The sequence below is a fragment of the Pinus tabuliformis genome, chromosome 2_2 (assembly GCF_031772625.1).
Source record: "Pinus tabuliformis cultivar Carrire ecotype Pingquan chromosome 2_2, CPIR1, whole genome shotgun sequence".
NCBI lineage: Eukaryota > Viridiplantae > Streptophyta > Pinopsida > Pinales > Pinaceae > Pinus > Pinus tabuliformis.
In genome coordinates, this window is record NC_142300.1 from 798,953,090 (window position 1) to 799,025,178 (window position 72,089).

At 47.4% G+C, this 72,089-nt stretch overlaps 2 non-coding genes and 1 pseudogene across 2 annotated transcripts; all 3 read right to left on the minus strand.

Moving 5' to 3' along the window:
• Positions 1 to 31,569: 31,569 nt before the first annotated feature.
• Positions 31,570 to 34,966, minus strand: LOC149195114 (25S ribosomal RNA). Its single transcript, XR_016255221.1, has one exon. It is a non-coding gene; the product is annotated as a 25S ribosomal RNA (ribosomal RNA).
• Positions 34,967 to 35,219: 253 nt separating this feature from the next.
• On the minus strand, positions 35,220 to 35,373 carry LOC149195115 (5.8S ribosomal RNA). Its single transcript, XR_016255327.1, has one exon. It is a non-coding gene; the product is annotated as a 5.8S ribosomal RNA (ribosomal RNA).
• An 18,823-nt stretch (positions 35,374 to 54,196) lies between these two features.
• Positions 54,197 to 56,009, minus strand: LOC149195116 (18S ribosomal RNA; annotated as a pseudogene).
• Positions 56,010 to 72,089: the final 16,080 nt, after the last annotated feature.

The window sequence follows — 72,089 nt, forward strand, 5'->3', positions numbered from 1 at the left end:
ATGGACCTCGATCGCATGATTGCCTGTGGCAGCCTCAATGTAAAGGAAATGGAAGGAAATAAAACAAGACCAACCGAGCCCACAACCTCTCTTAGAAATTCCCCCCCACCCCTCCCCACCGCGAACTTAGGCCACATAGGAGTCCACCCGGGTAGCAGAAACAGTGGACCTCAGTCACTTGACCGCCTGCGGCAACCCTGAAAAGAAGGTAAAGGAAGGAAATAAACAAAAATCAAGAGGCTCACAACATAATACAGGAACATATCCAAACATGAGGAGGGATCGGGCAGCCCCGCACCCCACGCACCCTATGTACAGGCAACCTAGAAGATTTCCCACAACTTTACCAACTAGACAGCAAATAATTTTCCCCTACGACCACCTCCATGCAAAGGAGGGAGGTTGAAGCGTTCCACTTCGAAATCCTTCTTCCAGATAGCCCCCACCATCGGTGTAGCAAGCCTCCTCCCCGTTGGACCATGAGTGCATACACAATTCAAATAAAAAATGCCCATAAATGTTGTGACTTAATATTTCCAACAGCAAAAGCCTTGTTGGAAATAATACTGAGAGGGGGGGTGAATCAGTATTATCAAGTTCTTTTAATAAATATCCTTATTTATACTTTGAATTATTTTCGCATGTCAGTACCATAAAATAATGAGCATGAACAAAGAAAACAGATAGTCACACCAAAGAACACCAGATGTAAGGTGGAAACCCAATGTGGGCGAAAACCACCTGCTGCAATAGGTCTCTATCTTCTTTCAAATTAGAAACTCCTTTTACAATGGTTTTGTACTGGTGCAGTCCTTTACCAGTACGCAGGCTGCAACCTGCAGAGAGCTACAACTCTCTCTCGTTTTCCAGTCTCTCCTGGAAGGGAGCTACAACCCCCTACTTCTTTTCTTTCAAGGACCACTTTTCATAAATTTTCAAACTGGATCCATAAACATCAAGAGATCAACAAGTACAAGTAAATCACCCAGTCAACTGTAGTAACTAGATCCACAATAACAGTAAACTAAACCCAGAACACCTTATCAACAGAAAAATTTAGTCAACAAAAGATCTTAAGACAGATACGCAGTTTTTCTTTCTCTGGCCTGCGTGGCTACGCACTTCACCTTCTGCTCCCTTGCGTATACCCGCAGAGAGCCTTCTGCTGCACTGCGTACCCACGCACTGTTTCTTCAATCGCACTGCATATTGTTATTGTAGGCATGCACCCACAGATACTATCGCGCCGCATACTGCTACTGTAGCCACGCACCCACAGATGCTATCGTGCCACGTACCTACGCACCTGCGGCTTCTGAAGCGCCGCGTACTTTCCCTGTGCCTACGCACCTGAACCTCTGTCGCGCTGCGTACCCACGCACTGTGCCTTCTTCTGCTCTGCGTACCCACGCACTTCTCCTTCTTCTGCTCTGTGTACCCACGCACTTGCACCATTAATCACCTGCGTACCTCTGATTAGGGCTGAATTGGCAGTCCCCCAGTCTGCCACAGATAGTCAAATGCTCAGATCTGATCATGCGCTCGAGAGATCACCCTTCATAGATTCGCTTTCAACTTCACTTTTATATAGATGAAGCTTTTAAAACAATAACCCAATATTTCAGATCTTAAGATATTCAATTTGCAAAAGATGCTTAGCCAAGTGATCTCCTTTGCTTTATATAGGCAAGATATTCCTAAAATCATGGATCAATACCATAGGTAACCAATACAAGGAGCCCAAAAACATGGGGCTTAATGATAATAATAATATAAAACAATACCACGGGCCAAAACCATAGAGTCAAGAACGGCGGGCTAAATACCATGGGCCAAACATAAGAAACCCCACGTGAGCGCGCTTCTCTGCCTTGAAGTAAGTGGACTGGGGTTACGCACCTCAAGAATGGGTGACCTGCGTGTATGGCCGCAGTCCCTTCACGGCGTACCTGTGGGTACATGTTGTAGGGAAAAGTATCTGATTCGGATGACCCTATCCCACTCTAAGGGTGATAGTACCTCAGCAACAACTGCAAAGAAAACTACTTAAGGTTTACTTCTTTACGAAAGCAAGAGAGAATGAAGAAATGCACTAATCGTTGCCTTGCGCTTAATGTCGAATCCAAACTCTTCTCTTTGCTGCTTGCTCCCAGCTCCTTGCTCTTTTGCTGGCCCAGCTATAATGAGATCCTGCAAAATAACAAAGAAGGAAACTACAAGAAGCATGCAATCATAATTGATTCAAGGATTAACATAAATCAAATATACAATTATCACAATACATCATTGAAACAAGTGCATATAGAAGAACCTCAATAGCTTTTATTAATGGAAGAAGTAAAGTTCTGAGAATGTTACAACCATTGAAGGCCCCAATCCAGCAACACCTCCCAGCAGAAAGAATTTCTCCTCTTCACCTCCTTCAAGCAATCACCCAATAGTTCTATAGTGAAACCAACATCATATCATTACTTTGCACAAAATTCCAGCCTCCTGAGCTCATAGGAGAGAGCTCAATATATAGATGAATTGAGAAAGGATGAGTCAGCTTGCAACTGATGTGTAGCTGCCTTGTGTCCTCTCTCTCTTCATTTGATCTTCAGTTCTTGAGTCCACTTGGAGAACCTTGCTTCCACTTGGAGAAACAGAGCCTCTGACTCATCACAAGGCGAAATCCCTGATCCAAGTGTCATTTTTGGAAGATTCCAGAGCAATGACTCAGTGTGCCACTTGTCCCATCTCGCTCAGCGCAGGTGGCCTTTGTTCTACCTGCTTTGCAACGCAGGTACACCATGGAGGAGTTGAGTTTCAGCGCAGAAGCCTAGTGGAGCACCTTCTTTGATTTCAGGATTGCTTGTTTTTGAGTGTTTTCAGGTGGAGAACTGATCTTCGAGCTTTTGGTTTGCTGACCTTGTTCCTCTAGGGGTAGGAAAATCATGTTTAGGGACTTTGGATCCCTTGGATTATTGACAATTCATGCCTGATGCTGTAAGGCACAAAATTGTCTATAACAGATGCCCCCTAAAGTATGAGGTCGTTTATCGGGTGAAATGCTTTATTAGGAGGATCCGAAGTTCATTCAATCTGCTGAGAAGTGTCCTGTAATAAGATACAATACAATACATTATTTTTCATTCTTTTTCATGATCTAGCTGAGGCGGGCATTCCCATGCTCAGCTTTATAAATTCATTTTGGTACATAGCACAGACGATCGTCTGATGATAGACTGATAATTCTCTGCTGAAATTATCATCCTTTGAGAAGGATGATCATCTGCTGCAATGATGTACATATCAAATGTCTTTATATCCTGAATATATATCGCAGCCCGGATGGATGAAACTAGATCCGGGGTCTTCAATCTCTTCCGATCTTCACTCGATGCACAAGTCGATCCATGTGAGAATTTCTTGAAGTCGAACATGGAAAGACATCGCTTGATTACCGGTCAATGATGTAAACCGTTAACAAGCGCGAGAGGAATCACCAATAAGGATGATGACCCTCAAGGTACGGCAGTACAATTCACATGGTGGGAATAAAGGACTTGGCGTCGACCACCATGCAAAATCTTCTGGTCGAAGGTCATTGATGTATACCTGTCGCCGGAAGTGAGAAACTTGCCATTGAGGCATGCAAGCTTCAAAGTACTGAAGGGGTTGTTCTTAGATCCACTCCTTGGATAATGAGCTGATGTCGACAAGGAGCGATCCGTCAAAGGAGGGCCTTAATGAATCCCACATTAGTGACACGGAACGGAGTTAGTGATTGTGATGAGGTGAAAACAAAATGTGATGTATGATTCAGGGTGGCGGTCATGAAATGGATGAAGGACAATGTATGGCAGTGGATGGGACACGGTTGACTCTTTGCAGAACAACATCTCTTGAACATATAACGACACTGATGTGATGGATTGGTAGCATTACCCCAAATGTGGATGGTGTGGCAAGGACCATGGTGATGAGACCGGTGAATGAAACAACCCAACCCGATGTGATACGGAGGACCAAGTGTCATGTTCAAGAGCGACTTGCTACCATTAAAGTTGTGAGGTTCTCCTAATTTTTCCCCAGTCATTGCTGACCAATACCTCTTTATTTTTATCAAGCTTGAGGAGGATAACATATGCTTGTTCTATAACCTTCCCTTCGGGCAAGCCTATCGCTATGTTTTAACGAGCCTAGCGATAGGGAAACTCGTTCTCGTCTAAAGACAAGTTTGTCGCTATTTAATGAATTTAACGAGTCTAACGACAAGGATAACTCGGTCCTTTTCATTTTTAGAGAGTCTGAAAAGGTACATAAAGTCAACTCCAGAATTCCTTTTTCGTCATCTAATCCCTTAAGTCCGAAAAAGTATAAAACAATACAGAAGGGATGAATTTTCGATTGCTTTAACGAGCCGAACAAAACAAGCGCTCGATCTTTTTGTGCAATAATCCCTCAGGTCCAAAAAGATTAAAATCTAGAGGAGGGATAGCTCTTCCGGTCGTTTAACGAGCTGGAAGGCCAAAACTCGGCAAACTTTTCATATTTTACGAGTCAAGAGAAAAGAGCTCAAAGAAGACTCGTCTTTTGAGGAACGAGTGATAAACAGGGATAGCAGCAGATTCCAGGTACAGGTTGGAATTTTCCAATCACGGCAGTGTCACAAGGATGGCTAAGCGAAATCACTCTTTGCAGCTGTTCCTCAAAATGGGTAAACAAACATATGGAGATGAACGATTGGCCAAATGAACGGATGGAGGTGAGACTGCAAGAACACGACCAAGGGTTTTAATATGGTTGTCAAAGGTTACATTTACCAAGGTTATTTACCGGTTCATTTTTTCTGGGTGAGCTTGAACTCTAGGGGAAGATTGCTCACAACTTATGTTTATTTTTTAACGAGCATGAACTATGTGCTAAAACTGCTCGGATCTTGCGTTTATTTTTTAACGAGCATGAACTGTGTGCTAAAACTGCTCGATTATACCAGTCATAATACAAGAAACGCCTCAGGTGAGATAGCTATTTTTTAAGGAGCTTTATCTCACGAAGCTATGCTCCTATTTGGCAAGTTTTGACTTTTGCCCCACATCCTTTCTTTATGCAAGCTGGAAACGGCTAATCCTACGATTTTAACGGGTTAGACCTACAGGTTTAAAGGGAGGACCTAAAAATTTAAAAAATAAATAGTCGTCCCGTGCTTGCACTCCAAAAGGTTTGCATGCCCCCAGGTATAAAGTATAATTTCAAGGCTACCCCTCCTCTGTCCCACCTCTGTTTTTCTACTTGTCGTCTTGCTATATTTTTAACGATACTTGTCTTCTCATTATTTTTCGGTGCCGACGGTACTTGTCTTCCCATCAGTTCACTTTTATATTTTTGCAAGATCGCAACAGATAAAACATTGGCGTTACGGAGGGAGGCTTGCCTCTTACTTATTATCCGGAAAATGGTTCTGTTCGCTGCCGCAAACTAAACTCTCTTTTTGGCGATGTCTATCATTAGGTTGCTAAGGATGGTGACTACTTGTTGCAGCAATTTCATCTCTTTCTTTGGAGGCTGCCCCTACTTATCCTTCAAAACATATGTTTTAATGGGTGAGGTTTGCCTTCAAAGATGGTGGCTACTTGCCGCCACAAATGGATCTCCTCCCTCAGGAGAGCCTACTTTTTAGACAAAGGGAGCGAGAAGCTGATTATCTCACTCACATAACTTTGACAAAAGAACTTTATCCTAGAACAACCCTCTCTTCCTTCTTTCGGACGGGGTACGGACTAGTCCTATTCTTCTGCGGAAATTAACTTTATACCCAAGGTTTCCTCTGCCTAAGGCAGGCCAGGGTGCATGCCCCCTGGGTCCCAGTTACATCTTTCTGAATCACTCGCATTCATCGGGAAGTAGAACCGGGGGTGGAGGCATTCCCTGAGTGAATAAACCGTTAAGGGATGGTATTTGACTATTTGTGATGCGTGATCCTGGAAATGAAAGTTGGTCTACGAGCTTGACCATTCTTCCTTCGTGCGGAAAACACATAACTCTGAAGAGTGAGGACACTATCGCCTCCATGCAATATATATAGTCTCATCCAAGGAGTAAGTTATACACCCAGGCTCCCTGGACGACCATGATGTTCATATGAACTGTCTTCCCCTTCAATGTAATGGGAACATTGGGGAGAATCCCTAACGGGTGACTGGTTCCTTTATCAAAACCTGATAGATTTCTCATCTCAGGTAAAAGCGTCGGGGAACCCAATGCTTTCCAAGCAATAGAGGAAAGGATACTCACAGATGCCCCTTCATCAATGATAGTTCCAGCCATCACCATTCTGTAGATTTGGATGATGATTCTGAATGGGATACTGGCTGGTAACCGAGGTATGCCTAGTTGATTCCAATCAAAGGACACAACCAGGTTGCTTGGTGGTGGGACCGAATACACGGCCGGATACGACCCTGACGATGTTCCTTCCTGCGATAAAGGAATGGGCGCGTTTCCCTGATGCTCATCAGAGTCTGTGTTGATGAAAAGAATCTGGATGGTGTCATCCTTGTTCTCTTCAGTGAGGGTGTCATTTGAAGATGAATCTTCAACGACGGTGTCATTTGAGGATGAAACCTCTGAAGGAAGAACCGGGTCAACTGCCGTTTCGACCTTTAGACTTTCGTCTGGTCTGGATTCAGTAGGTTCATTCTCAATGACCGACACTTCAGCTGACCACTTGATCGGGCCAGCTGGATTTTCAACTATCGAGGGACTTGGCACGATTTTTTGGTATCCAGGAGGAATTCGTAACGGTGAAACCGGACGATCTTCCAAAACTCTCTTCGCCTCATCTAAGAATGGACACCGGTGGATGGCGTGATCACCTTCACACAGTCTGCAGGGTGATCTTGGTCTCCCTCTTTGTCCTTCACTCTCGCTAGTTGACGGAATGCAATCAACATGTCTATCAGAGGTTGATGCTACCGGATTGTGCAACCTGGGGGACCAGTCCCTTAGTATCCGGGGAATACAAGGACAGTCACGGTGGAAGTGGGTCCCTTTGCAAATGACACATGGCGATTTAGGACTGGTCGGTGCAGTGTGTGGATTTTTGTCAGATGTCTTTTGCTTGCCCCCAGTCGCCTTTGCCTTAGGCTCCTTTTGCTTCTTTTCTTTCTTCTTCTTCTCCTTCTTCTCCATGGGAGGCTGACTTTTGCCGGCTCTACCTTGCGAAGATGAAGGATCAGAGGAAGAATTGTAAGAAGTGGAAGGCTGGTGGGTAGCTCTAGACTGGTCTGACTGTTGATTCGACTGCTCAGGATTAGTGGTGATCTGAACTACATTAGTATAAAAGAGCCATACAGGTAGGCCAATTGTCAATCCTGGAAGTGACAATGTGGCCATATGAGGCGCACCAACATCTCCCCAAGAGAAGAAGGGATTGGGACTTCCGCCAAGGTGACTTCCTTGGTTGGTGGGCTCCATACTTTTCAACTGAAAGATCAACGTGGGAATAACAGGTGATTATGTTTCGATTAAAATAAATTTTATTACCGACGCTTTAGACACAACTTTGCTTTTTCATGTTTTAAGAGTCGAGAAAAAGCTAAAGATGACTCTAGTCTCCTTCGATGTTTTAACGAGCCCGAAGTGACAAATGCTCGGATGGACTTTTTCAGTTATAGAGTTTGAAAAAGGCCAAAATAAACTTCTCTGGAGTTCTAGGTAGAGGGTGTGCCAAACTTTTCACGAAACCACAGAATACGTTTTACGGTACGGGTGGTCGATCTTCATGAATGTTGTGTTCACTGCATCGCGATCAGTAGGGCGGCCGACACGGCTTCCTATGGATAAAGGCTTTGTTCCTATAGGGGTTTCCCAATATATACGTGATGGTACGTGGGAGCACAAGTCTGTATTAGTGCCACCAACTCTCAGGAGGAATCACCCACCTTCGTAGAGATCGACAGTCACTATGTTTAACGACGCCGGAACACGTCTCTACCTAGACCTCTATGTGTTTACGTTATGTTACAAAGCGTTGTTATGTAAATTGAATTTATTTTAATGTTGATCTTGTTTAGTAGTTTGCCTTTAAGGATCACCACGAGATGTATGTAACAAATTCCTGAATGCAGTCTAAGATGAGAAGCAAACTTTTCAATCTTTCAACTTTGAAAATCTTAACTACTGAGGGAGAAGAAAGGCAAATCTTTTCACACAGATCATAGAGCACACACTAATGCAATTTTTTCCTAAATCAGCATGCAAACAGTCAAATGCAAAATGCACAATGCATGTATTTTCTTTTCCCTTTCTTAATTTTGATGTATTACAAAAAGAAAGTTGTTATATAACTTTGATTTCGATTTCAAGCGAAAGTAAACAAGCTAGTCCAAAATCAAAAGACACCTTAAGATTTACTTGTTTAAACACCGGAAATGCATGAAATCAAACCATAATGACGAAAGTAAAAAGACTAATCAGCTATGGACAACAAACAAGCTAACTCTTTAGACCAGCAAAATGCCTAACACAGGTTCAGATCTAAGAGGCCAAGGCAAGACTAGTTCACTTTCGTTATGGGAAATTGTAAATGATGTAAGAAATACAAAAGAACAAGTACAATTTCGTTATATAACAGAGGCGGAATGATGGCAAGTAAGGTTGGTTTCAGAACAAGTACAAGACTGGTAACTGGCTACAAAATCTATAGTGAAAACAGGCAAGAAAAAGGGAGGAAACCCCAAATGCACAAGGCAAAATTGGGCCAACGCAGGTGCTGCACAGCCAGTCTGGCTCTCAGCGTAGGTAGCCCCTTCGGGACCTGTGTTGCAAAGCAGGTAGCCTGTGTACTACCTGCTTTGGAAAACGAAAGTTACGTTTTCTCAGTTTTTGGGTCACAATTTTCTCAAAAATTCACAGTTTTTGCTCAAATCAGAAGCTATCAGTCAGGCACACACTAAGGGATGACAATGAAGATAAAAAGCTATCACTAAGAGCTTACAAGGATCCTTGTAGATCAGCTCTTCAAATCATGAACATGCTCAGAAATGAGCTAGAGTAGCTGCCCTCTACTTCGCTTTTGATATAGTCAAAAGCTTTTCGATTTGGTACTCTTTTGTTCAGGAAATGAATAGAAAAATACTAAAAACAATCAAACAGATACGATCCCCAGCGGAGTCGCCAGTTTGTTGTAGGGAAAAGTATCTGATTCGGATGACCCTATCCCACTCTAAGGGTGATAGTACCTCAGCAACAACTGCAAAGAAAACTACTTAAGGTTTACTTCTTTACGAAAGCAAGAGAGAATGAAGAAATGCACTAACCGTTGCCTTGCGCTTAATGTCGAATCCAAACTCTTCTCTTTGCTGCTTGCTCCCAGCTCCTTGCTCTTTTGCTGGCCCAGCTATAATGAGATCCTGCAAAATAACAAAGAAGGAAACTACAAGAAGCATGCAATCATAACTGATTCAAGGATTAGCATAAATCAAATATACAATTATCACAATACATCATTGAAACAAGTGCATATAGAAGAACCTCAATAGCTTTTATTAATGGAAGAAGTAAAGTTTTGAGAATGTTACAACCATTGAAGGCCCCAATCCAACAACACCTCCCAGCAGAAAGAATTTCTCCTCTTCACCTCCTTCAAGCAATCACCCAATAGTTCTATAGTGAAACCAACAACATATCATTACTTTGCACAAAATTCCAGCCTCCTGAGCTCATAGGAGAGAGCTCAATATATAGATGAATTGAGAAAGGATGAGTCAGCTTGCAACTGATGTGTAGCTTCCTTGTGTCCTCTCTCTCTTCAGTTGATTTTCAGTTCTTGAGTCCACTTGGAGAACCTTGCTTCCACTTGGAGAAACAGAGCCTCTGACTCATCACAAGGCGAAATCCCTGATCCAAGTGTCATTTTTGGAAGATTCCAGAGCAATGACTCAGTGTACCACTTGTCCCATCTCGCTCAACGCAGGTGGCCTTTGTTCTACCTGCTTTGCAACGCAGGTACACCATGGAGGAGTTGAGTTTCAGCGCAGAAGCTAGTGGAGCACCTGCTTTGATTTCAGGATTGCTTGTTTTTGAGTGTTTTCAGGTGGAGAACTGATCTTAGAGCTGTTGGTTTGCTGACCTTGTTCCTCTAGGGGTAGGAACATCATGTTTAGGGACTTTGGATCCCTTGGATTATTGACAATTCATGCCTGATGCTGTAAGGCACAAAATTGTCTATAACAGTACGCACCTTTTGAACTATACTCCTGCATACCTCTTAATTTCCAACATTTTGAGGGCCCGATCAAAGCATTTCCACTCGAGAGTGTTGCCATCAAGTACAACATCTGTATCCTAGAGCCATACCAGAATCATAATTCCAACAATCTCCCCCTTTGGACTTGATGGCAACCTCAAGATCCTCAACGTCATTCTCCCCCTTTGACATCAAGGGCAAAGGGTTATGCTCCCCCTAAGAACATGCTCCCCCTGACTATAAACTAGATCTGCAAATAAGAACCATAAGCCACCAAAACACCATAAATGACCATGAAAGAGATAGAGACATATTGCAGCAATATTCAGACCAGCATCCATGATCTTCTTCTATACGTCCTCCATAATGCCAACAATGCATTATATGCTCCCCCTGAACCTGTGCCATTCGATCTTCAACCAATCCGCAACCTAGCACATGTACGCATATGCCCCAGATGAGCCTTGTGTACAACCAACCATCAGAAGAGATTCAACAAGATGATGCATCAACAACCCCCAGCTTTTGCCTGAGGTATTCAAAAGTCTCCCTGGGCAATGGTTTGGTGAGTATATCAGCAACTTGTTCCTTACAAGGAACATACTCCAACTTGACCTTTTGTTCAAGTACTTGTTCCCAGAGAAAATGATACTTGATTGGTATGTGCTTGGTCTTTGATTGCATGACTGGGTTCTTTGAAATGCTGATTGCACTTGTGTTATCACATAAGATGGAGATAGGTGGTGTACAAGTGATTTGAAAGTCCTGCAAGGTCTGCATCATCCAAAGGAGTTGAGTGAAGCAAGATGCAGCAGCAACATATTCTGCTTCAGTTGTAGACAAGGCAATCGAACTCTGTTTCTTGCTGAACCAAGATACTAATCTAGAACCCATAAAGAACGCACCATCACTTGTGCTCTTCCTGTCATCCACGCTTCCTGCCCAAACTACATTTGTATAAGCATGAAGTGTGAGATTTGTATCTCTAGGATACCATAAGCCATAATTTTGAGTCCCTTGAAGATATTTAAAGATTCTCTTCACTACCTGAAGATGAGTTTCCTTCGGATTTTCTTGAAATCTTCCAACTATTCCCACTGCATGCATGATGTCTGGTCGGGTACCTGTCAAATAAAGTAGACTTCCAATCATAGATCTGTAGGTTGGTTTATTTACTGCTACTGATTCATCATTTTCACTGAGGCTACATCCTGTGACCATGGGTGTACATACTGGTTTTGCATCTTCCATGCCATATTTCTTTAAAATCTACTTGATATACTTGGTTTGAGACAAAAAGATCCCTCCTTCTTTTTGTTGGATTTTCAAACCAAGAAAGTATGTCAGTTCTCCCAGCAAGGACATTTCGAATTCTTTCTGCATCACCAAGGCAAAGCTTTGACTCATAGCTTCTTCGTTGCTGCCAAAGGTAATGTCATCTACATACACAACAAGTATTAGCAATTTGTCATTTTCAACTTTTATATAAAGATTGGTGTCTGCTGATCCTTTTGAAAAACCTTGTTGATGAAGATATTTGTCCAAACGATAGTACCAAGCCCTTGGATCTTGTTTGAGACCATAGAGAGCCTTTTTCAATCTGCATACAAGATTTGTATCATTTCCAAGAATGAAACCATCTGGCTGCTCAATGTATACTTCTTCTTCCAAGTCTCCATTCAGAAAGGTTGATTTCACTTCCATTTGAAATACTTTGAAGATTTGAAAGCTTGAGAGAGCAAGGAACATTCAGATGGCCTCAAGTCTTGCAACAGGAGCAAAGGTTTCTTCAAAATCTATTCCTTCTTGCTACGCATACCCTTTACAAACAAGTCTGGCCTTGATTCTAGTTACTTCTCCATTTTCATTCAATTTATTTTTGAAGACCCATTTTGTCCCTATAACATTCTTATCCTTTGGTCTAGGAACCAGCTCCCAAGTGTTGTTCTTTTCGATCTACTCAAGTTCTTCATCCATTGCTTTCACCCAACATTCATCTTTACATGCATCTTTCACATTTTGTGGTTCAGTGGAAGAGAGTAATGCCAAATATTTTGAAGCTTCTGCAACTGTTCTTCTTGTTTGTACACCTGCTTCTTTTTGCCCCAAAATCTGAGATTCTGGATGATTCTTCTGAACATATCTGGATGGAGTCTTCTCTTCTATCCTTATCTACTCCTCTGGTTCTTCTTGAGGTTCTTCTTCTTCATCATTCTGTCTTTGAGGGTAGTCTTCATCTTCTTCGATATCTTCATGATTTACTTGCCTAGGAATGTATCCCTTCTCATCAACCACTACATCAATGCTGTCAACAATTCTTCCAAGTCTTTTAATGTAGCACTTCTATGCTTTGCTGTGTGGAGAATAACCAAGAAGAATGCCTTCATTTGCTCTAGGTTCAAATTTGCCAAGTTTCTCATCAGTATTTTTAATATAGAATTTGCTCCCAAAGATTTTGAAGTGCTTTACCGAAGGAGTCTCACCATACCAGAGCTCATGAAGAGTTTGAGTGTTGTTCACCCGGACATTTGTTTTGTTGAGAATAACAACCGTAGCATATGCAGCTTCACCCCAGAAAGTTGCGGGAGTTCCAGACTCATCAAGCATAGCACGAGCCATTTGTTGGACTGTTCTGTTCATTCTTTCCACTACTCCATTTTGCTGAGGGGTTCTAGCTGTAGAGAATTCCCTTCTTATCCCATGTTCTTCACAGAAATCGAAAAATTCATTTGAGGTAAATTCCCCACCTCTGTCGGATTTGAGGCACTTAATTTTGTATCCTAATTCATTTTCAACCAAGGCTTTAAAGGATTTGAATTTTTCGAATGTTTCATCTTTGTGCTTCATAAGTCCTAACCAGACAAACCTCGAGAAGTCGTCAATGAATAATATCAAGTATTCTTCCCCTCGAGGTGTCCTTTTCCTGAATGGTCCACATACATCTGTATGTACAAGCTCAAGAGGCATGCTAGCTGATCCTTCCTTCTCTGGAAATTTAGTTCTGGTTTTCTTTCCAGACTGACATGATTTGCATATGGTGTTGTCTGGAATTTTGATATCTGGAAGGCCACGAACTACCTGATATTTGCATGCTTTCCTTATCTATGAAAAGCTTAGATGCCCCAACCTCCAATGCCATAACCAGTGTTCATCATCCTTGCTTAGATAGCATTATTGTTGTCCTTATTCAAATATGTATAGATTATTTGGAGTTCTTTTACCTTTGATCACCGTTTTACCTGTATCAAGATCATGAACAAAACATCCATTTGTTATAGATATCACCTTGGTTCCTTGATCACACATTTGGCTGACACTTAGAAGATTATGTTTCAATCCATCAACATACAAAACATTTCCAGCTTTGACCTTTTCTTTTAACTGAGTAGTGCCTTTTCCTTTTATAGCTGCAGGAGTATCATTTCCAAAAGAAACTTTCTTTCCCTTTTCTAGAGCAGAATATGATTCAAGTTTTTCTTTGTCACCTGTCATATGCTTCGAACATCCACTGTCAATGTACCATAGATTTTCCTGTCCCTCTGCATAAAATTCTATATCACATCTTTCTGTTTGTGGTTCCTTTATTCTCCATGTTTTGGTGCTTGAGGCTTGTTCCTTTGTCTGCTGAAACCTGCTCCTGCATTCAGAATCTTCATGACCAAAATTATTGCAAATAGAACATTCAACTTCATTTTCAAGAACCGAAAAGTTGTTATAGGTCCTTTTTGTAATCCCGATCATACTTCTTTGTTTTTGAGCTTCTCTAGTCATGATCGTTTTATATGCAACACATTGAGCTGCTTTGTGACCAAAGTTATGGCAAGAGAAGCATTGTCCATTGAAAAAACTTCTGCGGTTATCAAATCTTCCAGCCAAATGATTGTAATTTCTATTGTCATTCATTCTTGAAGCAAATTGAGAGGATTTTACCTGTGGCTGGTTGTAGCTTTTGTTCATCCTTAAGACAGATTTCCCCTGGTTTTCCTGATAGTCTTTGTTTGTAATTGGTCCCTGCTTTACCTGGTGATCTCCATTGTGCTTTTGCTCATTCCTTCTTGCTGCATCAAGATAAATCTTTGAGGTGGATGCTTGAGAAGTTTCTCCATTATACCCCAGACCTGTCTTGTTTAGTGGAGAACGTTGTACATTGATGATCTCATCCAAAGTTTCAGATCCTTTGACAAACTTAAGATTAATAGCCTTTGTTTTATCAATCTCTTTTCTACAACCAACAATTTCACCTTCTAACTTTTCAAGATATTTTTTCTTTTTCATCAATCTGAAATTGTAGAGTATCAATGATCATATTCTTTTCTTCTATACATGTCTTGAGTCTAGAAATTTCTTCATGAAAGCTATCCACATCTATAGCATCCATGTAATCATCATCTTCAAATGCCATTAAAAGTTTATAGTCATTACCTCGTTCATCTTCATCACTATTTGATAGACCATCACTATCTTCATGAGTGTAGTAGCTTTTCTTATTTGCATTTTGTTTCTTGCTCCATCTAGCAGGTTCCTTTCCTTTGTCAATCTTATCCTTATGAGGACATTTCACAGCATAATGACCTACTCTTCCACAAGCAAAACATTTAAAAGGTAACTTACCTCTGAACCTTCCAGTACCCCGTTGAAGATTTCTGACAAAATTTGATTCTTCTTCTTCTTCTTCTGGCACATGACTTGCTTCATAGTAGTCTCCTTTGCCTGAAGCCTTGAAAGCAGCTTCTCTCCTGTCTGATGGACCTCCCTTTCTCATTTCATAAGCAGTTAGAATTCTGTGTAACTGAGACATAGTAAGAATTCGTAGATTTTCCTTTTCTTCTATTGCAGATACTTTAGATTCAAACTTGGGGGACAATGATCTAAAAACTTTTTCAACCACAATAGCCTCCTTTATTTCTTCACCCAAGTTTTTCATGCAATTAACAATCTCGTCTACCCGAAGAAAATAGTTAGCCACAATTTCATCATTATACATTCTGAGATTCTCATACTGAATCCTGAGGGTTTGAAGTTTAGCACGCTTTACCTGTTCATCTCCTTCGTAGCTCAAGACAATCTTGTCCCATATTTCCTTTGCGGATTTATATTGCATAACCTTTATGAATTCTGTTTGAGATAAGCATCCTAGCAGAGTATTGACTGCTTTAGCATTTGTTTCATATTTCTTCTTCTCGACCGAATCTGTAGGAGTAGCTGAAGGAAAAGTGTAGCCTGTATCTATGATATCCCAAACTTCTGTACCAAGAGATTGAAGATAGGCAGTAACTCTTACCTTCCAATAATTGAAGTTTGTCCCATCAAATATTGGTGGCCTGATTGATGCTTCCCTCTCGTAGTTGCTCATGATGAATGATCTTCCTTCAAGCGATCAAGCTTCTCTGAAGGACCTGCTCTGATACCAATTGTTGGAAATAATACTGAGAGGGGGGTGAATCAGTATTATCAAGTTCTTTTAATAAATCTTCCTTATTTATACTTTGAATTATTTTTGCATGTCAGTACCATAAAATAATGAGCATGAACAAAGAAAACAGATAGTCACACCAAAGATCACCAGATGTAAGGTGGAAACCCAATGTGGGTGAAAACCACCTGCTGCAATATGTCTCTATCTTCTTTCAAATTAGAAACTCCTTTTACAATGGTTTTGTACTAGTGTAGTCCTTTACCAGTACGCAGGTTGCAACCTGCAGAGAGCTACAACTCTCTCTCGTTTTCCAGTCTCTCTTGGAAGGGAGCTACAACCCCCTACTTCTTTTCTTTCAAGGACCACTTTTCATAAATTTTCAAACTGGATCCATAAACATCAAGAGATCAACAAGTACAAGTAAATCACCCAGTCAACTACAGTAACCAGATCCACAATAACAGTAAACTAAACCCAGAACACCTTATCAACAGAAAAATTTAGTCAACAAAAGATCTTAAGACAGATACGCAGTTTTTCTTTCTCTGGCCTGCGTGGCTACGCACTTCACCTTCTTCTCCCCTGCGTATACCCGCAGAGAGCCTTCTGCTGCACCGCGTACCCACACAATGTTTCTTCAACCGCGCTGCATACTATTACTGTAGTCACACACCCACAGATACTATCGCATCACGTACTGCTACTGTAACCACGCACCCACAGATGCTATCGCGCCACGTACCTACGCACCTGCGGCTTCTAAAGCGCCGCATACTTTCTCTGTGCCTACGCACCTGAATCTCTGTCGCGCTGCGTACCCACGCACTGCGCCTTCTTCTGCTCTACGTACCCACGCACTTCTCCTTCTTATGCTCTGCGTACCCACGCACTTGCATCGTTAATCACCCACGTACCTCTGATTAGGGCCGAATTGGCAGTCCCCCAGTCTGCCACAGATAGTCAGATGCTCAGATCTGATCATGCACTCGAGAGATCACCCTTCATAGATTCGCTTTCAACTTCACTTTTATATAGATGAAGCTTTTAAAACAATAACCCAATATTTCAGATCTTAAGATATTCAATTTGCAAAAGATGCTTAGCCAAGTGATCTCCTTTGCTTTATATAGGCAAGCTCTTCCTAAAATCATGGATCAATACCATAGGTAACCAATACAAGGGGCCCAAAAACATGGAGCTCAATGATAATAATAATATAAAAAAATACCACGGGCCAAAACCATAGAGTCAAGAACGACATGCTAAATACCACGGGCCAAACATAAGAAACCCCACGTGAGCGCGCTTCTCTGCCTTGAAGTAAGTGCACTGGGGGTACGCACCTCATGAACGGGTGACCTGCGTGTATGGCCGCAGTCCCTTCACGGCGTACCTACGGGTACGAACCTTTTTGAACTATACTCCTGCATACCTCTTAATTTCCAACATTTTGAGGGCCCGATCAGAGCATTGCCACTTGAGAGTGTTGCCATCAAGTACAACATCTGTATCATAGAGCCATACCAGAATCATAATGCCAACAAGCCTGCCACGCATGCAAGGTGCAATGAAAAAGCCACCCTCTCGATCAAACATATGGGGCAACACATCTATCAAAACCTCAAAGCCAACGCAACCACAGACAATGTCCACTTTGAAAGGAATGCCAACCCTTAAATTTACAATAAGGAGGACAGTGCCTCACATTTCCCAACGGAAAAAGCAAGCAAGAGGGAGGGTAGGTGGTTTACAACCAAAACCCTTCCACATCCCTCTTAAATGTATGCATCTCAACTGACAATGCCAACATAGAAAGAGTACAAGCACAAGAAACTAGCACCAAAAACAACCGAACAATGAAGAGGCTAGCCGTCACAGGGAGCCACACCACAACAACCCATACAACTCCGAGAACTTAGAGCAGAAGGGGAATTGTTCACATATGCCTCTCGGGACAAGCATGGCCAACATTACCGCTCATGTGCTACCGAGTGGGTATGGAGAGAAGATGAAAATCAACCACCCTACAAACGACCCAAGGCCATTCTTGAGGCAAACCCAAAAAACCAACTCAATTACCAACCCACCTTTCACACAAAAAGCAAAACCCTCACCACCAATAGGGAGGAGGTGAAAAATATAACGAGGAGCCAATTTCAATGGAGCCACACATGGTTGTGCCAAGCCTAATCAAAATATTCTATTCACAGCAACAGAGGGGCACGATAGCGACATAGGCACGATGGAGTTTTGGTGTTTCCATTTGGGACCAAAACAACGAAGGCTCAAAGGAGCACCGAGCAAGCTTTAACATTTTTATTGTTCGGATGGGTAGGAGGGACGGGGATGAGCATGGCAACCATTACCACTCATATGCTACCGAGTGGGGATGGAGAGAATATGAAAATCAGCCACCCTACAAATGACCCAAGGCCATCATTCAGGAAAACCCAACAAAACAACTCAATTACCAACCCACCTTTCACATGGAAAGAAAACCTATCACTTGTATCATTTGGACGGGCACGAGGGACCAAGACAAGCCAGGGAGCCACACCACAACAACCCATACAACTCCAAGAAATTAGAGAGCAGAAGGGGAATTGTTCACATATGCCTCCCAGGACAAGCATGGCCAACATTACCGCTCATGTGCTACTGAGTGGGGATGGAGAGAAGATGAAAATATGCCACCCTACAAATGACCCAAGGCCATCGTACAGGAAAACCTGAAAACACAAATTGATTACCAACCCACCTTTCACACGGAAATAAAACCTATCGCTGGTATATCATTTGGAGGGGCACGAGGGGACCAAGATGAGCCATGGAGCCACACCACAACAACCCATACAACTCCAAGAACTTGGAGAGAAAAAGGGGAATTGTTCACATATGCCTCCCTAGAGGAGCATGGGCAACATTACTGCTCACATGCTACCATCCTTCAAGAAAAACCAAACAAACATCTCAATTACCAGCCCACTTTTCACACGAAAAACAAGAACTGAATGAGTTTACATGGGCACCCACACACGACCCAACGCGACCGAGCTGAACGAGTTTTCATGGGTGCCCTCACACAGACGCCCTTAAACTACCTGACCGAACGAATTTACATGGGAGCCCGCACGAAGGAAACGAAGGGGCAAGGGAGAGCTGAGCAAACGAGCTACACGAATGCACACAAAGCCAACCTAGGGTCACAACTTAGTATTTTTGATACGGGCTCGTTCACCCGGGCATGCCCTCGCCCAACCTGCCCGAACGATTTCACAAGGGCACCCTCCCCTAAACGCCTCACTCGAACGAGTTGACAGGGATGCCCTCAAACAAACCGCTCGGACGAATTTACATGTGTGCCCGCACGACTGAAACGAGGGGACAAGGGAGAGCCGGGAAAACGGGCCACATGAACGTGCACAAACCAAACCTCGAGTCACAACTTAGCATTTTTGATACGGGCTAGTTCATGCGTGCCCTCGCCCAACCCGCTCGAACGAATTTACATGGGCGCCCACACGACTGAAATGAAGGGACAAAGGAGAGTTGGGAAAACGAGCTGCATGAACGTGCATAAAGCCAACTTCGGGTCACAACTTAGCATTTTTTATACGAGCTTGTTCACCCAGGCGCGCCGTCGCCCGACCCACCTGAACGTGTTCACACGGACCCTCTCGCCCAACCCACCCAAATGAAATTACATGGGCGCCCACACGACCAAAACGAAGGGAGAGGGGAGAGCCATGAAAATTAGCTGCACGAACGTGCACAAAGCCAAGATCAGGTCACAACATAGCATTTTTGATATGGGCTCATTCACCTTGGCGTGCCCTCACTTGACCCGCCCAAAAGTGTTTACATGGGAGCCTGCACGACCGAAACGAAGGGACAAGGGAGAGCCGGGCAAATGAGCTGCACGAATGTGCACAAAGCCAACCTCGGGTCACAACTTAGCATTTTTGATACGGGCTCGTTCGCCCGGGCGCGTCCTCGCCCAACCCACCCGAACGAGTTCTCACATGGACGCCCTCACCCTACCCGCCTGAACGAGTTCACATGGACACCCTCGCCCGACCCGTCGGAATGAGTTGACACGGATGCTCACATGATTGAAACCAAGGGACAAGGGAGAGCCAGGTAAACGATCTGCACGAACATGCACAAAGGCAACCTCAGGTCACAACTTAGCATTTTTGATACGGGCTCATTTGCCCAGGCATGCCCTCACCTGACTTGCTCAAATGCGTTCACACAAACGCCCTCACCCAACCCGCCCGAACAAATTTACATGGCCGCCTGCATTACCGAAATGAAGGGATAAGGGAGATCCGAACAAACGAGCTAAACGAACATGCACAAAGCCACCCTCGGGTCACAACTTAGCATTGTTTATATGGGCTCGTTCGCCCGGGCACACCCTCGCCTGACCCACTTGAACGAGTTCAAACGGAGGCCCTCGCCCGAACGACCCGCCCGAACTAATTTACATGGACGCTCTCAAATGACCTGCCCGAATGAGTTTACATGGGCGCCCTCATGACCGAAATGTAGGGACAAGGGAGAGCTGGGAAAATGAGTTGCACGAACATGCACAAAGCCATCCTTGGGTCATAACTTAGCATTTTTTATATGGGCTCGTTCGCTTAGGTGCACCCTCGCCTGACCTGCCCGAATGAGTTCACACGGACGCCCTCACCTGACTCGCCTGAACGAGTTGAAACGAACGCCCTCAAATGACCCAATCGAATGAATTTACATGGGCACCTGTACTACCGAAACTAAGGGACAAGGGAGAGCCAGGAAAAAGAGCTGCACGAACGTGCATAAAGCCAACCTCGGGTCACAACTTAGCATTTTTAATACAGGCTCATTCGCCCGGGCGCACCCTCTCCCGACCCGCCTGAACGATATCACACGGACGCCCTCGCATGACTCTCTCGAATGAGTTAACACCGACGCCCTAAAATGACCCGCCCGAACGAATTTACATGGGTGTCCACACGATCGAAACAAAGGGACAAGGGAGAGCTAGGAAAACGAGCTACACGAACGTTCATAAAGCGAACCTCGGGTATCAACTTAACATTTTTTATATGGGCTCGTTTGCTCGGGTGCGCCCTCGCCTGAGCTACTCAAACGAGTTCTCACACGGACGCCCTCGCCCGACCCGCCCAAACGATTTCACACAAACGCCCTCAAATGACCCAACCGAATGAATTTATATGGGCGCCCACACGACCGAAACCAAGGGACAAGGGAGAGCTGGGAAAACGAGCTGCACGAATGTGCACAAAGCCAACCTTGGGTCATAACTTAGAATTTTTGATATGGGCTCATTCGCTTCGGCGCGCCCTCGCCCGACTCGCTTGAATGAGTTCTCACATGGACGCCCTTGCCTGACTCGCTCGAACGAGTTCACACAAACGACCTCAAATGACCCAACTGAACGAATTTACATGGGTGCCCGCACAACCGAAACCAAGGGACAACAGAGAGCCGGGAAAATGAGCTGCACGAACATGCACAAAGCCAACCTCAGGTCACAACTTAGCATTTTTGATACGAGCTCGTTCGCCTGGGCACGCCCTCACCCAACCCACCCGAACGAGTTCTGACATGGATGCCCTCGCCCGACCCGCCTGAATGAGTTCACACGGACACCCTCAAAGGACCCAACCGAACGAATTTACATGGGTGCCCGCACGACCAAAAACAAGGGACAAGGGAGAGCCGAGCAAATGAGCTACACGAACATGCACAAAGCCAACCTCGGGTCACAACTTAGCATTTTTTATATGGGCTCATTCACCCAGGTGCGCCCTCGCCTGACTCGCCTGAATGAGTTCACACGGTCGCCCTCGCCCGACCCACCCAAACGACCCGCCCGAATGAGTGGACACAGACGCCCTCAAATGACCAAACCGAATGAATTTACATGGGCACCCGAACGACTGAAACCAAGGGACAAGGGAGAGCTGGGAAAATGAGCTGCATGAACATGCACAAAGCCAAACTCAGGTCACAACTTAGCATTTTTTATATGGGCTCATTAGCCAGGGTGCACCCTCCCCCGACCCGCCTGAACGAGTTCACACAGATGCCCTCGCATGACCCACCTGAACGAGTTGACACCAACACCCTCAAATGACCCACCCAAACAAATTTACATGGGCACTCGGACGACCAAAACGAAGGGACAAGGGAGAGCCGGGCAAACGAGCTGCATGAATGTGCACAAAAGGAACCTCCGGTCACAACTTAGAATTCTTTATACGGGCTCATTCATCCGGGGGTTCCCTCGCCCGAACGAGTTCTCACATGGACTCCCTCGCCCAACCCACCTGAATGAGTTCACACATATGCCCTCAAATGACCCAACCGAACAAATTTACATGGGTGCCCGCATGACTAAAACTAAGGGACAAGGGAGAGCTAGGAAAATGAGCTACACGATCATGCACAAAGCCAACCTCAGGTCACAACTTAGCATTTTTGATATGGGCTCGATCGCCCAGGCACGCCCTCGTCCAACCCACTTGAACGAGTTGACACAAACACCCTCAAATGACCCAACCGAATGAATTTACATGGGCACCCGAACGATCGAAACCAAGGGACAAGGGAGATCCAGGAAAATGAGCTACACGAATGTGCACAAAGCCAACCTCAGGTCACAACTTAGCATTTTTTATACGGGCTCGTTTTCCCGAGCATGCCCTTGCCCAACCCGCCCCAATGAGTTCTCACATAGAAGCCCTCACCCGACCCGCCCGAATGAGTTCTCACATGGACGCCCTCACCCCACCCACCCGAATGAATTTAGATGGCTGCCCGCATGAGTGAAACTAAGGGACAAGGGAGAGTTAGGAAAAAAAGCTACACGAACGTGCACAAAGCCAACCTTGGGTCACAACTTATAATTTTTGATATGGGCTTGTTCGCAGGGGTGCGCCCTCGCCCGACCCACCCAAACGAGTTCACACAGATGCCTTCAAACGACCCAACTGAACAAATTTACATGGGCGCCCACATGACCGAAACCAAGGTACAAGGGAGAGCCGGGCAAACGAGCTGCACGAATGTGCACAAAGCCAACCTCGGGTCAAAAATTAGCATTTTTGATATGGCCTCATTCACCCAGGTGTGCCCTTGCCCGCCCCGCCGGAACAACCCGCCTGAACTAGTTGACACGAACGCCCTCAAATGACCCAACCGAATGAATTTACATCAGCGCCCAAACGACTGAAACAAAGGGACAAGGGAGAGTCAGACAAACGAACTGGATGAACATGCACAAAGCCAACCTTAGGTCATAACTTAGAATTTTTGATACAGGCTCGTTCTCCCAGGCGCGCCCTCGCCCAACCCACCTGAACGAGTTCTCACGCGGACACCCTCACCCAACCTGCCTGAACGAATTTACATGGGCACCCGCACGACCGAAACCAAGGGACAGGTGAGAGCCAGGCAAACGAGCTGCATGAACGTGCACAAAGCCAACCTCGGGTCACAGCTTAGCATTTTTGATACGGGCTCGTTCACCTGGGCGCGCCCTCACCTGACTTACCTGAACAAGTTCACACGGATGCCCTCATTCGACCCACCCGAATGACACACCTGAATGAGTTGACACCAACGTCGTCAAACGACTCGCCCGAATGAATTCACATGTGCGCTCGCACTACCGAAACGAAGGGACAAGGGAGAGCCAGGCAGACGAGCTGCACGAACGTGTACAAAGCCAACCTCGGGTGACAACTTAGCATTTTTGACACGAGCTCGTTTGCCTAAGCGTGCCCTCGCCCTACCCACCCAAATGAGTTCACATGAATGCCCTCGCCCGACCCGTCTGAATGACCCACCCAAACGCGTTGACACAGATGACCTCAAATGACCCACCAAAACACATTGGCATGGACGACCTCAAACGACCCGCCTGAATGCATTGACATGGATGACCTCAAATGACCAGCCCGAATGAATTTACATGGGCACCACACGACCGAAATGAAGGGACAAGGGAGAGCCAAGAAAACAAGCTTCACAAACGTGTACAAAGCCAACCTCATGTCACAACTTAGCATTTTTGATACAGGCTCATTTGCTCGGGCGTGCCCTCACCCAACCCGCCCGAACGAGTTCACACAGACACCCTTAAACGACCCGCCTGAATGAATTTACATGGGCGCCCACACGACGGAAATGAAGGGACAAGGGAGAGTTGGGCAAACGAGCTACACGAACATGCACAAAGCGAACCTCGGGTCACAAATTATCATTTTTGAGATGGGCCCATTCGCCTGGGTGCGCCCTCGCTTGACCTGCCTGAACGAGTTCACACGGAAACCCTCGCCCGACCCGCCTGAACGAGTTAACACGGGCGCCCTTAAATGACCCGCCGAAACGAATTTACATGGGCACTGACACAACTGAAACCAATGGACAAGGGAGATCTGGGAAAACGAGCTGCATTAACATGCACAAAGTCAACCTCGGGTCACAACTTAGCATTTTTGATACGGGCTCGTTCCCCCGGGCGTGCCCTCGCCCTACCCGCCCTAACGAGTTCACACGGACGCCCTCGCCCGACCCGCCCGAATGAGTTTACATGGGTGCCCACATGACTGAAACGAAGGGACAAGGTAGAGTCAGGAAAACGAGCTGCACGAACATGCACAAAGGCCGCCCCATGTCACAACTTTGCATTTTTTATATGCGCTCATGTGCCCGGGTAAGCCTTCGCCTGACCCGCCCAAATGAGTTTGCACGGACGCCCTCACCCACCCGCCCGAACGAGTTTGCACGGATGCCCTCGCCCATCCCGCCCAAACGTGTTTGCACGAACGCCCTCGCCCGACCCGCCCGAACATGTTTGCACGGACGCCCTCGCCTGACCCGCCCGAATAAGTTTGCACGGACGAGTTTACACAGACTCCCTTGCCCGATCCACCCGAACGAGTTTACACGGACGCCCTCAAATGACCCACCCGAATGAGTTTACACGAAAACACTCAAACGACCATCCCGAATGAGTTTACATGGGCAACCACAGGACTTGTGTGTTGGGGCGCACACTGAATGACCCGACCGAACGAGTTTACGCGAACGACCTCAAACGACCCCCCCGAACGAGTTCACACGAGCGCCCTCGAATGACCCGCCTGAACGAATTTACACGAACTCCCTCGAATGACCTGCCTAAACGAGTTTACACAGACACCCTCAAACAACCCACCCGAACGAGTTTACACAGACGCCCTCAAACGACCTGCCCGAACGAGTTTACACTGACGCCCTCGAATGACCCTCTCGAACGAGTTTACACGGACGCCCTCAAATGACCCACCCGGATGAGTTTACATGGACGCCCTCAAACGACCTACCCGAATGAGTTTACATAAGCGCCCACACTACCGGGACAAAGGCACAAGGGAGAGCCAAGAAAAAGAGCTGCATGAACATGCACAAAGCCCAACCCGGGTCACAACTTAACATTTTTAGTATGATCTCATGTGCTCGGGTGCACCCTCACACTGAATGACACGACCGAACAAGTTTATGTAGGCACCCTCAAACGACCCTCCCGAATGATTTTACATGGAAAATGACCCTCCTGAATGAGTTTACATGGCAAACGACCCACATGAATGAGTTTACACGGGCGCCCTCGCCGAACCCGCCAGAACGACTTTACACTGGCACCCTCAAATGATCCGCCCGAACGAGTTGATACGGCTACCCCCAAACGACCCGTCCTAATGGGTTTACATGGAAAATGACCTTCCCAAATGAGTTTACATGGGTGCCCTCAAACAACCCACCTGAACGAGTTTACATGGAAAACGACCCGCCTGAGTGAGTGTTTACATGGCAAACAACCCGCCCGAACGAGTTTACATGGGCTCCGACACATGACCAAAACGAAGGCATAAGGGAGAGTCGGGTGAATGGGCAACATGATCATGCATAAAGCCCACCCCCAGTCACAACTTAGAATTTTGATACGGCCACGTGTGCCCTGGGCACCCTCACACAACACGACATGGCCCAACCCGACCCGCCCCAATGTGTTTCACGGGCACCCACACATGACACATCCCTACCCGCCCGAATGAAATTTGGGGTTTCCATGGGTGCACGACCTGAACAAAATTTTGGGTTTCCGTGGGTGCATGAACCGAACGAAGGCATGAGGGAGCGTCAAGCAAACGAGTTGCATGAACGTGCAGAAGACATGAGGGTAGTCACGACTTAGCGTTTTTGGCACGGCAATGTGTGCCTGGGCACCCACACATGGCATGACACAACCTGACTGGCCTTGGGTGAGCTGACTCGACCTACCTGAACACGTTTGCATGGGCACCCACACACGAGCCGACCCGAACAAAATTTTGGGTTTTCTTGTATGCACAACCAAAACGAAATTGGAGTTTCCATGGGTGCACAACTCGAACAAAGGCACAAGGGAGCATCGGGCAAACGGGTCGCACAAACATGTAGAAGGCACACAAGGGGTCATGACTTAGCATTTTTGGCACTGCCACATGTGCCCGAGCACCCATGCACCGCACAACCCAACCTGCTCGAATGAAATTTTGGGTTTCCATGGGTGCACGACCTGAACAAAGGCACGAGGGAGCGTCGGGCAAACGGGTCACACAAACGTGCAGAAGGCACACGGGTGGTCACGTCTTAGCATTTTTTGCATGGCCACATGTTCCCGAGCACCCACACATGGCACGACACGACCCGACCTGACTCGCTTGAACGTGTTTGCATGGGCACCCACACACAACATGACCCAACCCGCTTGAACGAAATTTGGGGTTTCCATGTGTGCATGGCCTTAATGAAATTTGGGGTTTCCATGGGTGCACGACCCGAATGAAGGCCCAAGGGAGCATCGGGAAAACAGGCCTCACGAACGTGCAGGAGACACACGGGAAGTGATGACTTAGAATTTTTGGCATGGCCACGTGTGCCCAGGCACCCGCACATAGCACGGCACGACCCGACTCGACCCACACGAACGAAATTTGGGGTTTCCATGGGTGCACGACCCAAACAAAGGAACGAGGGAGCATCGAGCAAACGTTTTGCATGAACGTGCAGAAGGAACACGGGCGGTCATGACTTAGCATTTTCGGCATGGCCACGTGTGCCCACGCACCCACACATGGCACGACATGGGATGACCTTGCCCGCCTGAAGGAAATTTGGGGTTTGAATGGGCGCATGACCCAAACGAAGGCAAGAGGGTAGGAATATCTTTGACTCTAATACATAAATATGCTTGGTGTAAAATGCCCTTAAGGTATTCAACATTTTCTTTTCACTCTTTATAACATTTTAACATGTTCTAGGCATATTTCAATGAGCAAGAAACTCAATGATAAATATAATATATATATATATATATATATATTTCTTTTCTTGAATAGATACAAATATCAAAAGTACATTTATGAAGACCAAACCCAGTTACACTTTCTTCAACACCCCCTCTTAACTAGGGAGGTTTTCATAAATCATTACAAGGTGTTTGGCTATTTTTCAATCTTGAATAATTCACATAAGAGAAACCGGATTGGCAACCCATCTGTTATAGCATCATATTAGCCAACATTGTTCATAGCAAGGCCTTGACTAACAGATTTATCTCTCATAATATCAGAGCACAATGTTGGCAAGGCCAATGGCTTATAAACACCTTAGTCATTATCCCTAAAGGTACATGCCCACCCAGGTGTTCCCTGAGTATAACCTTCTAGGAAAATTTTTGTCTTGGGTTCCTAGCCCTAAACGAATATCGCTCCTCTTGCCTACTCTTGTCTTGGATGCCCTACACATCCTCAAAGAGCATCAGATGCCAGATGATTACCCAATCCTCCCATACTTTCTTGCCAAGTGAAGACAAGAATGTTGTGTCTATCTATTCCCCTTGATTGAGGAAGACATGCCCAAGTTTCCTCCGACAAGGAACTTGCCCAAGCTCCTTTGTAGTTGGGAACTTGTTAGAACTCCCTCTTACCTAGGGACTTGTCCATTCATCAACAATGTCTTCTTCATGAGTCCTTCAGCTGCTTGATCTCCTTCTTTCCTCCGATGTCATGAAGTCTTTGTTTGAACTTCTTCTTGGCAGGGTACCGGCCATCGATCACTTTCCCTCCTGGTTTGTCATGTCATTGCTACCTTCACGGAAAGTGGCCTTCTTGATATATATCAGGTCTTTTTTGTAATCTAGCTACTCCTTTTTCATCTTCTCCTTTTTCATCGCCATACTTTTTCTTTTTACCAATACTTGAGTACACGGTATGCACCTACTTCAACACTCAGTCAATTTTCCAATAAGTGTTCTTAACAATGCAGTAAAAATAACTTACCATAAATTTATCTTCTTGAATCATTCTTTCAACCCGTCGTGTCATGTGGTCGTGCTACACTTCCCGCGGCCTGCACGATGCAACTCCACACCTGAACTGCGAACCTGTCTTCCCGACTTTCTATTCCGCAGCACCCAAACATAGTGCAGCCTGCCTGCCTGGACAGTAACCCGCCCCACTTTGCCTATCCACACTACCAAGTCTAGCCCTCTTACCGAAGTCCTTCTCTTCCTTTCGCTTTCGCCCAACTCCTTCCTTCGAAATTGTTTTGCGATGTGGAAGTTTGAGTTCAATGTCCCTTCGTCGAACGCCATCCTCCTTGCTTATACGCATCCTTTCGCCCAAGGGTTGTGTCTCTCGGGGATAACAAGGGTTAGCTCCATCAACATGCATGCCTGGTTGACTTGCCACATAACCTCGACACACCCCCATTCCAATTAACTGACGCGTCCCTTTGTGTGCACCATCGCACACATGGGTCGGCTCCAACACTTAGCTGATTACACCCGTCGGCGCACGTCGCACACCTGCCCGCATCCTAACTCATTCGCACATGGTCGCCTCTTTCATCCGGGCACCCAACAAGGGTCGCCCACCTGCCTTACATCGGTGACTCCCCCATCGTGCAGGTATAAAGGGGCGTGTGCCATGCCCAACATGGCATGCCCATCACCATCGCACATAAGCGAATGTTGTGCCTGGATGGTAACCTACCTCGCTCTGCTTGTCCACACTACCAAGTCTTACCCACCCGCTGTAATATGCCCGCTGGTGCGACCCTCTTACCCGCGTCCTTATCTTCATTCTGTTTTCTCCCAACTCCTTCCTTTGCACTTGTTTTGTGATGTGAAAGTTTGAGTTCGATGTCCCTTCGTCGAACGTCGTCCTCCTTTCTTATACACATCCTTTCGCCCAAGGGCCATGTCTCTCAAGGATAACAAGGGTCGGCTCCATCAACATGCATGCCTGGCTGACCTACCACATAACCTCAGCACACCCCATTCCAACGAACTAACGCGTCCCTTCGTGAGCATCATCGCACCCGTGGGTCAGCTCCAACACTTAGCCGATTACACCCATCACCGCACATCGCACCCGTGGGTTAGCTCCAACACTTAGCCGATTACACCCATCGCCGCACATCGCACACTTGCCCGCATCCTAACTCGTCTACACATGGTCACCTCCTTCATCTGGGAAACCAACAAGGGTCGCCACCACGCCTTCCATCCGTGACTCACCCATTGTGTAGGTTTCAAGGGGCATGCGCCATGCCCAACACGACGTGCCCACTATGAGTGCGCCCATCATCTTCGCACATAAGCGAATGTCGTGCCAAGCCTTCGCATATAACCAAACGCTCACTCGAGTCACATATAATCGAATGCGAGCGCCTGTACTACAGGTTCAGTATTTTGACTCTCTCGGGCACCCCCGACCTAAATACCTGACACCCCAGGCCACTCCCGGCATACGTGGTAGAGGTTTCTGGCGCAATGGGACATGGGAACCCTAGATTTTACACACTTGGGCAGCTATCATCATGGCAGGGTAGGGAAACCTCGCTTTCCTCACACTTGGATGGCTCCCATTGCAACGAGGCATGGAAACCCAAGTTCCAGAGACAGACCATGCAAGCGGTTTCCTCCCCGCTGCAAAATGGAAACCCCTAGTTTGCAAGACTTGGGCAATTCTTCATCATTTCGTGACATGGAAACCATGAGTTCCATCAACTTGGGCGATTTTGGTCGTGTTACGACATGGAAACCCAAGTTCCCTGCACCGGGGCTACGGTTTTTGCTCGGGCAGGAGATGGAGATCCCAGAGGTTCCTGGAATTAGGTAGTTTCCCTCATGCCAGGAAACAGAAGCCCCCGGGTTCTGTGGACTTCGGCAGTTCTTTGTCGTTTCGCGACATGGAAACCCGAGTTCCATGCACCGAGGTCACATTTTCTATCATGGTGGGACATGGAAGACCCCGAGTTTCCCATAATTGGGCGGCTTCCATCATGCCACGGAATGGAAAGCCTCGCGTTCAGTAGACTTGGGCGGTCATTCCCTATCGCACGATGACATGGAACCTAAAGCTCCCCAGACTTGGGTGGCCATTCCCTATCACGTGATGACGTGTTAAACCGAAGCTCCCCAGACTTGGGTAGCAATTTTAGCCGCGACGTAAGCGACATGGGAACCCCGCATTTCCTAGACTTGGGTAGCAATTTTTGTCGTGACACAAAATGGAAACCCCGTGTGTCCACTAACTTTGGTAGTAGTTTCCATCACGCCGTGAAATGGACACCCCGAGTTCCCTGGACTTTGGCGGCTTTTTTTTGGCACACGACATGGAAATCCAAAGTTCCACAGACTCTCGGGCGATTTAGGGTGTGCCGTGACATGGAAACCCCATGTTTCCTAGACTTGGGTGGTTTCCGTCGGTGGTTCTGGCCATGCCGTGACATGGAAACCACGAGTTCCCCAGACTTGGGCAATAGTTTTGAAACACCCCAAGTACCCGAGACATGCGAGCTGGTTTGGATCATCATGGAAACCCCAAGTTCCCCGCGTTGGAGCATTATTGAAAACCCCACGTTTCCGTCATGCTGTAAAATGCGGAAACCCACAGTTCCATCAAGGGCGGGACATGGAAACCCTGAGTTTCCTAGGCTTGGGCACCACCAGTTTCAGTTGTGGCATGACATGGAAACCCCAGGTTTCCTAAGCTTAGGCGTTGTCGGTTTCACTCGCGACGCGATGTGGAAACCCCTAGTTTCCTAGGCTTGGGCGCCAGGGCACGACGTAGAAACCCCGAGTTTCCCCAGGCTTGGGCACCGTTGGTCTCGATCGCGGCGCGACATGGAAACCCCAAGTTTCCCTAGGATTCAGTGCCAGGGCATGACTTGGAAACCCCAAGTTTCCCCAGCCTTGGGCGCTGCTAGTCTCGGTAACGACGCGACATGGAAACCCTAAGTTTCCCCAAGCTTGGGCACCAGGGCGTGACTTGGAAACCCCAAATTTTGGGCGCGGCATGGAAATCCCAATTTTTTTTTGCGCTGGGTAGAAGGCCCAAATTTTAGGCATTGGGTGGAAACCCCAAATTTTTGTTGCGACATGGAAACCCCGATTTTTTTTTTGTGCTGGGTGGAACCCCCAAATTTTAGGTGCCGGACAGAAACCCCAAATTTTTGGCGTGATGCAGAAACCCCAAATTTTAGGCGTTGAGTGGAAACCCCAATTGTTAACATGCTTGGGTGCCTTTTTAGTCGCAATGTGCAAACCCCAAATTTTGGGCGCGGGGGCACGACACGAAAACCCCAAATTTTGGGTGCCAGGGCATGACGTGGAAACCCCAACATTTTGGGCGCTGGAGTGTGACATGGAAACCCCAATTTTCCCAGGATTCGGTGCCTTTTCCATCATGGCGTGGAAACCCCAAATTTCTCATCCCCAGGCAATAATAAATTGTCATATGGAGGAAGAGGCAAAAGTGCGAGAGCAGGAGGGTTGTCTAGATTTGTTTGTGACAAGAGCGAAGCTCTGAATCAAGGCAACCAAGGGTTGAATCTCAGTGGATCGTGGCAGCAAGGCCACTCTGCCACTTACAATACCCCATCACGTATTTAAGTTTTCTGCAAAGGATTCTTCTCAATGACCATTTGGAATTGAACTTCAAAGATACCCCGACTGAGATGCTTCACGGCCACAGTTTGCAAATGACACGGGCCCCTAGGGGCGACAAAGCGACACCACTACTACGGGTCGAGATACAGTCTAAGAGTGACATGCACTGCTTCTAGCGTGAATTCTAATTTAGAGGCGTTCAATCATAATCCGACACACGGTAGCGTCACGCCACTGGATTTTCAACCAAGCATGATGACCAATTGTGTGAATCAAGAGTTCCTCTCGTACTAAGTTGAATTACTATTGCAGTGCGATTCATCAGTAGGGTAAAACTAACTTGTCTCACGATGGTCTAAACCTAGCTCATGTTCCCTATTGGTGGGTGAACAATCCAACACTTGGTGAATTTTGTTTCAAAATGATAAGAAGAGCCAACATCGAAGGATCAAAAAGCAATTTCACCATGAATGCTTGGCTGCCACAAGCCAGTTATCCCTGTGGTAACTTTTCTGACACCTCTAGCTTCAAATTCTGAAAAATCTAAAGGATCGATAGACCAATCTTTCATGGTTTGTATTCGTACTGAAAATCAAAATCAAATGAGCTTTTACCCTTTTGTTCCACACGAGATTTATGTTCTCATTGAGCTCATCTTAGGAAACCTGCATTATCTTTTAACAGATGTCTCGCCCCAGCCAAACTCCCCTCTTGACAATGTCTTTCACCCGGATTGACCCGCCGAAACATTCCTTAAGGCCAAAAACAGGGGTCGTGCCCCATCTCTGCCCCACGGAATAAGTAAAATAACATTAAAAGTAGTGGTATTTCACTTGCGCCAAAAACAGCTCCACTTATTCTACACCTCTCAAGTCATTTCACAAAGTTGGACTAGAGTCAAACTCAACAGGGTCTTCTTTCCCTACTGATTCTGCCAAGCCCATTCCCTTGGCTGTGGTTTTGCTAGATAGTAGATAGGGACAATAGGAATCTTGTTAATCCATTCATGTGCGTCACTAATTAGCTGACGAGGAATTTGACTACCTTAAGAGAGTCATAGTTACTCCCACTGTTTACCCGCGCTTGGTTGAATTTCTTCACTTTGACATTTAGAGCACTGGGCAGAAATCACATTGTGTCAGCATCCGTAGGGACCATTGCAATGCTTTGTTTAAATTAAACAGTTGGATTCCCCTTGTCCGTACCAGTTCTGAGTCGACTGTTCGACGCCTAGGGAAAAGCCCCCGACAAGGGGCATTCTACGCCCATAGCCCAATCGGCACGTGACTACCCGCCCTTGCCGTGAGAGTAGCTCGGGTAGACTACCAGCAACCCACGAGTTGAGGACGCAGACCCCTAGGCCCAGCCCTCAGAGCCAATCCTTATCCCGAAGTTACGGATCCATTTTGATGACTTCCCTTACCTACATTGTTCTATTGACCAGAGGTTGTTCACCTTGGAGACCTGATGCAGTTATGATACAATGGGGCATGAATGGTACTCGGTCCTCCAAATTTTCAAGGGCCGCCGAGGGCGCACTAGACAATGCAAGATGTGCGGTGCTATTCCAGCTATTGGACCCTATCTCCGGGTGAACTGATTATAGGGTGGGAAAGCTATTAAAAAGAAAAGATAACTCTTCCTGGGGCCCCCGACGACGTCTCTAGATTTCCTAACGTTGCCGCCCGCCGCCATGTCCTGGTTTGAGAATATTAACCTGATTCCCTTTCGATGCTCGTGCAGAGTGCACCCTTGATACAAAGCTTCTGTATCTCTTAGGATCGACTAACCCATGTCCAAGTGTTGTTCACATGGAACCTTTCCTAGCTTTAGTCTTCAAAGTTCTCATTTGAATATTTTCTACTACCACCAAGATCTTCATCGGGGACCAATCCACCCAAACTCACACCTGAGGTTTCTTAAAGACCCCCACGTCCTCCTACTCATCAGAGCCAGGCAATTGCTCCGACGATCAAGTATAGGTTGCGCACTTTAGCGCCATCCATTTTTGGGGCTATTTGATTCGGCAGGTGAGTTCTTACACACTCCTTAACGGATTTCAACTTCCATGACCACCGTCCTGCTGTCTTAATCAACCAACACCCTTTGTGGGATCTATGCTAGTGAGAAATTCAGCTCCATAAATCAACTTTTAGTTCATCCCGCATCGCCAATTCTACTTACCAAAAATGGCCCACTTGGAGATCTCGATTCCACGGCGCGGTTCAGTGGACCAATCTCACCCTCTTACCTATTTAAAGTTATAGAATAGGTCGAGGGCATTAGCCCTCGATGCCTCTAATCATTTGCTTTACCTAATAAAACTTGCGCGTGAGCTCTAGCTATCTTGAGGGAAACTTCGGAGGAAACTAGCTACTAGATGGTTCGATTAGTCTTTCGCCCCTATACCCAAGTCAGATGAATGATTTCCACATCAGTATCGCTACAAGCCTCCACCAGAGTTTCCTCTAGCTTCGCCCTGCTCAGGCATAGTTCACCATCTTTCGGGTCCCAAAAGGTGTTCTTGCACTCGAACCCTTTACATAAGCTCAAGGTCGGTCAACGATGCACCCCCCAAGAGAGGGGATCTCACCCGTCAGCTTCCTTACACCTCGCAGGTTTTCAAACCCGCTGACTCACACACATGTTAGACTCCTTGGTCTGTGTTTCAAGACGGGTCGAATGGAAAGCCCACCAACCAACACCATGAGCATGCAGGTGCACACGGCCCGCCACAAGGGCGCACGTTTCATTCCTCGACCACCGAAACGGCAAACCGACAGGCAGTAATCCACCCATACTTATGACAATGTAGCAGCTCGTGTTGGTTTGCACCTTGAGTCGAGCGGCGGACCAGCCTGAGCCATTCCACATCCAACTGAGATGCATCGATAGCCTCCATCCGCTTCCCTCCCGGTAATTTAACTCTCTTTTCAAATTCCTTTTCATCTTTCCCTCGTGTTACTTTTTCGCTATCGGTCTCTTGCCCATATTTAGCCTTGGATAGAATTTACCACCCAATTAGGGTTGCATTCCCAAACAACCCAACTTCGCGACAATGCCTCGTGATGCGGCAGGTTCCTGGACCAACGGGGCGGTCACCCTCTTAGGCGTCCCCTTCCAAGGGACTTGGTCCAGGTCCGCCACTGAGGATGCTTCTACAAACTACAATTCAGGTGATGCTGTCGCCCAATTTTCATGCTGGGCTCTTCCCAGTTCACTCGCCGCTACTAGGGGAATCCTTGTAAGTTTCTTTTCCTCCACTTGATTATATGCTTAAACTCAGCGGGTGTTCTCGCGTGAGCTGAGGTAGAAAATTTGGAGCTAAATCTACCCTACCTAATGGGAGGACAAGAGAGAGCAAAGCAAGTTCAAGCGATGCCACACAAAGCCCGCATCAGCTAACGCCGACTGCCCATCCAAGGGGGACAAGATCACTGCTTGCCGACACACGCAACGTAACATCACTTGAGGTATTTTAGCCAACCGCACCACATTGGGCACGGACGACCAGCTCCGCTGCTCCCTAACATAACATATTGCAAGGAGCATGTTTGAATGGGATGTGATGCCCAGACAGACGTGCCCTTGACCGAGGCCTCGGGGGTGAATTACGTTCAAAAACTTGATGATTCACGGGATTCTGCAATTCACACTAAGTATCGCATTTTTCTAGGTTCTTCATCATAACAAGAACCGAGATATCCTTTTCCGAGAGTCATTTCCATGTATTACCAAAAAGTCTGCCACAACATTGAATAGGGGCACCCCGCACAACAAATGTAAGGCCAAGGGCCGAAAGGAGGAAAGGAAGAAAAAATCATGAAAGAAAGAGAAACAAATGTATCTAACCCCCTCACAGGGGGGGGGGCTCGAATAAAGGACAATCTCCCCCAGCCCCACGCCCTTGAAAAAATTGGGGAAATCCATGTGTTACATAGTAATTTGTCACTATCTCCCTGTCAGTCACCCTACTGTGTCAGGAATTCACAATAATCAAGTTCATGCCTTCTGAACTGGCCAAAAACCCACTTTTCCAAAGTTTTCCTCATCAGCGCATCTGTTTCTAAAATATCCGCGATGACTGGCGCTTTATAACAGACCGCGTGCGCTTCCAGCGTGGAAGCACACGCCTTTCCCGCGCTGATCGAAATTTCATGACCAGCGCAGCCCTTCTGTGTACCTTCCCGCGCTGATATGACCCTTTCCGTTATGTCTCTGCGACGTCAACGCGCCAGGCCAGTTATGCACCCGCGCTGATCCAGTTTTGGCGAATTTGTTCCAACAGCCAGCCTTCCAGATAACTCCAGACTTGGTTGTTGGCCTTGTGAGTATCGACTCCCTTCTATGGCATGTCTGTTCGACCCTTTGCAACTACTTCCCTTGAAGATAATCTCATCCTTCCACCCTTTTAGGAGGCTCCTTCTCCTATATAAACCTCCACCATTACCATGAGCAGCTAGTTTGGAATAGCTTGGATTCTGTAGAGCTTATAGTGCTCAGATTGCTGCTACTGTAGGTATTTGGTGTACTAAGTGTGGAAGTGATTGATAGCTTAGGGAAGGTTGTTTTGTGTTGCTTGTGTGTGAGAGAGAGTTTCTTGTCTTGGGAGAATCATTTCCAAAGGTGAATGCTTGAGATGCTTGCTGACTGGCCCCTCCTGAGAAGGATACCGACGTCAGAACATTTGGTTGTACTCTTCTCTGTTTGATTAATAATAGATGACTGCTATTATTGTTCCATTCTCATTTGTCTATGCAATGGTTAATGTGAATTACATCTTTTCTGACTGATGTATGGTTGCTTTTATTAGATTTCACGCTTGTGTTTGTTCCCTCTTCGTGTGTGCAGGTATCTATTCGCGGGGATCGCGGAGGATCGTGACCAGCCAAAGCGAAGGAGCGAAGGCGGCATCTCTTCATCAAACAACAGCGCTGGAATCCAAGTAGGTGCTCTTTACCTCTTGTTTAATTGCAATTAGGAACATGCATAGTAGCATTGACTGATTGTTGCTAGACCCTTGCTGGGCTAGTAGGGATCGCCTCTATCCGTAGAGGGGATTTACCTCTCCAACAATTTGGCGACTCCGTTGGGGATCAACCTTTAGTCTCTTGTGTCCACTCTTTGTGTTTGAATTTGATTGTTCTCCTTTTTCAAGTTTTGGGGATTGTTTCTTTGCTTGTAGCCTTCCTGGGTCCATCTGGGAAGTGTCTTGATTGTTAAAAGACTTTCTACCTTTGGTTTGGGAGTTTGTTGCTTTCATTCTACTCATTTTTACCCTCAGCGCGGTTTAATTCAAAACAGACGCGCTGACGTTGTGCACCTGCCTCTTTGATATCCCTGTCATCGCGCCTGTATGATTAACAGTCGCGCTGACCTCGTTTTTTTGAGATAGTGCGCTTTATCCGTGTTCTTCCACACTGACGCCGCACACCTGCTTCTTTTTTCTCCCTGTCATCGCGCCTGTACAATTAATAGTCGTGCTGACCTTGTTTTTTTGAGACAGTGCCCTTTATCTGTGTTCTTCCGCGCTGATGTCGCAAAGTTGCTACGGGCCTTCTCTTTTCAGCGCCGAGTTGCTGAAGGCCACCCGCGCTGATCCTGTAGAATTCATTTTTGTTCAAATTAGCCTCCTGAACCTGTTGCTTTGACTTTCCCCTCTTCACTCCACTTGGTGTGTGACTTGTTTTTCATTACCTGAACTCTGAGCTGCTTGTTTGCGAAGTATTGTTCCACAGGGTTTCGTTTTTGCTCGTTTTTCGGTTTTGCAAGTACCTTCCTCTTTGCTTTCGCTGCTTGGTTTGTATTTCCACCATCACTTTTACAGTTGCTGGATTGTGTTGAGTCTCTAATTGACTGGTTGCAACTCTCATCCTCCGGGTGTTTGCCTTTTTTCTATTGATTGCGAATTCTAGCCCTAGGGCATCTAGTGGCCATGTGTGTGTCAAGCCTTCCGTCGGGATCTTGTTTTCTCGTTTGACCAGCCAACTTCAGATTTGTTTTTTACACTTGTTCAGTGATTGTTGAAGTGTTTTTGGTTGTGTTTCCGAGCGTTTTTCGCTTCCTCCTTGTTTGAATCCTTGCTTGTCTTGCCGAGCTTAGATCACATAGCTCGTGCGGAACTTGGTTTTTCCTTTTGATTTGGAAATCTTTGTTGGATGTTTTGGGAACTTTGTGTGCTTTCACTAAGTGATTTGCTTGGTGTTCCTGTTCCTCCAAATTCATTTAGATGCTTTGTGCCATTGAAAGAAAATCAAACTAGTAGCTTTGCTTTTGAGAATTGAAAAGGAAAAGAACATTTCATTGATTTGCATTTTCAAAAGAAAAGTTTCCTTTCCTCACTTTTAGCTGCATTAGGCTGCTTGATTGTTTGATTTCATTTTGTTTGATTGAAAATTCTTCACCCTCTCATAGTTAGAATTCATCGAACAAAATGGTATTCTTTAGCATGTAGTTTGCATCTAGGTAATTGTGAGAGAACATACGATAGGGCCTGAAATCGAAACTTAACTCAAGATTAACCATAAAATGAACTGAATTAACCTAAAAACGCATTGGAACTAAACGCAAACATATAGAGGTCTAGGTTAGAGACGTGTTCCAGCGTCTTTAAACATATTCACTATTGTTTCACATTATGGTTGGGTGATTCCTCCTTCTATGACTCGATAGTGGTCTAACACGGACTGCGCTCCCACGTACCGTCGCGTATATAGGGAGACCCCACTAGGCTTTTATCCTTTATCCATAGGAAGCCGAGTCTGCCACCTTGTGAACCGTAACGCACCAAACACAGCATTCGGGAAGATTGACTGCAGTACGGAAAGTCCTTGGCTCTCATACGATTGCTAAGGTGTATAAGCAGTTTTACAGGTCGCTTGGTAAACCCTTTACCTAGAGTCTCCAGAGAAGTCACTTTTGATCCTTTTCGGACTCCCTAAATGAAAAGGTGCCTGTGAGCATCTTGTCACTTCGTGCTCATTAAACATTCGAAGGAGATTGGAGTCATCTTTTCATCCTTTTCTCGACTCTTGAAACATGAAAAGGTTGAGTTTGGTTCTTGTGTCTTAAAATTAATTCGGCCACGATAACATCACCTGGTTTAGATCTTGTGTGCGATAGTTTTGAGTAGGGTTTTTATCATTAGTTTGCTTTAGGTTTTCTGAGGGGTCTTATCATCCTGGCTGACCCGTCAACTCCCGGTCCGAGTGATCAAAGTTTTCCATCTTGTGTTGCTCCAGAGGTACCAGTTGTAAGCGATACTCTTCCCATTGTTCCGAGTATCCAGCCTATCAACGTACGTGCCCCGGGCGACGAAGATTACATAGAAGATTGGAATCCTATCTGGGAGCCTGACAGCGATTCTACCACCCGTAATCCTTTCAGTATGTCGTCTCTGATGTCTACTTCCCCCATGGATGAGACATCCTCCAGCACAAGTGAGACACCCGTGGTGACAGACATTGAAACTCCGATCCTGGCTTCCTCTCCACTCCCTCCGTGATACCAGTCAGTGAGGGATAGGATAGCCGCTAGAACTACTTCTACGACTATATGGGATCCTAGTCTTATTGCCACCACGGGGCCCTTTATTTCGCAACCTCTTAGTACACCTCTTACTTCAGATCTTAATACGCCTGTTACCTCGGTGCCCACCAAGCCCACCGTTTGCGTAGCACGCTCGACTTCGGTCGTCAGTGCTGTGCCAACATCCTCATCTACAAACCCTGAAGCTGGTCCCTCTTCTAGTGGCATTCCAGGAGCAGGGCCGTATGGTGCCCATGGGCAGCCCATTGTGGACCCAGATTACGAAGGTCCACTCTTTTATTATGATGCGAACGGTCAGTACCTCGAGAACATTTCGTCCCTTCCTCATCGTCCTTTCGAGGAGAACCAGGAACCGTTGGACGTTACGTATGATCCCGTTACTCATGTTTTTCATGGGCGCCGTAATCCTCCCGGACAGCCCCAAGGACCACCCAATCAAGGCCAGCCGCCTTATGTGCAAACCCCCTAGGGACAACCACTTTATGGCCCGCCTTACCCAGGACAATCTGGGGGCCCACAGGGACAACCCTACCCGGGACAACCCTCGGTCGTTGGAGGTCCGTCATATTCATATCAAAGTCAACCTACTAGATATCTAGGACAACCTGGTACCCAGCAGGGTTACCCAACTGGACAACCCGGGCAGCCTTACATTCAACAAGGCCAACCCGGTTTCCAGCAAGGGTACCCATCTGGACAAACTGGGCAAGTTTATACTCCTCAAAATCAACCAGCAGTCCACCAGGGATATCCTCTTGGGCAAGGGGGGCAACCCTACTCACAGCAGGGCCAACCTTCCGCCCATTCTGGTCATCTTTCTGGGCAGGGTGGGCAACCCTACGTTCAGCAAGGTCAACCCACTGCTCAATCCATGCATCCTTCTGGGCAAGGGGGGCAGCCTGCTATACACCAGGGGGGGTAGCCCGCTATACAGCAAGCTCAGCCTATGCACCAGGGGGGGTAGCCCGCTATACAGCAAGCCCAGCCCTCTGCTCAGTCTGTGCACCCTAGGGGGCAGACGGGCCAACCTTCTATGCAGCAAGGTCAACCCGATGTCCGCCCTATTCGTCTATCTGGACAAGCTGGCCCACCTTAGGGTTGACCAGCTGTTCAGCCAGCTCAGTCATCTGTTCCACAAGGACAACCCTCGGTGGTCCACAGACAACCGGGCACCCAACAAGTTCATCCTGCTGGCCAGCCAGGTCCGTCTCAAATCCAGCCAAGTCAACCTTCGGGCCAGATGATCCAAGCCCCGCCAGTTCAAGGACATTACTCTGGGCCTCAAACTCAAACGGGTTATCAAATGCAAGGTGGGCCATAGCCTCAACCTTATTACCAGATGCAGCCTCCCTATCAGGCTCAGTATGGGGCCCAACAACCATATGGCTACCAGCAACCCCAGGGGCAAACTCAGTTTGCTCCTTATCAAAATTATCAACAGCCACAGGTCACTCCTTACCAAAATTATCAGTATGGTGCACCTGTGGGGCAAGTTGCTAATACATGGGGAGCTGGGGGGCAGACACAGGGACAACCGTCTGCATATGGCCAGAATCTGTACGGACAGAACCCCTACGGGCAAGCTCCCTATGCACCAGGCCCTTTTGGGCCAGGTCCATCGGGACAAAGTTCTTACGCGCCAGGCCCTTTTGGGCCAAGTCCGTCCAGACAGAGTTCATGGGGGCAACCACCATCTGGTTCGAACCCTAATGTCGCCTCGAATCCACAGCCACAAATGTCCTTTAACCCACAGTTACAATTCTTAGCAACATTGGAACTGCCTGACGTGTCCAAGTTAACAAATGATCCTATTTTGCATAATCCGTATTGGCCACCGGTTCCAACCAAAATACCAGGTGACTGTCCAAAGTTTGATGGCAAAGCTGGTGAAGACCCTCAGGCCCATGTAATGACTTATCACCTTTGGTGTTCATCAAATTCATGGCTTGATGATTTTATCCAGCTTCGCCTCTTTCAGAGGACTCTCACTGTTTCAGCCGCTAAGTGGTACATCGAACTGAATCGCGGCATGTTTCAAGATTTCCACTCGTTGGCTATGGCCTTTTTGACTCATTTTCAGTTACCCATTTGGTACGAGACTGGGACACATCTTCTCACGTCTCTCAAACAGGATACGGCTACGCACATCTCTGATCATATACACGAATGGAGAAGGTGTCGTCGCTTGATTAAATTTTGGATCCCTGATCAACTCCTGACCGACTGGTTCACGACTTCCTTTGTCCCTAAGATTGCAAAAGACATCGCAATGGGAGCGTGTGTAACTGAAGAGCAAGCAATCGCGCGAGCTCAGTACCTTGACTTAGTGTATTCTCAGTCAGGTACTTTGTATGAGTATTTTCCAGATGCCCCGAGGCCTGGACAGCCCAAAGCTCCACCAAAGCCTTCTGTTGATGGAGTCATTGGTTCTGTGAATTCATCATCGAAGAAATCGACCGTGAACCCTGGGAAGCAGAAACAGAACACCTCTAGCGAAAATTCTCCTCAGAGCCAATCAATTTCTGGGAGTACCTCCGAGGTAAACGTCGTTCAGTCCATCGCGACAGACAAATCCTCGAAAGGGAAAAAGCAAGGGAAAGCTAAAGATAAATCTGGACAGCCCAAGCAGGACCCTCCTAAGCCTCCCTCCAAGGAAGGAGCTAAACGGAAACCTAAGTATCCTTGTCTCATTTGCGATGAGGATCACTATACCAAGGATTTCCCAAGGCGGTCCGAGGTTAGTCAACTTTTGAAAGGTGCTCCGGGCCCTCCTGCTGTGCTAAAAGAGCCCTTCCCTTCCCAGCAGACCCAGATGGTGGCATATCCCTCTCAATCCTCTTCCTCGTTCAGTTCTCAAGTGTTCATGGCTGGAACGATTCCCATCCATGTTTCAACTCAAGCGAAAGATTATCCATCTCTAGCTGGGAAAGAGCCGGAGGTTCCCTCCAGCGCTCCTCCGTCCAGCTCTGGTCCCCTTCACATCGAACGGCCCAGCACTGAGACGATCCCCCGACCCCCTCCCAAAGGTGTACTCAGGAAGTCATCTTATAACCCCAATGCTCGTGCTGCCCAACACTATAGCATTGTCGAGGACTTAGCTCAGGCTCCGTCTGCTATGTCCACGTTAGAAGTCCTCCAGAGCTGCCCCTCCCAGAGGAAGTCCTTGCTATCAGCCATTGGTGGCATCGACCTGGCAGATTCGTATTTAATTTCTTTTGACCTCAAGGGTTTTACACAGAGACTGCCTCACCAAGTGGCTTTCCTTATACAGGTCCTCATTAATGGCAAAATGATTCATCGCACAGTCATTGATGAGGGTGCCTCGACCTGCATCATGTCAGTTGCTTGCTGGAAGGCTATTGGTTCTCCTGCTCTGAGCCAGTCTCCTACGACCCTGGAAGCTTTCGATGGAAGAGAATCTCGTCCATATGGTATCCTCCCTCGATTGCCTATCTCTTTAGAAGGGAAAACTATAGAGGTAGAGGTGGAATTTGTTGACGCTAATCTCACTTACAACCTCCTCCTTGGACGAAGCTGGACATACGCCATGCAAGCTGTGGCTTCCTCCTTGTTCCGTGTCGTTCACTTCCCCCATCAAGGAAGAATCGTCATGGTGGACCAGCTGTCCTTTTTTGCTTCCTCTTCTGAAGGAAACGTGCCATTCGTGGAGCATACCTCCAAGTCGTTAGTGAGTGTGGGTGCCAGAGTATTCAAAGATCCCTCCTTAATGGGAGTCTTTCCCCTCCCACCTCCAAATCTCACCCCTGTTAACATGATTTCAGTACGCTCTGATCCATGGGTTCTTCCTCCCTTGAATCAGGAAGACTCTTGGGGTGATATGATGCCGTTGAGTCCTGCCGAGCTCAACTACATCGAGATTGTCGCTGCATCGGCTCCCCCTCCCGAACCTGCTTTTCTCAGCAGTGTTCCCGATTCATATGATAATTTCCCTTGGCTGGGAGAGGAGGCCACTTCGGATCCCCTGAAGGAAACATTTCCCTCTGATGAGGACATCATAGAGACTATGTCTCTCGAAGAGCTCCCTTGGTTAGATCACCACCATCGCTCTTCGTTTCTCCCTCCACATTCGGAGATGGTCGCATGTCTCGAGTGGTTTGCTTCATGTGTCCCATCCCCGCCCCTCCAAACACCCATTCAGCTATATCAAGTGTCTTCGGAGGGCAATATGGGTAACATCACGCAGACTCAGCCTATCGACATCTCTGTCAAACCAGGGATTGTCGAGAATATTTTCATTGGAGTCACATGCACTCCTGAGGAAGTTCAACTCTATACAACTTTATTTCGTGAATTTCGTGATGTCTTCGCATGGTCTTACGAGGAAATGCCCTCCATTGACCCTAGTATTGTGGTGCACAAAATACCTACTTATCCAGGTGCTAAGCCTGTTCGGCAGCGCTTACGCCCAGTGCACCCTCGAAAGGCTGCAACCATCAAGGCCGAAGTCGAAAAGCTTCTTCGAGCTGGTTTCATCTACGCCATCCCCCTCACCGAGTGGGTGTCCAATATCGTCCCTGTGAATAAAAAGTAGGGTACTATCCGGGTCTGTGTTGATTACCGCGATATTAATCATGCCTGTCCAAAAGATAAATTTCCTACGCCTTTTATCGATCAGCTTATTGATGACTGCGCAGGAAGTGAGATTTATTCGTTTATGGACGGCTTCTCTGGTTATAACCAGATCAACATAGCCCCTGCAGACCAGCATAAGACAGCTTTCATTTGTCCTTGGGGCACCTTCGCTTATAAGAAGCTTCCTTTCGGTCTCAAAAATGCCGGTGCCACTTTCCAACGTGCGATGTCGTATGCTTTTCACGATATCCGACACATCATACAGCCTTACCTGGATGACCTCCCAGCTCATTCAGCTAAACGTCAAGACCATCCATCTCATCTACGCAAAATCTTTCTCCTCTGTCGACACTACCGTATTCGACTCAATCCGCATAAGTGTGTCTTCTGCGTAGAATCTGGCCGACTACTCGGGTTCATCGTCTCCCGGGAAGGCATCCGCCTGGATCCCCTCAAAGTCGAGGCCATTTTGAATCTTCCTCCCCCTGCCTCTTTGCAGCAATTGCAGAGCTTGCAAGGTAAAGCTAATTTTCTTAGACGATTCATTCCGAATTATGTCGAGGTTGCCAAGGGTTTCACACGGTTATTAAAGCGAGACACACCCTTTCATTGGGATGCTATCGCCCAGGAATCTTTCGAGCGCCTTAAAGACCTTCTTGTCTCAGCTCCGCTCTTGAGACCTCCGAACTACCACCGTGATTACACTCTCTATCTTGCTGCCACTGACACCACCATCGGCATGGTTCTAGTGCAGGATGATGATGCCGGCACTGAGCACGTTGTCTATTATCTTAGTTGCAACCTTCTGGATACGGAAACTCGCTATGCATATGTCGAGAAGTTGGCATTGGCAGCTGTCTGTGCCATCCAACGATTCCGCCATTATATTCTGTTGCGCACAACGACCGTGATCTCTGACTGCAACCCCATGACCTACATTTTGTCGCGTCAACTGCTGGGGGGAAAATAATCGAAGTGGATTGTAATCCTCCAAGAGTTCGACTTGGAATTTACTACGGCCAAGTCGAAGAAATCTCTGGTCTTTGTTGAACTGCTCTATTCCTTACCATCTCACTCTGCACCATCTCGTTCAAAAGAGCATATCCCGGATGAAACATTGTTTCTCATCAGCACCCTCGACCCGTGGTACGGGGACATTATCGTATATTTGCAGACGTCTTCCTTCCGTCCACACGTATCGAAAGATGCTCGACGGCAAATTCATCACCAAGCTCAACCCTATCGTATCTTGGGCGATACCCTGTACCGCCTCGGCGTTGATTTTGTTCTCCGCCGATGTCTGATTCTCGAGGAAGCTGAGCACGTGTTGAATGACTGCCACTCCGGCGCTTGTGGCGGCCATATGTCCGGATATGCTACCGCTAAGAAGATCCTTTGTGCTGGGTATTTCTGGCCTTCCATCTTCAAGGATTGTATCCTTGCTGTACGTGCATGTCACGAATGCCAGGTTTACCACTGGAAGATGCGTGCACCTGTTGCACCACTGCACCCTGTTGTCACCATAGGTCCATTTTCCAAATGGGGCATCGATTATACCTCATGTAACCCTCGTTCGGCCGGGGGGCATGGGTACATCATCGTTGCCGTGGATTATTTCACCAAGTGGGCCGAAGCGATGCCTACATTGAATGAAGACGGTTACACAGCGGCGCAGTTTTTATTCAATCATGTCATTACTCATTTCGGAGTCCCTCAGGCTATTGTCACGGATCACGGAAAGCATTTCCGTAATCACATGATGACAGAACTAACGACCCAACTAGCCTTGCGTCAAGATAGTTCGACACCTTTCTATCCACAATCCAACGGACAAGTTGAGGCAGTGAACAAAGTTTTGATCACTATGCTTCAACGCACCGTCAATACGCACAAGTCTAATTGGAATTTGATGTTGTTCCCATCCTTGTGGGCCTACCGGACTTCTGTGAAGGATGCCACCAGTTTCACTCCGTTTCAGTTGGTTTACGGACTGGAGGCTACCCTTCCCGTCGAGTGTGAGATTCCTTCGTTGAAATTAGCTGTCGAGTTGCTTCCCAACACCACTCCGGTGGAGGAACGCCTTCTTTACCTAGAACGGTTAGACGAGACTCGTCTTTTAGCTTCTCTGGCTATTGAAGCGCAAAAGAAGAGAGTCAAAGCTCACTTTGACCAGAACATTCATCCTCGTTCCTTCGTTGAGGGAGATCTAGTACTGCTCTACGATCAAGCTAAAGATAAGCTGGGAGCAGGAAAACTTGAATCCATGTGGCTAGGTCCCTATATCGTGAAAAGAGTTTTACAAAAGGGTGCATATGAGTTGATTGATTACGAAGGAAATCCTCTTGACAAGCCCCGCAACGGGCTGTATTTGAAGAAATATTATGCGTGATTTCGTGCACTCGGTTTGTACATACATGTGTTTAGTGTGTTTCGTGTGCATGATTTCATGTTTTGCTTTGGTGTGAAGGCGTGTTTTCCGCTTATTGTGTTTTCTTCTTCTTGTGAAGATGTCTAGTGCACCTTACGTCGGTTTCGCTGATGGCGCCTGCCGTAGTACTTGCAATTTGTCCTCTGCGGCATGGGTGATTTACGATCCTCACGGAGAGTTGCTAGACCTTCAAGGAGTCTGCCTCGGGCGTACCACTAATAATGTTGCCGAATATAGTGCCGTAATTGAGCTACTAGCCGAAGTAGTTGATCTCGGCATTCGTGCAATGATGGTAAACCTGGACTCCCAGCTTGTCGTTCATCAACTCAACGGGCGATATTCCGTCAGAGACCAACGTATCCTAAGGTTGTATCTACGTGTCAGATTGTTAGAAAGGAATTTTGACTATATCACGTATCAACATATTCCAAGATGATTGAACACGTTGACTGATCCATTGGCAAATCATGTGTTAGACAGACATTTGCGAAATAGATAAACATCATACAAGAAAGCGTAGAAAGCATAATAGAGTAAAGCATATGTAAATAAGACATTTCTCAAGCATAGTTTGCATGCGTGACGTGTGTGCTTTTAAGCTTGCATTCAAAAAATTAAAATACATGGGTCGTGTGTTGTGCAAGTCATACATAAGATCACATTTGTACTGAACATTTGCATAACATAAACAAAACATCATCATATGTAACAAGATCCATCCAAAATCGGTATGTATATATATATATATATATATATATATATATATATATATAGATATATATATCGTGTGGCGCACTAAGGCGCTAAAAAATAAGTGTATGTGTCAAAAATAGAGTCACTGTCCTCAGTACATCCGAGACATATGTCTCTCAAAACATCAGTGGAAGTAAACCTAGGCGACTAGTGAGCTGGGTTATGCTCTCTGTAGCATACAGCCGCTCGTGCCACCCGCCTCAAAAGGCGGTGCAGCCTGGGTGCCACCCCCACTGTGTGGATCTGGTGCTCTATAGGGACCTCCTCGACCCCCTGGTAATCCGGCACTCCCTCCAGCAAACCCTCGAGGTTGCGGGCCACAGTCTCCGATGTATCCACTCCTGGAGGAACTAAGGCAAGGGCTCCAGCTTCTGGCCCCTCTCACCGTGCCGTTGGGGCTAGGCCAACGGGTCTCACAGGTCCCACATCTGCATATAGTGACATTTATTAAGACATGTACATAAAAAACCAAAAACATCAAAAAATGTTAAAATAAGGACAAGTGACATACCTCCATCGTCCCAATGCTCTCCTGCGGGCAGTGGCATGTCAGGATCATTGCGGAAGTCCATGCCGGCATATGGCCAGTCCTCCACAATGACAACCTGGCACTCTAGCCACTCTCTGAAGTATACTCCCCAAGATACTGGGCGACCACCACCTCCACGTGGCATGACGCGGGCCCATCGACTGGCCCTCGTCTCCCGAGGACCTCTAGGTGGATCCACAGCCATGGTCTGTAACTGTAGAACCGGCACCCGCTCCAGCATGAGCGGCAGAAGGAGCGACCCATAGGCAAACTGCTTCGTCTCTCCACGACGGCAGTTGCTTAGTTGCCTCTTCATACTAGCAGTCACAGCAGTCGCCCAGTCAAAGATGGTGGGCTGTAGGCACTCCAGAGCTAACAACAGTTGGTTCTTCGAGGCCTCATGATTGGCCAAAGAACCCGCTGCCCGTGTCACTAGGAAGAGTATCGTGCGGAGAGGCATGTCCCGCACTGTCGGGATAGCAACTTTCCCGCTCCGTGTCTTTTCAGCTCCTGGGCATACTCTAGCCATCAGCTGGTCTAGAGTCTCGCCGCTGGGTCGCTGCCCCTCCAGGATGGGCCTCTGACCCCGGCGCGACAAACCAGTCAAAAAGTAGATATCCGAGGCATCAAACTCGATATCTTGCCCGCGGATGGTGAATTTCCCATCTACTGGGTTCCATGCTCTGATCAGGAACTCCAGCAAGTCAGGTTGCGCTCTCAGGCGCGGAGTCAGGAAGAACTTTAGGAAACCGCATGCCCGCATTGCATTCCGGCATTCGGCGAGTGCATATGCAGCTATATCCTCATTATCGTGGGCTCTCTCTTGCCATACAAAAGCCATTGTGCCCTGCAAAGCCATGAAAAAAGCATTAGGTCCCTGTTTGTGGAAAAATTTACGTTCAATTTCAAAAAATTCATATTTTTCCGCGCCAGCGCGACTGTTTTAAAAACAGTCGCGCTGAAAATGGCGCCTCAGTTGTTTTTTCATTGGGTCAGCGCGGAAGCACACGGGTTTTCCGCGCTGACCCAAAAGCTGGTACGTGTATTTCTAAATCGGTCAGCGCGGTCCCGAGCGGGAAACCCGCGCTGACCGAGAGCGCACCCATGCTCAAGAAATTTGCCCAATTGGGCGAATTCCACCGTTAAAATCTTGCTAAATATAACCAAAATGGAGCGCATGGCAAGAGGAACCTACCTGGAAGAAGCTGTTCGAAGAATGGTGTCCGCACGGGCTGGAAATCGCTCCGTCAACTTTCTGGCTTCTCCACGTTCTCAGAGGCTCAAAATGGTAACAATGGTAAAAATGACTATTTACCCTTCTATTTATAGTAAAAATGGCTTAATTAGCTATAGATTTTATGGATATGGGTTTTTGTCATCTTTTTTACCACGGATTTAGCCCTAATCTCACTGAATGCATGTTTTAATATGTTTTTACACATATCGAACGGATTTATGCGGGTATTTTTATTGTGCAGGTCCGCAAGATCGGTGAAGTCATAATGGTCCTAAAAAATCACTTGGTCCCAAAAATGTCGTCTTTGAGCTCTTTTCCGACATGAAACAAGAAAAGATGGCCGAGCTTCCTTTCAGCTCGTTAAAGGAAACAAGAGGCGGTCATTTTAAGCTCTTTTTCCGACCGTGTAACTTAAAAAGATTGTCGGGTGTTTGTCGTTTCACACTCGATATCGGCTCTAAAACGACGTGTTTCCGATCGCTTTTTTACTTTTTCGGGTCGAAGGCACTATTTACGAAAAGTACTCCTCGATCGTAATGGTCAGGCGGTTCTTTCGAGCATTGTTTTATACTTTTTCGGGCTTGGGAGACACAACTGTACGAAAAAGGACCCCCCTGGAGTCTCCTTTTCCGCTGTCTTTTCAGACTCTCTAAACAAGAAAAGACGCCGAGTTTCTCCTTTGTCAGACTCGTTAAACACTTGATGACATCGGGCATTATCGAAATGACACTCTTCAAGCATATGCTATCCCCGTCAAGCTTGTCATCCAAAAATAACCGGGGTACCTACCAGAAATGGTGGGGAAAATGGAACTGCAATCGTTGCGTCGGTAGTATGTCGCTCTTGAACATGGCACTGGTCTGCATTCGTGTCGGGTGGGAATTTCTCATTTTGTTTCACAATTGACCTCCGTGGGTATGGGTTATACTATTTGACCTCTCATTTGCTCATTGCCACCGTCATCATACCCTCTGCTCATTTGATGTCAAATACTGCCAAATCCACTGTTGTGCCGCCGATGTGTTCAAGAGAAGTTGACCTCTGCAATAATACAACCTCGTATGCTATCTCACACAAATCATTTTACCTCTGTCTTGCGTCGATGATGTGGGAATCATTATGGCCCACCTTCGATCGAGGTCACTTCCTGTCGACTTCAGCTCATTATCCGGGAAGGTGACTTAGAGACTCCCTTCAGGTGCCTTAGAGCCTGCATGCCTCAATGGCAGGTTCTTCGTGTTCGACGCGAGGTTTACATCATTGGCCTCCGATCGGATGATTCCGTGGGTTTTCGACACCATCTCATTGATTCACATGCCGCGAATTGTACCTATAGTACCTTGAGGACCATTGTCATTATTGGTGGTACCTCTCGCGTCTGCTAACAGTTTTCATCATTGGCTCGTAATCAGACGATGTTCATGCATGTTCGACTTCAGCTCATGTATTCACATGCTTGGACTTGTACTCTGTTCGGGTCGGGACGGAGCGCAAGACCCTGGATCTCTGTCGGTTATGGTCCAGGTTACGATTTTGTGGATGATCATTACATGACTCATTGATGGATGGCTGCGCCCATACCTGAGTCTTCATGGATGGCTGCGACCATACCTTATCATTATTCTGGTCTCTTTAGTTGGGTGGCTGCGTCCATTCCACAGCCCTTTTCGCATGTCTTTCGGATGGCTGCGCCCATGCCTAGACTGCATGTACTTGATTATCAAAGATATTCGGTCCTTCCTAGTGGTGTTCCGGTTTGGAAAAGTGTTGTAAAGCATTTCACCCCTCCCACTCTCTCGGTCTTCATGCTTTAGGGGGCATCTGTTACACAGTAATTTGTCACTGTCTCCCTGTCAGTCACCCTATTGTGTCAGGAATTCACAATAATCAAGTTCATGCCTTCTGAACTGGCCAAAAACCCACTTTTCCAAAGTTTTCCTCATCAGCGCGTCTGTTTCTAAAATATCCGCGATGACTGGCACTTTATAATAGACTGCGTGCGCTGCCAGCGTGGAAGCACAAGCCTTTCCCGCGCTGATCGAAATTTCATGACCAGCACAGCCCTTCTGTGTACCTGCCCGCGCTGATATGACCCTTTCCATTATGTCTCTACGACGTCAGCGTGCCAGGCCAGTTATGCACCCGCGCTGATCCAGTTTTGGCGAATTTGTTCCAACAGCCAGCCTTCCAGATAACTCCAGACTTGGTTGTTGGCCTTGTGAGTATCGACTCCCTTCTATGGCATGTCTGTTCGACCCTTTGCAACTACTTCCCTTGAAGATAAGCTCATCCTTCCACCCTTTTAGGAGGCTCCTTCTCCTATATAAACCTCCACCATTACCATGAGAAGCTAGTTTGGAATAGCTTGGATTCTGTAGAGCTTATAGTGCTCAGATTGCTGCTACTGTAGGTATTTGGTGTGCTAAGTGTGGAAGTGATTGATAGCTTAGGGAAGGTTGTTTTTTGTTGCTTGTGTGTGAGAGAGAGTTTCTTGTCTTGGGAGAATCATTTCCAAAGGTGAATGCTTGAGACGCTTGCTGACTGGCCCCTCCTGAGAAGGATACCGACGTCAGAACATTTGGTTGTACTCTTCTCTGTTTGATTAATAATAGATGACTACTATTATTGTTCCATTCTCATTTGTCTATACAATGGTTAATGTGAATTACATCTTTTCTGACTGATGTATGGTTGCTTTTATTAGATTTCACGCTTGTGTTTGTTCCCTCTTTGTGTGTGCAGGTATCTATTCACAGGGATCGTGACCAGCCAAAGCGAAGGAGCGAAGGCGGCATCTCTTCATCAAACAACAACGCTGGAATCCAAGTAGGTGCTCTTTACCTCTTGTTTAATTGCAATTAGGAACATGCATAGTAGCATTGACTGATTGTTGCTAGACCCTTGATGAGCTAGTAGGGATCGCCTCTATCCGTAGAGGGGATTTACCTCTCCAACACCATGGAACAACAATCGAGAAGGACTAGGGTGGTTACCCCAGGAGCTCACATTTCTTTTAGTCCTTCCCCAACGCTAGCCCACAACAATTCCCCCTTTTCTCCATAAAGCTAGGGACCGAAAGGAAGAAGGGTAGAAAACAAGGTGAAAGAAATAGAGATCAAATGTGGTTGCTGGCTCACAAGGGGAGGCTCAAATAAAGCATAGGCCTCCCAAGCCCCATGCCTTCACAAAAAGGGGGCAATTGAAGGGGACGATGATAAAAAAGGACTAGGGTGGCCACCTCGGGAACTTGCACTGCGTGTCATCCTTTCGGAACACCAATCCACAACAATCCCACCTTTTCTCCGTAAAGCTAGAGGCCACGAGGAAGAAGGGAAGAAAACAACAAGAGAGAAAGGGATATCAACCATGACTACTGCTCACAAGGGGAGGCTTCAAACAGAGAACAATCTTCCCCAACCCCATGCCTTTGCAAAAAGGGGGAACTGCAAGGGATGGCTATCGAGAAGGACTAGGGTGGCCAGCTTGGGAACTCGCACTGCTTTTCATCCTTCCTGAACACCAATCCATAACAATCCCACCTTTTCTACGTAAAGCTAGGGGCTAAAAGGAAGAAGGAAAGAAAACAAAATGAAAGAAAGAGAGATATCAAACACGTCTACCAGCTCACAGGGGAGGCTCAAATAGAGAACAAGCTTCTCCATCCCCGTGTCTTCACAAAAAGGGGGGAACTGTAGGGGATGACAATCGAGAAGGACTAGGGTCGCCACCCTCGGAACTTGCACTGCTTTTCATCCTTCCTGAACACCAATCCACAACAATCCCACCTTTTCTCCATAAAGAAAAAGCAAGAAGGGAAGAAAAAAACATGAAAGCAAGAGATATCAAATGTGGCTACTGGCTCACAAGGGGAGGCTCAAATAGAGAACAAGCTTCCCAAACCCCGCGCCTTCAGAAAAAGGGGGGAACTGTAGGGGACGGTGATTAAGAAGGACTAGGGTGGCCACCCTAGGAACTCACACTACTTTTCATCCTTCCCGAACACCAATCCACAACAATCCCACCTCTCCTTCGTAAAGTTAGGGGAAAAATGAAGAAGGGAAGAAAACAACACCAAAGAAACAAATATCTCAAGAAAAGAGAGAAGCTCAAAAACACCCAAGTAGATGTCCGCTAACCAAAAAGAAATCAAACAAGGAACCCAATCAAAAAGCATCCCACCTCTTCACACCCTCCCACATACATTTAGCACAACACCCTTTCTATCTTTACAACATAACAAACAACCAAGCAAATAAATCACCACCTAAAATTGACCAATAGAAAAGAGAAGGGCCATGATGAGACCAATGTCTGGAGCATGTTACTGAGAGGTAAACAGCCCCCCAACCCAATGGCACAAGGCTTCGAATGAAAAATAGACTGCTGCCAATAACACAAACCTACCCCGCTATTGCACCCCTCCATGTACAAAACAACCAACAACCTTTCCAGCGAGAAAGTCAACGGGGGTCAAAGAATCAAACTCCAAATAGGAGTTGTCACAGGCCGACACTCAACACTAGAGAAAGCCACGGGCCAAAAATACATCGATGGCAAGGCCACTACATAGAGGGACGTTTTCAAAGCACACACCACGAAACAAAGAAATAACACAAGTCCCAAAAAAAGCCCACAATCCAAAGGGAGGAACAAAGACACAACCCGCTACTTCTTTTTCCCTTAGAAGGGGAGTGGCTCATGCGAGGATGATGAATTCCCTCGATGGCAAAGGCATGACATAAGATTACCACCCTCATGCCTGTCGGTGGGGAAAATTGCGATCTCGAATGGAGCTCAGATCGAGGGAGGGGTTTTTCATTACCTGGACACCCAACCCTTCCGTGAGGGCATGTCGAGGAATGGTCGGGAGGGACTAGGGTGGCTAGCCCAATGGGTTGAACTGCTCTTCATGCATCCCATACTGACCACACCCCAACAATCTCCCATCACGAAAGGTATGAGATACTAGGCACGCGCGCAACCACTCCCTCGACCCAACAACCAGCAAAAAAGCTCACCCAAGCAACACATCAACCGCCACCAACTTTTCGAGAGAACAAACTATGGAAGCCCGCACCCTTGGCCCATGCCTTCCAATAAACAAAATACCAAGCACCACCACTATGAATGAGTCTAAATTTATCCATCGTATTTACCAAGCACCTCAACTCTGCAGCAACCATGCGCGGCCGAATAGATCGTCGGAAGGGCTCCCAAGAAACAAGCTTCCGAACCCCCTACAGAAACACATTGGAGAAAAGAAAAACAAAGGATGGGTGGTAGAACCACAAGAATGGCTTGCAAGCACACATGGAAAAACAAGCGCTACCTCAAGACAAGCAACTAACAATGTTCCCGCCAAACACCAAACCCGCTCCCCTAGAGACACACCACAAAGTCCCACATTTCAACCGAAACCCAACCAACCCAAACAAAAAAATAAAACCCCTGCTATCAATGATCCTACCGCAGGTTCACCTACGTTAACCTTGTTATGACTTCTCCTTCCTCTAAATGATAAGGTTCAATGAACTTCTCATGACATTGACGGCGGCAAACCACCATCAGTGACGCAATCCGAACACTTCATCGAATCATTCAATGGATAGGAGTGACGGGCGGTGTGTACAAAAAGCACGGACGTAGTCAACATGAGTTGATGGCACACACTTACTAGGAATTCCTTGTTGATGACCAATAATGGCAATGGTCTATCCCCATCACGATGCAATTTGAGAAGATTTCCTGATCCTCTCGAACAAGGAATAAAAACTCGTTGGCCACATCAGTGTAGCATGTGTGTGGCCCAGAACATCTAAGGGCATCACAGACCTGTTATTGCCTCAAAATTCCATGGCCTAAATGACCATAGTCCCTCTAAGAAGCTGGCCATGAAGGGGAACCTCCGCATAGCTAGTTAGTAGGCTGAGGTACCATTCGTTATCGGAATTAACCAGACAAATCACTCGACCAACTAAGAATAGCCATTCACCACCACCCATAGAATCAAGAAAGATCTCTCAATTTGTTAATCCTTACTATGTTTGGACCTGGTAAGTTTCCCCGTGTTGAGTCAAATTAAGCCACAGGCTCCACTCCTGGAGATGCCCTTCCGTCAATTCCATCAAGTTTCAGCCTTGCGACCATACTCCCCCAGAAACCCAAACACTCTGATTTCTCAGAAGGTGCTGGCGGAGTCCTTAGAGCAACACCCGCCAATCCTTGGTTGGCATCATTTATGGTTGAGACTAGGACAGTATCTGATCATCTTCGAGCCCCCAACTTTCATTCTTGATTAATTAAAACATCCTTGGCAAATGCTTTTGTAGTGGTCCATCTTTCATAAATCCAGGAATTTCACCTCTGACAATGAAATACAAATTCCGCCAATAGTCCCTATTAATCATTACTCCGGTCCCGAAGGTCAACACAATAGGACAAAACTCCTATCACATTATTCCATGCTAATGTATTTAGAGCATAATCTTGCTTTGAGCACTCTAATTTTTTCAAAGTAATAGCGCCGGAGCTGTGACCCAGCCAATTAAGGCCAAGAGCACGACATCGACAAAAGGGACGGAAGGGCAGGTACACACCGAGTAGGCGGACCGACCTTTATGACCCAAGATCCAACTACGAGCTTTTTAACTGCAACAACTTAAATATACGCTATTGGAGCTAGAATTACTGCGGCTACTAGCACTAGACTTGCCCTCCAATGGATCCTCATTAAGGGATTTAGATTGTACTCATTCCAATTACCAGACTCGATGAGCCCGGTATTGTTATTTATTGTCACTACCTCCCCACGTCAATATTGGGTAATTTACACACCTGCTGCCTTCCTTGGATGTGGTAGCCGTTTCTCAGGCTCCCTCTCCAGAATGAAACCCTAATTCTCTATCACCCGTCACCACTATGGTAGGCCTCTATCCTACCATCGAAAGTTGATAGGGCATAAATTTGAATGAAGCATCGCCAACACAAGGGCTATGTGATTCGTCAATTTATCATGATTCACTAGAGAAGCTTGCAAGCCTGCACCAGCCTTTTATCTAAAAAATGCATCCCTTCCAAAGAGTTGAGACTTGGTGCATGTATTAGCTCTAAAATTACTACGGTTATTTGAGTAGTATGGTACCATAAAAAAAACTATAACTGATTTAATGAGCCATCCGCAGTTTCACAGTCTGAATTAGTTCATACTTAGACATGCATGGCTTAATCTTTGAGACAAGCATATGACTACTGGCAGGATCAACCAGGTAGCACCCTCCCACTTCGAAGGGCATTCCAGGTGCTCTCTTACCAAGAGCGAACTTGAACACCCATCAAGTCAAAGGGATGTCAAAATATCATGTAAAACTTTTATGCCTTGCACCTCTTGCATCCCAAGAAGGAAGCACACATATCATGCCAAGGACATGGCGAACAAATGGGTAGACCTGCCGAGCCACAATGCACCAAGGTCATTCTGGAGTTTGCAGTCACGGCCCAACCAACAAGAAAATGAGCGATCACTCACACACTCCCTTACAAATGCCTCCAAAGGCCTCCACGCCCTGCACTGAGGCCACTTAGGAGTCCACCCAGACAGAAAAAATGGTGGACCTCGATCACCTGATTGCCTATTATAGCCTTGATGCAAAGGAAACAAATGGAGAATGACCAACCATGCAACCTTTATATTATAAATGAGCCACAACCCTCCCTGCCCCGCACCAACGCCACCTAGGAATCCACCTGGACAGAAGCAATGATGGACCTCGATCTCCCGATCACCTTCAGTAGCCTCAATGCAAAGGAAAAGGATGGAGAAAAAAATAGGATGACCGACCGCAAAAATCCTATCATAGAGAGGCCATACAAACCTCCCCGCCCCGCACCGATGCCACCTAGGAGTCCACCTAGACATTAGCAACAGTGGACCTCGATCGGATGATCGCCTGCGATAGCCTTGACACAAAGGCAAGGGAAGGAAATCATACAAGACAAACTGAGCCCACAACCTCCCTTAGAAATTCCCACCAACCCACCCCTCCCCACACAGGGGCCACCTAGGAGTCCACCCGAATAGCAAAAACGATGAACCTCAATTGCATGATCGCCTGCGATAGCCTCAATGCAGAGGAAACTGAAGGAAATAAAACAATACCAATCGAGCCCACAACCTCTCTTAGAAATGCCCCCCAACCCCTCCCTGCCCAGCACCGAGGCCGCCTAGGAGTCCACCTGGGCAGCAGCAATGGTGGACCTTAGTCACTTCACCGCCTGTGGCAACCATGATGTGAAGGAAAACGAAGGAAATAAACACAAATCAAGAGGCTCGCTACACAATACAAGAACATATCTAAACAGGAGGAGGGATCAAGGAGCTCCGCACCCCACGCACCCTACGTACAGGTAACCTACGAGATTTCCCATAGCTTTACCAACTAGACAACGAATAATTTTCCCCTACGGCCACCTCCACACAAAGGAGGGAGGTCGAAGCATTCCACCTCGAAATCCTTCTTCCAGATAGCCCCCACCATCGACATATCAAGCCTCCTCCCCATTGGACCACGAGCGCATACACAATTGAAATAACAAATGCCCCCCAACCCTCCCCTTCCCGCACAGAGGCCACCTAGGAGTCCACCCGGACAGCAACGATGGACCTCGATCGCATGATCACCTGTCGTAGCCTCAATTCAAAGGAAACGGAAGGAAATAAAACAAGACCAACCGAGCCCACAACCTCTCTTAGAAATGCCCCCCCGGCCCTCCCCACTGCACACTGAGGCCACCTAGGAGCCCACCTAGGTAGCAACAACGATGGACCTTGGTCACTTGACCGCCTGTGACAACCACAATGCGAAGGCAAAGGAAATAAATAAACACAAATCAAGAGGCTCCCAACACAATACAGGAACATATCCAAATTAGAGGAGGGATCGGGCAGCTCCGCATCCCACGCACCCTACGTACAGGCAACCTAGGAGATTTCCCATAGCATTACGAACTGGACAATGAATAATTTTCCCCTAGATCCACCTCCACACAAAGGAGGGAGGTCAAAGCATTCCACCTCAAAATCATTCTTCTAGATATTCCCCACCATCGGCGTAGCAAGCCTCCTCCCCATTGGACCATGAGCGCATAAACAATTCAAACAACAAATGACCATAAACTTTGTGACTTAACATTTCCAACCGCAAAATCCTGCAATGCACACAAGGTTCAAGGAAAAAGCCGCCTGCTCAATCAAACATATGGGGCAACACATCTATCAAAACCTCAAAGCCAACGCAACCACGGATGATGTCCACTTTGAAAGGAATGCCAACCCTTAACTTTGCAATAAGGAGGACAACACCTCATATTACTCGATGGAAAAAGCAAGCAAGAGGAAGGGTAGGTGGTTTACAACCAAAACCTTTCCACGTCCATCTTAAACGTATGCATCTCAAGCGACAATGCCAACACAGAAAGAGTACAAGCATAAGAAACTAGCACCACAAATATCTGAACATTGAAGAGGCTAGCCATCACAGGGAGCCACACCACAACAACCCATACAACTCCGAGACCTTAGAGAAGAAGGGGAAATGTTCACATATGCCTCCTGGGAATTGTTCACATAGAACAACCGAGGGGCACGATAGTGACATAGGCACAACAGAGTTTTGGGGTTTCCATCTAAGACCAAAACAACGAAGGCTCAAAGGAGCGCCAAGCAAACTTTAACATTTTTATCATTCGGATGGGCAAGAGGGATGGGGACGAGCATGGCCAACATTACCGCTCATGTGCTACCGAGTGGGGATGGAGAGAAGATGAAAATCGGCCACCCTAAAAATGACCCAAGGCCATCGTTCATGAAAACCCGACAAAACAACTTGATTACCAACCCACCTTTCAAACGGAAATAAAACCTATCACTTGTATCATTTGGATAGGCACGAGCGACCAAGACGAGCCAAGGAGCCACAACACAAAAACCCCTACAACTCCAAGAACTTAGAGAGCAGAAGGGGAATTGTTCACATATGCCTCCCGGCATGAGCATGGCCAACATTACCGCTCATGTGCTACCGAGTGGGGATGGAGAGAATATGAAAATCGGCCACCCTACAAACTACCCAAGGCCATCGTTCAGGAAAAATAAAAAACACAACTCGATTACCAACCCACCTTTCACATGGAAAGAAAACCTATCACCGGTATCATTTGGAGGGGCACGAGGGGACCAGGACAAGCTAGGGAGCCACACCACAATAGCCATACAACTCCCCAAGAACTTGGAGAGAAGAAGGGGAATTGTTCACATATGCCTCCCGGGACGAGCATGGCCAACATTACCACTCATGTGCTACCGAGTGGGGATGGAGAGAAGATGAAAATCGGCCACCCTAAAAATGACCCAAGGCCATCGTTCAGGCAAACCCAAAAACACAACTCGATTACCAACCCACCTTTCACACGGAAAGAAAACCTATCACTAGTATATCATTTGGAGGGGCACGAGGGGACCAAGACAAGCATGGCCAACATTAACGCTCATGTGCTATTGAGTGGGGATGGAGAGAAGATGAAAATTAGCCAACCTACAAATGACCCAAGGCCATCGTTCAGGTAAACCTTAAAACACAACTCGATTACCAACCCACCTTTCACACGGAAAGAAAACCTGTCACTGGTATCATTTGGAGGGGCATGAGGGGACAAGGACGAGCTAGGGATCCACACCACAAAAACCCATACAACTCCCCAAGAACTTAGAGAGCAGAAGGGGAATTGTTCACAAATGCCTCCTGGGACAAGCATGGCCAACATTACCACTCATGTGCTACCGAGTGGGGATGGAGAGAAGATGAAAATCGGCCACCCTACAAACGACCCAAGGCCATCATTCAGGAGAACCCAAAAACACAACTTGATTACCAACCCACCTTTCACACGGTAGAGAAAACCTGTCACTGGTATCATTTTGAGGGGCACGAGGGGACCAGGACAAGCCAGGGAGCCACACCACAATATCCCATACAACTCTCCAAGAACTTGGAGAGCAGAAGGGGAATTGTTCACATATGCCTCCTAGGATGAGCAATGCCAAAATTACCGCTCATGTGCTACCGAGTGGGGATGGAGAGAAGATGAAAATCGGCCACCCTACAAATGACCCCCAAGGCCATCATTCAAGCAAACACAAAAACACAACTCTATTACCAACCCACCTTTCACACAGAAAGAAAACCTATCACTGGTATCATTTGGAGGGGCACGAGGGGACCAGGACAAGCCAGGGAGCCACACCACAACCACCCATACAACTCCCCAAGAACTTGGAGAGTAGAAGGGGAATTGTTCACATATGCCTCCTGGGACAAGCATGGCCAACATTACTGCTCATGTGCTACCGAGTGGGGATGGAGAGAAGATGAAAATCGGCCACCCTACAAACGACCCAAGGCCATCGTTCAGGAAAACCCGAAAACACAAATTTATTACCAACCCACCTTTCACTCGGAAAGAAAACCTATCACTGGTATATCATTTGGTGGGGCACGAGGGGGCCAAGACAGTCCAAGGAGCCACACCACAACAACCCATACAACTCCAAGAACTTGTAGAGCGAAAGGGGAATTGTTCACATCTGCCTCCCGAGATGAGCATGGGCAACATTAGCGCTCATGTGCTACCGAGTGGGGATGGAGAAAAGATGAAAATCGACCACTGTACAAATGACCCAAGGCCATTATTCAGGCAGAACCGAAAAAACAACTCAATCACCAACCCACCTTTCACACGAAAAGCCGACCGAGGAACCAAGACGAGCATGGCCAACATTACCGCTCGTGTGCTATCGAGTGGGGATGGAGAGTAGATGAGAATCAACCACCCTACAAATGACCCAAGGCCATCCTTCAGGCAAAACCGAACAAACATCTCAATTACCAGCCCACTTTTCACACGAAAAGCAAGAACCGAACGAGTTTACATGGGCGCCCACACACGACCCAACCTAACCAAACTGAATGAGTTTTCATGGGTGCCCTCACACGGACACCCTCAAACTACCCGCCTGAATGAATTTACATGGTCGCCTGCACGAAGGAAACAAAGGGACAAGGGAGAGTCGGGAAAATGAGCTATATGAATGCGCACAAATCCAACCTCGGGTCACAACTTAGCATTTTCGATATGGGCTCATTCTCTCGGGCGCACCCTCGCCCGACCCACCCAAACGGGTTCACACAGACACCCTCCCCCGAATGCCCCGCCCAAACGAGTTGACAGGGATGCCCTCAAACAACCCATCCAGATGAATTTACATGTGCACCCGCACGACTGAAACGAAGGGAAAAGGGAGAGCCAAGCAAACGGGCTACACGAACGCACACAGAGAAAACCTTGGGTCATAACTTAACATTTTTGATATGGGCTAGTTCATCCGTGCCCTCGCCCAACCCGCCCGAACGAATTTACATGGGCGCCCACATGACCAAAATGAAGGGACAAAGGAGATCCGAGCAAACGAGCTGCACAAACGTGCACAAAGCCAACCTCGGGTCACAACTTAGCATTTTTGATACGAGCTCATTCACCTAGGCGCGCCCTCGCCCGACCCGCCCGAACAAAATTACATGGGCACCCACATGATCAAAATGAAGGGATAGGGGAGAGTTGGGAAAACGAGCTGCACGAACTTGCACAAAGCCAACCTCGGGTCACAACTTATCATTTTTGATACGGGTTCATTTGCTAAGGCATGCGCTCGCCGGACCCACCCAAAAGAGTTTACATGGGAGCCCACACGACCGAAACAAAGGGACAAGCAAGAGCTTGGCAAATGAGTTGTACGAATGTGTACAAAGCCAACCTCGTGTCACAACTTAGAATTTTTTATACAGGCTCATTCGTCCATGGGCTCCCTCGCCTGACCCACCCGAACGAGTTCACAAGGACACCGTCACCTGAACGAGTTGACATGGATTCCCGCGAGACTAAAACCAAGGGACAAGGGAGAGTCAGGTAAACGAGCTGCACGAATGTGCACAAAGCCAACCTTGGGTCACAAATTAGCATTTTTGATATGAGCTCATTCGCCCTAGTGTGCCCTCGCCCGACCCGCCTGAACGAGTTCACACGAATGCCCTCACTTGACCCACCTGAAAGAATTTACATGGGTGCCTGCATGACCGAAACAAAGGGACAAGGGAGATCCAAGAAAACAAGCTGCACGAATGTGCACAAAGCCACCCTCGGGTCACAACTTAGCATTTTTTATACAGGCTCATTAGCCTGGGCGCGCCCTCGCCCGACCCACCCGAACAAGTTCAAACGGAGGCCCTTGCCCAAATGACCCGCCCAAACGAATTTACACGGACGCCCTCAAACGACCCACACGAACTAGTTTACATGGGCGCTCACACGACCAAAACGTAGGGACAAGGGAGAGCCGGGAAAACAAGCTACACGAATGTGCACAAAGCCATCCTTGGGTCACAACTTATTATTTTTGATACAGGCTCGTTTGCCCGGGCATGCCCTCACCAGACCTGCCTGAACAAGTTCACACGGATGCCCTCGCACGACCCGCTTGAACGAGTTGACATCGACGCCCTCAAATGACCCGCCCGAATGAATTTACATGGGCGGCCACATGACCGAAACGAAGGGAAAATGGAGGACCGGGTAAACAAGCTACACGAACGTGCACAAAGCCAACCTCGGGTCACAACTTAGCATTTTTGGTACGGGCTCATTTGCCTGGGCGCGCCCTCGGCCGACCCGCCCGACTTGCCCGAACGATTTCTCACATGGACTCCCTCGCCCGACCTGCCCGAATGAGTTCACATGGATGCCCTTAAACAACCCGCATGAACGAGTTAACACCAACACCCTCAAATGATGCAACTGAATGAATTTACATGGGTGCCTGCACGACCGAAACCAAGGGACAAGGGAGAGCTGGGAAAACGAGCTACACGAATGTGCATAAAGCCAACCTTGGGTCACAACTTATCATTTTTGATACAGGCTCGTTCGCTTGGGCGTGCCCTCACCCAACCTGCCCAAACGAGTTCTCTCACGGATGCCCTTGCCCTACCCGCCTAAACGAGTTCACACGGATGCCCTAAAACGACCCAACCGAACGAATTTACATGGGCACCCGCACGCCCAAAACCAAGGGACAAGGGAGAGCCAGGCAAACGAGTTGCATGAATGTGCACAAAGCCAACCTTGGGTCACAACTTAGCATTTTTGATATGGGCTCGTTTAGCTGGGCACGCCCTCGCCTGACCTGCCTGAACGAGTTCACATGGACGCCCTTGCCCAACCTGCCCGAATGAGTGGACACGAACGCCTTAAATGATGAAACCGAATGAATTTATATGGGTGCCCAAACGATCGAAACCAAGGGACAAGTGAGAGCCGAGCAAACGAGCTACACGAACGTGCATAAATCCAACCTTGGGTCACAACTTAGCACTTTTGATACGGGCTCGTTAACCGGGGTGCACCCTCGCCCGACCCACCTGAACGAGTTCACAGTGATGCCCTTGCATGACCTGCCTAAATGAGTTGACACCTATGCCCTCAAACAACCCACCCAAACGAATTTACATGGGCACCCGCACGACTGAAATGAACGGACAAGGGAGAGTTGGGCAAACGAGCTGCACAAACATGCACAAAGCCAACCTCGGGTCACAACTTAGCATTTTTGATACAGGCTCATTCGCCAGGAAGTGCCCTCACCTGAACGAGTTCACACACAGATGCCCTCACCCGACCCACCCGAACGAGTTCACACGGACGCCCTAAAATGACACAACTGAACGAATTTACATGGGCACCCGCACGATTGAAACCAAGGGACAAGTGAGAGCTGGGAAAATGAGCTGCACGATCATGCACAAAGCTAACCTCGGGTCACAACTTAGCATTTTTTATATGGGCTCGATCGCCTAGGCGTGCCTTTGCCCGACCCACCTGAATGAGTTGACACAGACGCCCTCAACCGACCCAACAGAACGAATTTAGATGGGTGCCAGAACGATCAAAACCAAGGGACATGGGAGAGCCAGGAAAATGAGCTGCACGAATGTGCACAAATCCAACCTCGGGTCACAACTTAGCATTTTTGATACGGGCTTGTTCGCCTGGGCGTGCCCTCGCCTAACCTACCTGAATGAGTTCTCACATGGACGCCCTCGCCCGACCTGTCCGAATGAGTTCTCACACAGATGCCTTCACCCATCCTACCCAAACGAATTTACATGGGCGCCCACATGACCGAAATGAAGGAACAAGGGAGAGCCGAGCAAACGAGCTGCACGAACGTGCATAAAGCCAGCCTCGGGTCACAACTTTGAATTTTTGATACGGGCTCGTTCGCCCAGGCGCGCCATGGCCTAAACGAGTTCTCACATGGATGCCCTCACCTGACCCGCCTAAACGAGTTCTCACACGGATGCCCTCACCTGACCCGCCTAAACAACTTCACATGGATGCCCTCAAACGACCCAACTGAATGAAATTACATGGGCACCTGCATGACCGAAAACAAGGGACAAGGGAGAGCCGAGCAAACGAGCTGCACGAATGTGCACAAAGCCAACCTCGGGTCACAACTTAGCATTTTTTATATGGGCTCGTTCGCCCGAGCGTGCCCTTGCCCGAACCGCATGAACGACCCACCCAAACGAGTTGACACGGATGCCCTCAAATGAACCAACCGAACGAATTTACATGGGTACCCAAACGAATGAAACCAAGGCACAAGGGAGAGTTGGGAAAACGTGCTACACGAATGTGCACAAAGCTAACCTCTGGTCACAATTTAGCATTTTTTATACGGGCTCGTTCGCCTGGGCGCGCCCTTGCCTGACCCGCCCGAACAAGTTCTCACACGGATGCCCTCGCCCGACCCGCCCGAACGAATTTACATGGGTGCCCGCACGACCGAAACCAAGGGACAAGGGAGAGCTAGGAAAACGAGTTGCACGAACGTGCACAAAGCCAACCTCAGGTCCCAACTTAGCATTTTTTAAATGGGCTCGTTCGCCCGGGTGTGCCCTCGCCTAACCCTCCCGAATGAGTTCACACGGACACCCTCGCTTGACCTGCCCGAACGAGTTGACACGGACCCCCTGAAATGACCCACCCGAACATGTTTACATGGGTGCTCACATAGCCAAAACGAAGGGACAAGGAAGAGCTGGGCAAACAAGCTACACGAATGTGCACAAAGCCAACCTCAAGTCACAACTTAGCATTTTTGATACGGGCTGATTCGCTCGGGTGCGCCCTCGCCCGACTCGCCCAAATGAGTTCACACGGACACCCTCACCCAGCCCGCCCGAACGAGTTGACACAAACGCCCTCAAACGTCCCGCCCAAACGAATTCACATGGGTGTCTGCACTACTGAAATGAAGGGACAAGGGAGAGCGAGGTAAACGAGCTACACGAACGTGCACAAAGTCGACCTCAGGCCACAACTTAGCATTTTTGACACGAGCTCATTCTCCCGAGAGCCCCCTCGCCCAACCCGCTTGAACGAGTTCACACGAAAGCCCTCGCCCGACCCGCCCAAACGCGTTGACATGGATGACCTCAAATAACCCGCCCGAACGCGTTGACACGGACGACGTCAAATGACCCACCCGAACAAATTTACATGGGTGCACCACACGACCGAAATGAAGGCACAAGGGAGATCCAAGCAAACGAGCTGCACAAAAGTGCACAAAGCCAACCTTGGCTCAAAACTTAGCATTTTTGATACGGGCTCGTTCACCTAGGTGCGCCCTCACCCAACCTACCCGAACGAGCTCACACGGATGCCCTCACCTGACCCACCCGAATGACCCGCCCGAACGAGTTGACACGGACACCCTCAAATGACCCGCCCGAATGAATTTACATGGGCGCCCACATGACCGAAATGAAGGGACAAGGGAGAGCTAGGCAAACAAGCTACACGAACATGCACAAAGCTAACCTTGGGTCACAACTTAGCATTTTTGACACGGGCACATTCGCCTGGGCGTGCCCTCGCCCGACCCACCTGAACGAGTTCACATGGACGCCCTCACCTGACCCTCCTGAACAAGTTGACACGGACGCCATCAAACAACCTACCCGAATGAATTTACATGGGCACCCACACGACCGAAACCAAGGGACAAGGGAGAGCCGGGAAAACGAGCTGCACGAATGTGCACAAAGCCAACCTTGGGTCACAACTTAGCATTTTTGATATGGGCTTGTTCATCTGGGCACGCCCTCACTTGACTCGCCGAACGAGTTCACACAGACGCCCTCACCCAACCTGCCCGAACGAGTTTACATGGGTTCCCACACGACCGAAACGAAGGGACAAGGCAGAGCCGAGCAAACAAGTTGCAAGAACATGCACAAAGGCCACCCCGGGTCACAACTTAGCATTTTTTATACGGGCTCGTGTGCTCGGGCGCGCCTTCGCCTAACCCGCCCGAACGAGTTTGCACGGGCGCCCTCGCCTGACCCACTCGAATGAGTTTGCACGAATGCCCTCGCTCGTCCCGCCTGAACGTGTTTGCACGGGTGACCTCGCACGAATGAGTTTGCATGGACACCCTCGCCCAACCTGCCCGAATGAGTTTGCACGGATGCCCTCACCTAGCCCACCTGAACGAGTTTGCACGAACGAGTTTACATGGATTCCCTCGCCTGACTTACCCGAACGAGTTTACACGGACGCCCTCGTTTAACCCGCTCGAACGTGTTTACATGGACACCTTCGCCCGACCCACCCGAACGAGTTTACACGGACACCCTCAAATGACCCGCCTGAATAATTTTACACAGAAACCCTCAAACGACCCTCCTGAATGAGTTTACATGGCCGCCCACACGACTGAAATGAAGGTACAAGGGAGAGCCAGGAAAACGAGCTGCACAAAGCCCACCACGGGTGACAAGTTACCATTTTTTATATGGGCTCCTGTGCCCGGATGTGGACTGAACGACCCGACCGAATGAGTTTACATGAACACCCTGAAATGAGCCCCCCAAATGAGTTTACACGAGCGCCCTCGAATGACCCGCCCGCACACGTTTACACGAATGCCCTCGAACGACCTGCCTGAATGAGTTTACACGGACGCCCTCAAATGACTCGCCTGAATGAGTTTACACAGGCGCCCTCAAACGACCCACCTGAACGAGTTTACACTAACGCCCTCGAACAACCCGCTCGAACGAGTTTACACAGATGCCATCAAATGACCCGCACGGACGAGTTTACACAGACGCCCTCAAATGACCCACCCGAATGAGTTTACATGGGTGCCCACACTACTAAAACAAAGGCACAAGGGAGAGCCAGGCAAACAAGCTGCACGAACGTGCACAAGCCCACCCCAGGTCACAACTTAGCATTTTTGGGATGGTCTCGTGTGCCCGGGTGTGCCCTCACACTGAACGACACAACTGAACAAGTTTACGTAGGCGCCCTCAAATGATCCTCTCGAATTATTTTACATGGAAAACGACCCACCCGAACGAATTTGCATGGGCGCCCTCAAACGAACCGCCCAAACGAGTTGACACAGGCGCCCTCAAACGACCCGCCCGAACAAGTTTACATGGCAAACGACCTTCCCAAACAAGTTTACACGGGCACCCTCAAACTACCTTCCCGAATGAGTTTACATGGAAAATGACCCGCCTGAGCGAGTGTTTACATGGCAAACGACCCGCCCGAATGAGTTTACATGGGCTCCATCACACAACCAAAATGAAGGCACAAGGGAGAGTTGGGTGAACGGGTAGCACAATCATGCACAAAGCCCACCCCCGGTCAGAACTTAGCATTTTTTATACAGCCACGTGTGCCATAGTCTCCCTCACACAACACGACACGGCCAAACCCGAGCCACCCCAACGCATTTTCACGGGAACCAACACACGACCCGAACGAAATTTGTGGTTTCTATGGGTGCACGACTTGAACGAAGACACAAGGGAGAATCGTGAAAATGGGCCGCACGAACGTGCAGAAGACACAGGGGCGGTCATGACTTAGCATTTTTGACAAGGCCACGTGTGCCTGGGCACCCACACATGGCACGACATGACCCGGCCAGCCTTGGGCGAGCTGACCCGACCCAGCCAAATGTGTTTCCACGGGCACCCACACAAAACCCAACCTGAACAAAATTTGGGGTTTCCTTGTATGCACAACCCAAACGAAATTTGGGGTTTCCATGGGTGCACGACCCAAACTATCATGCCCCTACACCTGTGGTAGTCTTTCAACTGCTTATAGCGAGGTGCGGCACTACCAATCATTTTCTTTTCACCAATACTTACGATTGTAGACTACGCCTAACATTCCATACTTAGTTTTACTTTCGTTACCAAGTATTATTATGTTTCCTTTATACAAGTGAAAGCCCATAACATTCACATAAACAACATTATACAAGATATTTACACAACAGTATAAAGGGAGGGGCAACTCCCTGCAATATGAGTCTACCCGAATCATATATTATACAATATTCACTTTTACAAAGCACAAGTTAAATCTTGGGAAATCCAAAATTTACACTTAGCCAATTTCCAACTTCAACAAGCTCAGTTGCCCAGCTTGTCAGCACCTCCGTACAGTCACTGCACAACTCACCAACCCTTCGTTCACCTCGTCGCATGATCGTGTTGTTTGCCCATCTTGGGCACATCTCATTGTAACCAAGTTGCCACACACGGGCGCCTCTACACGAGTCACACCTCCATTCACAATCTCAACACTTCACCAAAAGTCACACCGTGCACACTTGCATGACGGGCGGGAACTCACCCGAGTCACCCAAAAACCTGTGCCAAGTCATTGCACAAACCAGGCGCACACACCTTTGCTTCACCGTCGGGTGCTCCTTCGCACAACCGGGCGCCACACCCGTGCACGCCCTTCTCCAACTGGCGGGCGACCTCTACCCGCGCCCTCACCCAAAACCAAGAGATGGTGCTATCTCTATGTGGCCTCACCCAAGAATGGGTGCATCATCCAAGTTCTGTGCCTTTACCTCTTGCTGCTCCACGCACTAGATCTGCGCCTTCTTCTTCATGAGCGAGTTCGTTGATCGATGATGCGATGTCCAAATGAGCTCCACCGCGCACTTGTTTATACGAGTGGCAAGGCAAGGTCGTGGCTGCCCAGCCAACCTGCCCACGCCCTCAAACTCCATCGCAAACACTCCTAAACATGAGTCGGCCTTCGTTCCAAATGCCCACGAGTCAAGTCGGCCTCGCTACGTTTGTTGGTCAGCCCGTGGGTGCTCCTCCACGCTCCCACGCATATATAAACCATCACTCTCCCCTCCTACGCATCGCATTATAACATAACACCTCCGCGTTGTAGGTCTGAGCTCGCACTTTGTTGTTTCGCCATCGCACTTCATGCCGGAGCGTGTGTCAAGGACTGCAGGTCCTTACATCCTCCTCCACCTGAAGTCGTTGTCGTCCTCGAAAACATACCATCTTGGTAGCCATCCACCAAGATTGACAATATATGTCTCATCCATGATGTCAACTCCTCCACATACTCCAACCATCCCTGCAACATATGTAGAACCACCGTCTCCATCATGTCCCATCCCAGCAATCATCTATCACCAAGATCACCACACCAAGGTATACATCCCATTGGTATGTCATACATCAGAAATCATCTCAATCCATGATCATCAACCACTCTGTCACAGTCTCCACATGTTGCTCCCCATCATGGAAGTCTGGCCCCTTCATCTCAAGCTACATGCTTCCTGCAACATCTCGTGTCGACCTCATCATGTGTCGTCCTCGTGTGAACTGCTGCCATGATACTCCAAGATAATGCTAACACATCTCTCTACATGTTGGCCCCCATGTCTGAACTAGTTAGGTGATCAATCCTACTATCACGCTCAAACAATGAGAATGCATTTCCTCATGCCACCATTAGTTTTTTCTCATAACAACTTGTCACATCCTCAACTCGATCAAGAATCCATCTCCATACAAGTGTAAGCCATGCTGAGGTCCATGAAGTAGTCCTCATCTCATCCGCAACATGTTGTCCATAATGTCTAGTACTAATGTGCTGCATGAAATCAGCCACAACTACCCCAACATCATCATCCATGTGTGTGCCTCCTCAATATGAAGAGACCATCTCATCAAACTCTGACTCTCGATGTGCCACATCCAGGTCCATGAAGCAACCTCCATCATATCTACAATGTGCCATCCCTCAAATATGCCATAGAAACAAGTATACACCTATCTCATCTATCCATGTGCTATCCATGATCACAGATCAATCAGCTCCCATGTGTCAAAAGTGGTCAAGTCTCGGCTCAACCCATGCCCAAGTGTTCCACCAAGGAATCATCATCATTGTAACCCCATCACTCCAAAGTGTCTCATATCGATCCTCCTCATCAGGTCACTCTTCCAAGCCACATCGATATATGTACTCAGAAGTATGCACCCCATCCTACATCAAAGTCTTTGACCTCAGCTCCTCAATGCATCAGATCCTCCAAGTCCGTCATATATGAATTCCCTAAAAGTCACAACAATCTCATGTCATCATGAGCTCCATGAGTCATCTCCAACCAACACTTTAGAAAGCATACAAGTCTTAGCCCAAAGGTCTCTGCAAGATTCCTCAGCTCTCCATCTAGTAGGAATGCTCCATAGTCTACTCACAAATCCATCCAAGTCCATGGCCTTGTTGTACAAGAGTGCAAAACCTCTCCATCGGATCATAAACAAAACATCTCCATGTCACATCAACAAATCCACCTACACAACATCCCTTCCTTGGTACTCCTCATTGGATGCCCATAAGTGACACCTCTACAAGTGCTCCTGCACAATATCCCTGTATAAGACTGCCATGCTCCATGTCTCCAACCTGATTTCAATGAGTAAGTTTCCCATGTAGTCTAACCAAGTAGACCCATCACAATAATCGATCATCCTCATCCAAGTATGCAATATTCGGTCTAGTGAAATTAGTCACCCAACCATATCATCATCATCACGAGTCCCTTCCATCATAGCTCCCCCACTGAAGGTTCCACCAAGACTTCCTCTTGGTCTCGGCCATGAGACGTCCACCCAAGCAACTCAAGTGTGTGCCCTCCTCAATCAATCCATGATCATGCTAGGCACTTAGCCAATTCTCCCATATGGCTAAAGCATGACCCATCCTTTGCAACAATCATCATGTTCCTCCCTTGTCACAGGCCTTTGCACCTTCTACCATAAGGTCAAAAACAACCCCAACAAGTCCTGCAACAGTCAACAATCCTTGCTTCTCCATACAAGGTCTCATCATAGTCATCCATGGTAAGATCCTCCCTAGCATCGAAAAACTGATTTTTCCCTTCCCTGCATACGGTCCATCTACCAAATGCTCAAGTGAAACACAAGTATCAATACTTACTTCATCATCATCATGAGGCTCCTCCATGTGAGTATGCTCATTCATCCATGTCTGCAAACTGCACAATCCTGGTCCAACTTGATCAATCTCAAGTTCATCCTCCATCGTTGTCACATCTGCAACATCCTTAATCATCATGGCTTCCTCTTCCTCGTTAGCAAAATCTGCAACTTCATCTTGCTCCATTGTCTAACCAACTTGAAGAAGTTTGTCTTCAACATTCCTTTCCAAGACTTCAAGCTTATCTCAAATCGAGGGATTCTCTTCTTTCATCCACTTCAACCTGTATAAGGTGAGCAAGAGTTTCCCTTCGCATTCTTCCAAACCTACCATGCCATGTCGTTCAGCTTGGTCCAAGCACAAAGCTTCACCTCTGCTAAACTTGTTTCACCATTCACCAGCTTCACCAAGTTTCCTGCAACCATAAAATAGCCCTTGTTCCACTTGTATGTGAAACCGACTTCCTTCACCTACAAGTACCTTCTTCCACTGTCATCAACTGTCAAGTGTATGTACACTTGCTTCACCCAGCTTCCTGCAAGACTTCTCCAAGTCTTCAGACTACCTCTGATACCACCTGTCATGCCCCTACACCTGTAGTAGTCTTTCAACCGCTTATATCGAGGTGCGGCACTACCAATCATTTTCTTTTCACCAATACTTACGATTGTAGACTATGCCTAACATTCCATATTTAGTTTCACTTTCGTTACCAAGTATTATTATGTTTCCTTTATACAAGTGAAAGCCCATAACATTCACATAAATAGCATTATACAAGAGAAATGCACAACAGTATAAAGGGAGGGGAAACTCCCTGCAATATGAGTTTGCTTGAATCAATATATTATACAAACTTCACTTTTACAAAGTAC